This window comes from Etheostoma spectabile, chromosome 4, assembly GCF_008692095.1.
Source record: "Etheostoma spectabile isolate EspeVRDwgs_2016 chromosome 4, UIUC_Espe_1.0, whole genome shotgun sequence".
Taxonomy (NCBI): domain Eukaryota; kingdom Metazoa; phylum Chordata; class Actinopteri; order Perciformes; family Percidae; genus Etheostoma; species Etheostoma spectabile.
In genome coordinates, this window is record NC_045736.1 from 23,506,563 (window position 1) to 23,567,510 (window position 60,948).

The 60,948-nt window shown below is 39.8% G+C and overlaps 1 protein-coding gene and 1 long non-coding RNA gene across 3 annotated transcripts; one reads left to right on the forward strand and one right to left on the reverse strand.

Moving 5' to 3' along the window:
* Positions 1–39,979: 39,979 nt before the first annotated feature.
* LOC116687404 (uncharacterized) lies at positions 39,980–43,719 on the reverse strand. Of its 2 annotated transcripts, none has more exons than XR_004331527.1 (6): positions 43,544–43,719; positions 43,017–43,356; positions 42,681–42,810; positions 41,286–42,173; positions 40,924–40,928; positions 39,980–40,484 (listed from the first exon to the last, which is right to left on the reverse strand). It is a non-coding gene; the product is annotated as an uncharacterized LOC116687404 (long non-coding RNA). The 2 variants fall into 2 exon arrangements; XR_004331528.1 differs by having other exon boundaries at positions 43,017–43,312; positions 43,544–43,703.
* Positions 43,715–59,818, forward strand: stx18 (syntaxin 18). Its single transcript, XM_032512746.1, has 11 exons — positions 43,715–43,932; positions 53,256–53,323; positions 54,982–55,097; positions 55,331–55,408; positions 55,632–55,698; positions 55,796–55,887; positions 57,805–57,896; positions 58,298–58,356; positions 58,759–58,828; positions 58,918–58,998; positions 59,109–59,818. The coding sequence occupies exons 1-11, from the start codon at positions 43,780–43,782 to the stop codon at positions 59,202–59,204; spliced, it is 972 nt and encodes a 323-aa protein (XP_032368637.1). The 5' UTR covers positions 43,715–43,779; the 3' UTR covers positions 59,205–59,818.
* Positions 59,819–60,948: the final 1,130 nt, after the last annotated feature.

Genomic DNA, 60,948 nt, shown 5'->3' on the forward strand with positions numbered 1-60,948 from the left:
AACCAATTACAGTGGGACCCTGTGCGACCCAACGGCGCGCAGAGGGCCAAGTGGGAGGGGAGGAAGATGGGGGAGGCAGGAATGGGAGAAGGATATGATAGGGTGGACTTTTTTTTGGGGGGGGGGGGGGGGGGGGGTAGGAGTTTGTCTTGATTAGTGGAGTCTGGGGACGCATGAGAGTCTGGCGATAAGGCCACTTGATAGGAGTGTGTATGTGTGTGTGTGTGTGTGTTGTGAATGTGTGTGGGTGGGTGTGTGTGGGTGTGTGTGAGAGAGAATTGCAGAAGAAATGCACATAAACAAAGGTTAGCATGTGTGTATTTGTTTCCTTGTTTGTGTGTGGATAGGTGTAGATTTATGTGTGCATGTAGGGAAGGTGTGTTCATCAGAGGTCAGAGAAATCAAAGCGGAGAGTCATGGGAAAATGTATTTCAAAGCTGCCCCTAATAAAGCAATAAATTAGCCTCAGTTACCTCATGCTTGTCGAGTGAAGCTGTTGAATTGGTTTCATTTATCTGGCCAGGGAATCAGTGCATATTTTCTGAAATATATCAACAAAAACGGCTGCATTAACATAGTATTGTGACACTTTAAGAAACATCAAAAATAATATTTGTCCTATGAATTCTGTGATATCTCCTAAAACTAAAAACTTAACGTAGTTAAAAATAATTACACAACGTTTGAATTTATTTTTCATTCCAACCAGTTTACTGATAATTCTACAATTTAATTCATTTTTGATTTGAACAATCATTGTATATTATACCATTGGTATTTGTTTTGACTTGTGTACTTATTTAATTAAATTGTAATTACCAAAACAAAAGCAAAAGAAATGTAACTTTTATTTTTTTCTGTCATAATAGCACCCCCATTAATTTTCGAATGTAGGGACATGGGTTTTTAGTTACTGACAAAGTACAGGTAATTTGAATTATGTCCAAAAAAGGTTTCAAACCTCTTTTTAGTAGAAAGTAGAAATTTAAAAGGATGGACTATAGCTGCAGTATCATTACAATTTATATGTCCTAAGACTAACACAAAAAGGGAGGAAAATTCAAATATTACTTTGACATTGAGGGATGCCTCTAAACATTGCGTGGAAAAGTTGTGTGTGTGTGTTATCCAGTCCATCTGCCCTAATTTGTTTATTCCCATCCTTTACTTAAACACTAGTTAGAGGGCAAATAGGTGATCATAAACTGGAATGGCTCTCCCTCCCAAATGCTTGGACAATTAAGATAAAGTGATTCAGCAGAACATCTTTATCAGCCTCCGCCGCTTTGAAGACTAATGGAGAAACTTTCCCTTGTCTCTTTTGTGCAGCTGATTCTGGTGAGCTGTGCAATGTGGCTCACTGATTTATTCATTCACTGGGTTTTGTTGTCATACAGGGAACAATCAAAGTCTCTTTTCAAGCAAAGATAAATGGGAACAATAAAAAGCTAACTCAATGGCAAAGTTTGTATGCAAGTGCAGAAGTTATAAAGAGCAGTATATAATAATCCAGCAGCATCAATGCCTAAGTGCTTGTGGCAATTGTAATGCATTTTATCCTTCATGCTTACCCCTGTTTCTACATTTTCTATTTGTGCATTTCATAATCTATTGGCCTGTCAAGTTTAATTAGATGTATTATTCGTGATGAAGTCCAATTCCCAGTTGACTCTGTCCCTGGCAGAGAAAGTTTATATGAACAGAAAATGAATCGCTTTGTTGTTTAAAACCACCTGAGCCATAATAGAGAAGAAAAACCTTTTATCCACCAGCTAACATTTTGTGTCCATTTTCATTGTAAAAAGGAGGGATTCAAAACTAAAATGAAAATCCCCTTTTTTTGTAATGTTTATTCTGCCTTTTCCCATATCCGCTACCGCTCCGTCTACGGCCTCCCACCCTTATTCACCATATTCCCGGATGCGAGCGGCTTGGAGCCAGCGATAGACTGCAGATGAAAGGGGAGAAAGAAGGGGGAAGATGGTAATGAAGCGGAGGAAAGAGACAAGAGGTCCCTGCGGGGACTCTGACGTCTCCTGGGACTTGTTTCGCTGTCAGGCCACGCTGGCCCCCACGTCCACAGCTCCCTATGGAGAAGATGTGTTGGAGGATGTTCTGGGTCAGCCATGGGAAGAGACCATGTCTGAGCAGATAACAGCTTTCTGCCAAATTACTGCTGAAGCTTTTGATGTCGGGAAGTGTAAATAAAAGGAGAATTTGTTGGAATTGAGGGCTAGAAACTAGTCTAGACTAGTTGAAATGGTCTGAATCAGACTTAAATCTGAGTTGCGCCAACATCTACATGTGCATGTAGGTAACTGAACAGACATGCTCACACACATACAGTCTTTGCAATAGCAGAATAAGATATTTCAAGACATCCTCCAAACTCATTAAGCCTTTTTCAATGGTGTTAGCCTGACAGTTTGGGTGAGTGGCAGGCGGCACCATGCTACGTCATCCTGTGTGCAGCTCTGCTTTTCCTCAACAATTTACCACTTTAAAAGGCCCAATGGCCAATCTGCAGACAATCGTCCCCTGTAACACTATCTGGGCCTTGCTGATAAAATGCAGATGTGGCTCCTCTCAATGTGAATTTGTGACCCATTAAGTAGAGCCCCTCCCCTTTCCTCACCACTCCATCCCTCCTCTTGGCAGAGACTCCAGACCGCCTTTTCACATGCATTCCCCAAAAGCAGGTATGTGGATAGTATCAGGCTAACGAGTCACAATGGTGAATTTGTTCAACAAGGAGCACCGCATTACTTAAATCCAAGCGTGGCTCTCCCTCTCTTTGAGATCTCCGGACTAGATTGGCGCGGTCTCCCCAGCGTCTCGTTTAGAGACAGACAAAAGGTGAATTCAAGCACTCCCTTTGAGGTTCACGAGACCTGACTCTAGTCTATTGATGTCAAGTCTACCCTCAGTCTCCCAAAATGTCTCCATTGGTCAGCCATCACTGCTGTGTCTCAGACAAGCCTTGTAACAGTTTGGTTGTACTTCAGTTATAACAACAATGAAAAAAACAAATTGAATCATATTGATAGAATGACTCAAATTCACATGTACAGGCCAGTGCCATGTTCAACTGACTGAAGGTGTGTTAACTTTCCCACAATTATCCAAATTTGTCTCCTTTGATCTTGGTCATAACCACTCTCTGCTTAGTGCTCGACAGCGCATGCTACAAACATTTGTTTGTTTTGGATGAGTCTTTTAAGTCTTTTAGTTGCCGTCAGCAATAAAACTAGTTTTGCCGGTTAAAACATTGTTGTTGCCATTCTGTAGAGCTAAGATTTTATGTATTCATGTTGGAAAAAGATTCCAAAGCCTACTATACCACTGCCATAACAGATGAATGGCTAAGAGAAAAAACATGTTAAATATATACATATATATAAATCAATATTGTTCTATATATATGTATGTTCTTGCCTAATTCTTGCACTGTTGGGTTGCGAGAATCATGGTTGAATGCACCTATTGTATGTCCTTTTGAATAACAGCTCAATAAATGCAATGTAGTGTAAGTATGCCTTAGTTAAACTGTTTGTTAGATTATCTGTCAACATCTGAAACCCACACCATCCTGACATTGGTAATGGGGGGGGGACTTTAAGAGAATTTTTATAACTTTCCAAAAACAGACAATTACCTTCACCTTTACTTCACACAGCGGGTGGCCAGATATTCAGAGGATTTGAACTATTCTACTGTTCACTTGTCCAACCAAGTGCAACACCATGAACAACATCTGAATACGTGTGCCTTTATCCCTGTTTGTATGATTCATAGCACCTCGCCCCTCTTTTGCTTTTAGACTTGGTAAGGCAATACATCATACAAACTACCTAACTACTCCTTTTACTGTAGGCATGCTAAAAGCCAGCAATGTGGGCTGCATTGCTGCTCAAAAAGACATTTTATAGTCTCAATAGTGAAAACTCTGCTTTACTTGTAAATACAGTAGAACTATGAGTTAAACAGACAAGGTTGGAGCATGGCTGCCCCTGAGCAAAATCCAGTAAATCTATCTCTCTGTCTATCAAAAATAAAATCAGTTCCAATAAATAAAAGGAGTGACACGATGGAGGTACAGATACAGATATCACACTAAAGATGCTATGAGTTTCTCTTTATGTTCATAAGTAGTAAATTGTATTTCCATATAATTCCAGTAAATTTTGTTGTGACCACCCTGACCACTTCGGATTTGAAAGCAGCCAAATAACAGTGTCTCAAACTGTTTATACTGACCTCATTGTTCAATTTGTAAAGATCCCCCCTCATCTGTGGTTTGGCCCAGTAGTGCCTCTGGCTATGCTTTTACATACTCTGTGATCTAGCTCATTGCATCATTTCACTGTGAATAGAGAGAGTTAAAGTCAAACTCCAGGGTAACAGAGGAGAGCATTATGGATGAGCAGCCTGTGAAAATGGCCCATTGAAAAAAGGCCTTTGACAGTTTAATTGGTCGAATTAGTCACGATATTCAAATTGCCTCTGTTGACCAGCCAATGACTGAAGTGTGTACTACTGTAGGCTGGGCCAACCACAGAAGTCTGTCCAGATTGCAAACGAGACACATTATGCTTTCCGTTCCTGCCAGCAGTCCGATGGCACAGCACTTTTGCCAGTGTGGCTCCTTGAAAAAGTTTCATTGCTACTTTCTGGCTACATGGAAAACATTGAAAACTCCTTTATAATATCTGTCAGCTCTTCCAGTCTCCAACATAAACAGGTGTTCCACCCAAGGCAGTGTATTTACTTATGTCAGGGCTGTGCTTACATATACAGACACTCAACACACTTTTAACATTCTCCCCAATGCTTCAGTCTAGCAGCACTTGGCATCAGTGTCTGCGGCCCGCTACACTGTTTCAAGAAGACAAATTAAATCCATATAATTTGCCTGCTGAAAGGCTCGCTCTGTGTCGCAGGTGTCAAAGCCCATAGCAGGCGTTAACTCCCTCCAGCCCTCCAAACACACAGACACACACACAGGCACACACACACACAAACACACACACACACACACACACACTTACGGTGCATGCTCACACTAACATGTATGTGAGACAACTTCAAAAAATGTCTCAAGCGGTCACGTTATTCCCCATAGCATGGTTAACATGGTAGTAAATCATGCTCGCCTGCAACTGGCTCCAGCTTGTAATAGCTGGTGATGACAGTAATATGAGTGTGTGTGTGCTCATGTAGATGATGTGTGTGATTGTGAAAAATCTAAATACACGTGTCGCCGCAAAGAGAAAGATGACAACTTGGATTGCAGGGGATTAGTCAGTCTATATACGATATGTTCTAAAGAAATAGTTTAAATATGAAAAGTAATACACTCATTTGCTTTCTGTTAGAGTGAAATTAGAAAATTATCAACCTTGTGTCAGTGCATTAAACCGGCAGAATCCTAAACCAGGTTTGGTACATGCAGGAACCAATACCAAAACCTGTGTCTACCAGCCATACCTAGTGACACTGTGCAAAAGTATTCGGCGGAGGAATAAGCTGTTGTTGGTCAAGAAATAGTTCCAACATGTAACAATGTTTGTTATCATGGTTACATTTCTGTTCATGTATGTGTCAAACAAACAATATACTGTGTAAATAAATTAGCTTTAGAGTTGTTACTGGGCCTGTTTTTAATTTAACGTGTCTCCAGTCTTTATGCTCATGTTCTGTTTAGAGTATGTATATATTGTGTGTATATATTAGTGTGTATATTTTTTGTTTTGGTTGTTTTGTGTGTAAGCACAGTGTGAGCAACAATGCTCCAAAGAAAAATTCCTCGTATGTGTCCTCATACCTGTCGAATAAAGCTGATTCTGATTCTGATTCTAAGCTAGTCGCAAAAACGCCCAAACTCCAGCTTATTAAGAAGACCTGATACTGTGTTCCAAGATGGCCCCCAATCTTCCCAATGATCCGCACACACATTAACGATGCTACAAGACTTTACTGGTATGGCTCTTTGAGACTACTTCTTACATATATATTGGGTCTAATAAATGAATATTTCAAAGAGTCACTTCAAAGTTTTTTGTGATAAAAATTAATACATCCTATCGTACATGATTGTGTGGGGGGGGAACATCTTTCTGGGCTTCTGGGCCCCATGTGACCTGCAATTCCAACTGTGGACACTACAACAAAATCTACAGCCCAGATCTGTTCCTATGGTCTTGCTCCAACTCCGTACTAAATACATAAACATTGACCTTCTCCACTCTCAGAAAAAATAATGCAAATATTTCCCAAATTGTTGAACTTTTCCTTTTTAAAAAAAGAATGGGGGGAAAAAGTGGATCCAGCAGGGAAGAAAGAGGAGAAGATGAGAAAGAGATAAAAGGGAAGAAAAGTGATAGAACACTGAAATGCCTAAAGTAATAATCCTTATGAGACACAAAGGGGTGCACTCCCTGGTGTTCCTATGTGTGATAGTGTGGCTTGGCCTTCAGCCACTTCCAACAGTTAAAGAAAGCACTCGAGAAGAGAACAGAGGCTGTCCCTTCCACTTACCTCCCCCCAACCTCTCTCTCTGACTCTCTCTATATAAATGCTTGGCAGTTTTACGCATGGCTGGGAGCAATTTCCCACAATGTGTAAATTAGTCAATCTCCCAAGTCAGTAAAGTGGCCTTTGATGGGGAGGACATTAATGAAGTGTACCATTAGGCCTCACATTTGTATTCTTAGGGGCTCTCCAAGCTTTTGATGTTGCAGGGCCCCATGGCTGATTATCCACATGCCAGCGCTGCATGCCTCTGTTACTTAGACGAGAGGGAGGGAGGGGAAGAGAGAGAACGCAAAGATGCTGGATGTTTAATGCTCTCTCTTCTTTGGCTATCCAGCTGGACTGTCCACACTGTCCTGCTGGCCATTTGAAATTGGCAAGAGAAAGAAAGAGAACGAGGGAAGGCAAGAAGTGAGGGTGAGCGGTTCAAAAAGTGCAGTCGAGGAGCTGGACTTCTCCCTGACACTTCAAAGCGCTGTCTGGAGTAAATTGCTGTGGACCGCTTCATTCAGAGTAGAAGGGCTTTCCCTTCGCGGATGACAGTTGCATGGTGACAAAGTTCAATTGGCACTGGTAGGAGTGGAGAGGGAGGGGGGCCCAGATCAAAGCGGGACCATTGTAATGGTTTTGTTCCATGGAAAATCGCTTTTTGTCCTCGGCCTTTTCAAGCCAACTCCTGGCTCCAGTCAGAGTAAATGGGATTTTTAACTCCCTTGTGTCGGTGGAAAGGCAAGGGGAGGTGGAAGAGCAGAGGGAGGGGAGATTCTTAGCCTCAGGGTAAGGAACTCAAGAACCCCCCCCCCCCATCCCGCTCCCCTCCCCCCTGCCCTCCTGCTCCTCCTTTAACCCCAGCCCTCTCTCCGCCTGCTGACAATGCAAAGCCAACTTTGTTGATGTTATTTGGGCTTTCATCTGAACTCTGCATCATAATCTTCTCAGAGAAAGTTTAGCGGAGCAATTGTACAATTACGTTCATTGTAATTACCAAAATGGGAAACGGCAATGACTTATGTCCATAACATGTGATCTCATCTGCACTTGTTCACTTGCAAACAAACAATTGTTTTTCTGTCTGACTCTATGTCTGCCTTTCTTCCCTTTACCTTCTCTCTCAGTGACAGCCTCACACATTATATGTAATTTTGTTGTGTACTAAGAGATAAAGCAGAATCGGAAGAAGTTGATCTCCAATTATGGACAAAAAACGAAGCAACATCTATCTCAGGGCCCTGACCTCCTCCTCCTTCTTCCATACTCCTTTTTCTATCAATTAGCACTTCATAAAACAGGAGATGTGAAGTCTCAGTCTTCAGCTGGCTTTTAGTCAGTACAAAGGAACACATCAAAACTGTGACATGGTAATCCTGTTAAGCAAGTTTGTTTTAGTGCTAGCAACCAAAAATAGTTTATTGTCTGTTGCTTGGTCCACCGCTTTGGTCCAAACTGAAATATCTTCACAACTACCGGGTGGAGTGCCATGAAATTTTGTGTAGACATTCATGATTCCGAGAGGATGAATCCTAATGACTTTGGTCATCACTTTACTTTTTCTCTAACTCTCCAACACCCTGAGTTGCCATGACATTTGGTACAGACAAGTATGTCCCCCTTATGATGAATGGTAATTCTTCTTCTTCATCTTTTCATATAGCGCCACTATCAGGTCAAAATGTTAATTTGTGCAATACTTTTAAACACTATTACAATTTCCTTTAGCTTAACCTACGCTTTGTGTTCATTGCTAATTAGCACATAAGCATGCTAACATGCTAAACTAATTTCCACTGCATGATACGGTACGGCTTTACTCAACTCAACTTGTTCTTTTTTGGTTTCCATTAGCAAGTTTTGGATAGTACCTGCCTGATACCTGGTGCTTTTTTGATACCACCTTGGTCAAGGTTCCAAACGAGCTGAGCCGATATAAGAAGGTAGAGTTAAAACTTTGCAGACCACTGATTGGTCAGAGAGAACCTACACTAGACATCCAGCACTGACACGGGACATCCTGCATGAACCCACCATTTAAAAAAAAGAAAAGCTAAGCTACCATCAATAGTGACCACATCTTTTGTATTCACCCGACTTAGATTGTTTTGAAATGGCAGCCTGCAAATCTACACCACACACTACCTCGTACACTACATTGACTAAGTGCAGACATCGTTGCCAATGGAAGAATGTAGAGATTGTCACGTTGAAGAAGATGTCATGGCAGTTTTATGCAGCGTCGCTATGGCAATCAGCAGAGAATCCTGCCAACACTGAGGGGGTACCATCCGCAGTGGAAAATGAAATAAGAGAGAAAAGCACCTGGTATCAAAAGGGGGTGTTGAATCAAACCGTGCAGTGGAAATGAGGCATACGATGGTTAACATGGTATCATTATACAATAATTATACAATTTACCTACAAAATACAAGCATGTTAGCATTGTCACTGTAAGCATGTTAGCATGCCTATGTTAGCGTTTAAGTTAAAGCACTGCTGTGCCCTGTACAGACTGACAGAAGTGCTAGCATGGCTGTAGACTCGTTTCATCAACAAGTGGTCCTTGACCTTTAAAAAGACATGACACAGTTCTACACTAGACAAATAGCTGTTTCACGTTAATGCCACATGCTCAGCATATTATAGGCTACTGATAGTATCACTATTTAGGACATATACTGTATATTACTCCTGTTCCCTTTAATCTTGTCAGCAATTCACTCATCTTACAGCTTGCATATTAAATTACAACAATTATCAGTCTTTGCATCAAATAATCATATTTCATTACAGTACATTTAGTGACAGTATGTTTCTGACTGTCTCTAGACTGACCACTGAAAAGTGTGTGCAGGTCTGTATGCCTCCACACACACACAAGGTATGAAGATATTTTAGTAGCCAAGTGCGTCAGACAGAGCTCGAGCTCGGTCTGTGTGATTGACTGTATGAGCTGCTGGCCAAATGTCTCTGTTTTTTCCCTTTAGCTGGGGGAGAAAAGTGTTATTTCTTCAAAAGCCCCATTTGAGAAACCCCGCAAGCCTGTAATTGCTAGGGAAAAGGCCAGACAACCTGCCAAGCCAAACACTTGAGAGGGAATTTGAAATATTGTAAACAGTAGAGTAACCCACTCACTGTCGAGACCAAGACCAGAGGGGAAAGAGAGGAGAGGTGGGTATGTTGGAGAGATGGAGTGTGGTTGCAGATGAAACATAGAGTGTTAAAGAGAAATGCTTACAGATTTATAAGCATCAATGATGACAACCGCTCACCATCTCCTTTGAAGCTCAACTAGGAGAAGTACCTCTATTAAATAAAAAAAAGAATTCTTCTCCTGCAAACTCAAAACGCATATGTTTGAGGATCACACCTTCTGCAAAACCTGCCTCCACTTCAAAAGCTCTTCATCCCTACATTGGAGATGTCAATTCAGCGACGCCTCCCCCCTCCACACTTTTTGAACAGCAAATGTAGTTTATGATCACGACTAACCTCTTTTATGTGTTGACACAATATTATTCTTGTGCTGTCAAATAAAAGCCCTGGATTATTATTCTAGCGAGACCCCATTTTCCCGTCTTAATGACCCGAGCTATGCTCTCCCTGAGTAGGGACCATTAAAACCCAGTTTGGATTCAGTGCAACTCTGCAGTTCTGTGGGCTTAATTTTCCTCCCTGCTTTCCTCACTCGCTTTTTTTTTCACCTTCCCCCTTTAAAAACCAAATTCCCCCGACACCAATTAGAAGGCAAAAACGGAAATCTTCGACCAAACATGACATTTACAGGCTAGAACTCAAGACTTTTAACAGCTCCCCCCACCCTTGCTCTCAGACACATATTATGCAGGAGCTCAAATGCAACACACACACACACACACACACACACACACACACACATACACGTACATTGGGTTTGTTTGAACTGCTATCAAAATGCTGAATCGCAGTATATTTATGAGTTATATCCTCATGTTCAGCCTTATTGTTTGATGTTTAGAAAGAGCTGGTGACCTACAAGAAAAGGTTGTAGGGTTTTGAACCTTCCTGAACCCAAAGTAACAGCTCTTACTTGATTTCTCTACCTGTCAGCAAATTAATTCTCCTTCGACTCATTGCATCTCATGTCAGACTGCCACCCTCAGCGTCAATCTGTGTCAGTCTTCAGAAAATTACATTTACATGTGTCTGTATGCCTCCGTCTTAACCAGACTGGACCACAGCATTAAATAAGATGGAAACACATCATTAACTCAGACCCCCCCCCCTTTCCTCCCCAACCCAGGACTACAGAGCGTACACAAAAACAGTTGGGTAATTACTTATAATTAAATCAATTACAGGCAGTCTTTGCCTTGCCAGCTCTGGATGGCGGCAGCCGTGTCAGGGTGCTCCAAATATTTGAACAGCACAATCCAAATATTCTCTGAAAGCTGTTTTCGCTTCGGAGCAAATCATCCACCAGACTCGCTCAGACAGCAGCAAGTCAGCGTGGCCATGTGGGCAGTGCCAGCAGGCAGCAAGGCCCTCATGAGTTTCAGCATTAATGATGATGTGATTAGTCAGCTTTTCCTTCCTGCGGAAGAGGCTCTGCAATTTCATCCCAATCATAGTTTGCTTTGAAAGGTTTTGGACGACTGTAAAAAAAAAATTGCAGGGGCAATTAAATTGTTTTTACTCTTTTTTTTTATCCCAGATTACTATCTGGTGCTCTTGCGGTCATGGTTGACAGAAAAGAGATAAAATGGACCATTTACTGCCTCCTTTGGGGGTGGGCTCAGGCAGGGAGAGGGACACGCTGCAGGCCCGGAGAACAGGATGCTCTGATTCTTCTTTTTAATGCATGTAAGAATCAGATTGTAACTTTTTGACTTTGTTTTCAACTACCAAAAAATGTTTCTCTCTCAAAAAAAAAACAGTCAGTTAGAGACAAGTAGATAAAATCACAAACTGTCTCATTAATACTAGGAAAAACTGCACCACCTTTGTATTGTGTTGTCTTTAATTGCTATTTACAATAATAATAATAATAAAAAAAACTGATTCATGGGTTTATAAAGACTCATTGGTTTATGTTTCAACATGAGCTGCAACAAGTTAAATCATTTTCTGTGGACGGTGTTGCAAGTGTAAGCAGCACTTTACTCTCCCACCAGGTTTTGTGTGGTATTATTAGCTGTGTCTGATGTGGAGCAGTGGAGTGGGGAGGGGGAGGGGGAGTTTATCAGATGCAGATTTGGTGGGTAAAGGCAGCCACAGTTGGGAGTGGCCACCAATGTCTCTGTGTGGTTTTGATAAAGATAGAGATTTATGCTCTTCCAGCATTTATGGGTCTGGGCCATTGTGGCGATGCCTACTCAGACCTGCCGCCACCTCTGTCTCGACAAGCTGGGAGGGAGGCAGATATTGTTAATGGCTCCCTTTCCTCGTACCCCACCTCTTTCACTCTTCAACAGTACAAACAGTGATAGACTGGTGGCTCGGTGACATGTCTCATGCATACAATGACCTCGCTGATAATGCATTTACCATGAAGAGGTAAAGATGTGACGGCTGCAGAGAGGATTTCCCCAGGGTGTCTCTGTCAGGCCGCTGTTTGTCTTAAGGTTATCGGATCAAACACAGACATTCATATCAAGGTTTATCGTTAAGGCTTTATTCACATTCATAGGTCAGTGGGAGTGTTGGAAGGGAAAATTAAATCTCACGCCTCTTCTTCTGTGGATGAAAAGAAGGATAAAAGGAAAAATGTTAATTTACAAAAACACAATTCCAGTGGAATAAAACTGTAGTCTTGAACATATATTCCAAAATGATTTAACATTTTTAAAACTACAACAGACAGTGGTTAAATCAAAATGGAGCATATGTGCTTAGTAGAAGCTCCTTCCGCTGCGGACTGACATTTGTTGCAGATAGTCCACAGAGGCTCCAGTTGGAAGAGCGAGGGCACAGAGGGCAGGAGGGGGAAGCAGTGTGCCGCTGCGCTTGTCCCCCCTGGCTTATTGAATTACCTAAATGAGCAGAGGAGACCAGGCTGGGGCTCTTAGTTGTTTGAAGTTTACAAATCATCCTGACTGCTCTGGGGCTTGGGGGGACGTCGCAAGAGAGGGAGAGGGTGGGGGGGGTGGGGGGGGGGGGGGGTCTTTTGATGCTTTAAATAAAAACATCAGGGAAACAAACAAACAAAGGAGAGAAAGGGATAAAGATGAAGACGGTGAAGAGGTGGTAAGGAAACACCATGTTACCTATGGCATCTTGGGAATGGTGATGGTTGAGAAACCACTTCCTGTGTATGATGGGAAAATTGCATAAGTTGATGTCTGGACAGACTGAAGTCTGTGTGTGTGTGTGTGTGTGTGTGTGTGTGTGTGTGTGTGTGTGTGTGTGTGTGTGTGGTACTCCACATGCAAGCAGTTTGTCTTAAAGGAATATTTCAACATTTTGGGATGCTTATTCCCGTTCTTGCTGTAAATAGGTGAGAAGCTTGATACCACTCTCACGTGCGTATGGTGAAGCTACATCAAGCAGCCAGTTAGCTTAGCTTAGCATAAAGACTGGAAATAGAGGCAAACAGCCAGCCTGGCTCTGTCCAAAGAAAACAAAATCTAACACTTCTTAAGCTCACTGATAAACATGTTATTTCTTGTTTTTCCTATAAAAAACCAAATGAAAAATCGGCATGTGTTGGTTTCACAGTGGGTTTGACAGAGTATTTGCTGGGTGCAGTGTCTTTCTTGGTTTTTGCTGGTTGTCTGACTACCTTATGGTGATGACAATAAAACAGATTGCTAATTTTTGTCATCTTCGAAAGAGCCAGGCTAGCTGTTTTCACGTTCCCAGTCTTTGTGCTAAGCTAAGCCAATTAGCTGCTCACAAGTTCACACATGAGAGTGATATCAATTTATTTATCTCAATCTCTGCAAAATGTCAAACTATTCCTTTAATGCACATAGGAAGCAGAAATATATGAAGAGTTTGTTTTTTCTCCCTGCACATCTGTAACTTCACTGTAGTAACTGGTGATGAATCATTCTGAGCATCAGTAGACTACTGTCAAGACCTTGTCTTCTGAAATTCATTTTTTAACATTTGTTGCAGATTCACTGTTTTCAGATAATAATGTAACTATCAAGTGGCTTTCCCCCCAAACAATGCAGACCACTATGATTCTTCTGTGAAGACCAATCAATAATTGATTCTGCCTGGACAAGATGGAGAAAGATAGCATGCTGTTAGTACAATCAGGGGCCTTTTCCAAGCTATTGAGTGGAACTAATTAATTATGGCATGGAAATGCATTAAAATGTCTTGATCCCACTGAAAGCAACATCCATTTTTAGAATGGAAAAGCCTGAAATGTAATTAGTTACATAATCATGGCAAAATAAGGTTGACTTGATTCAAACCATATTGTTCACATTGCATTTCCCAACTTCCCATTTCCATTCCTCAAAGCACCCGTAACACAGCATTTTGTTTTCAAAAGATATTTGCCATTTTCTCTTGCTGTCCGAGCTGCAGTTGATTTTTCAGATTCTTGAGGCCTGTCTCATTTATGTTACACAAATGTACACATGCTTATGAGCTAAAAAAGACAATGGCAAATGAGTGAGTTTAGAATACAGATTACCAGGAACTCAATCGACAACTGTCTGGGGATGGTAGGAATCCATTTCAACTTCCTGACCCGTTGGCTCTGTGTCTCTGTAACCACGCGACTCCGCTCTAATTGAACGACACAATGTCTGGGAGTTCTGAGGCTGGACAGAACTCACGGCAAATTACCACTCACTTCCTGTTCAATCAGAGTGGGCGCTCGAGCCGTCAAGGGAGCTGTTGGACTTTGAAAAGTGTTTGCTTAGCTTGGCATCTCCGGTAACCATGACCCTGTTGTAATGAAGAATAATTTGCTATTTTGGAAAGTTCACTTTTGTGCTTGCCTTATTTACAACATTAAGATACCAATGTCGCATTGAGCAGATCCAGTAATGTGAACAGGTCAATCAAAATGGCACTTGAGATTTAAAATTGTCTTTTTGAATAGAAAATATTTTTTATTAAAGATATTATATATTATAAGTGCAATAAAGAAGAAAATGTTATTATTAGAATGTATTTTGTTCTTTTTTTAGTTGGAGACAATGCATAAAAAAACATAAGGGGGAAAATGAAACAAATATTTTGTAGCTTTGTGAATTTAGGGTAAAATAGCCAAATAAATGAACGAATAAAACAGATCCAAGATTAACAAAAGAAGACAATGCACGTGTGTGTATACTACGGCTGTGTGTGTATGTATGTGTATGTGCGATAAGTGCGAATGAGGGTTTCAAAATGGAATGATTCTCCATTAAGGTATACAAGGTAAGGTATAAGGCCTTTTATTGTGAAATTTTACATAAGTACATCATAAAAATTAGAAGTTAAAGGTAATGAACATTTATGAAATGTGCAGACGTATCACTCCACTTGTGTCCGTGTCATCGTGTTGGCTCCAGCAGGCTCCGTGTCTCCATGGTGCTGCCTGGTAAAAGCAGCGTCCAGTGGAAGAGGATTGGTAGTGACATCTGGCAGTTTGATAAAGTGGATTTGGTTTCTTAGGGGCAATTCCAGGCTACTCTCCCCGGGCGCCAGTCCCACTCTGGTTAGTATATGACTTACATGTGTAGGCTGCTGAGAGGGAGGACTGGTGCGTGTTTCTGTGTGTATGTGAGAGAGAGAGTGTCAGTATGTACAGTATAGCAGGTAGTGTTTGTGTGTATGTGTTTGTGTGTGTGTGTGTGTGTGTGTTTGTGTGTGTGTGTGTGTGCGGTTTCGTGTATTAAGCTGAGGGGAAGCGGTTAGTTCAAATGGAAAACAGCAGTCCCTCCTCCATTTACATTAATGCAAGCCTTTCATCACCCGCTCCCCTAAAGCATGGCCTCTCTCCTTCTAATTTACTTTAAACACACACATTAGTCTCATCAATAAACGCTAATGGCTCTTTATAAAACAGAGGTCTATTTCCTATTTTTCAAATAAAGGCCCTGTTTCCCTGCAGAGCCTTCCAAGTCCGATCTAATCCATCGCTGAGATGGCTGATCCGTCCTTCTGTAACATCCTCCACCACTGCCGCAAAGTGAAGACAACAAACAACATGGAGGCATGTCCAAATACAGAGGACAGTGTTCACTAACATGTAACCATTTACAACACATGGAACGTATATACAGTAATAGGACCTCTTTAAATTTCCTCATAAAACCAGTTCCTCTTCAAGTCACATAAAATACAAAAAGGTTTCTCAGAAATTTGAGGGTTTTTTATTCCATATTTTCCCATTCCAGTAATCTTCTGTCTCCAAAGTTACCTTCACATCAGCTGACATGAAGCTGCTTTTTAGGTTTTTGTGACTGCATTTGTCTAAATGGATAAGAGGGATATTGTAACAGAGCCAGAAGAGCTTAACAGAAGATGAAAGCACCTCTGAAAATGATCTTTCAATGCAGAATTCTGCAATATTTACAGAGAGGAATCTGTAGTCTATAGTTGAGCAGACAGAAAAGAAAGTCCTGGCACCAAAATAACAGCTTATAGAGCAACTGGTTTAAATTGCAAAACATCCCCAGGAATGTCTTTATTTGCCATATTTTGTTCATGAATGAAACTGAATGAGAGAAAACTGAATGATTATCACCGCATCTGTCCCGAGCAACTGATTTATGAACATGTTGTGGGTTTTGAGGTTTACTTTAGGACTGGGCCACATGAAAGCTGAGGTGAAGGTCCGTAGCAAAGGCCTACTGTGGCTATGAAAACATCATGGGTGTTTTCTTGCCAGGGCTCACACGAACATGCTGTGCTCAAGGACAGACCACGCATTCTGCAGTGCCACCATCAAAAGGAGAGTTTGCCCAAAAATGTAAATACAATTTTTCATCACCAGGCAATTACACATGCACCTTAAAAGCACAAATACAATCCACAGCATAACATGTTGAAGAGGCTGATCTTGAAATATTTTATCTTGTCATTGCATCTTTATCTCAAAATGTTTTGGTCTACCTATTACTCAAATTATGACTGTAGTTTAAGGGTATACATAACATGTATACCATACATACATGTCTTCACTGTTCTATCAAATCAAGGCTTAAATGCCCATTAAAAAAACTTTTTAAAAACATGGTCACATGATCAACTACAACATCTTTCATTTTTCAAGTAGACAAAGACTGCATCAAGAACTTACTAACTAAGACTAAGCTGTCGCTGTCTTATCTCAAAGCCCTGAGATATTTACCTGCTCTGTGTTTATAACACGTAGCCAATCTGACTATAAACACTGATGCAAGATTGTATGCCTTCCCTGTTTTAACTCTAAATGTGTGATTAATAAGATATATGTAATAGTTACAGTGGAATGAACAGAGTTTACACCCTAGACCAGTTTTTGAGTAAAGTAAAATCTAAAAATTGAAATGAATATGAATTTATTCCATCTCTTCCTGTCCTGTCCTCTCCACTTTATCTGTTTAACTCCTCCATTTCTTTCAATCCTCAACTCTCAGTCTCTGTCTCTCTGCTGTTAGAGGGCCTTCTCAGGAGAAAAAGGATCTCCAGTCGGGCCTTACTTCACCCATGGCATTGGAGACTGAATTACAGGGCTTAGTTCTCTCAACTTGACCCCGCTCCTAATTACATGTTGGATAAGTCTTTTGGCTCCTGGTGGAGTGTTGTCCTAACCTCCACTTGTCTGCTGTGTGTCCAAACATGGAGAAAGGAAAACACGTTCCAGTGGAACAGGGGGCTTAGCCTCCACGCTGCGTTCTCACAGAGCCAAATGCCCCACCGCAGGCTCCCAGGGACCCACACAGGTTAGACTGAGCACTCCAGCTTACCTCTGTTTCTTCTACTCTGAAGATGAATGAGTAGTGGGAAAAGGACCTGTAACTAGGATTCTATTTTGAAATGCATGTATACAGGTGAACTTATAAATGTAAGAATTGCAAATTTCCAGGTTTTCACTTCAGTTTTATTTTCTCCCACAGTTAAAAATTCAACAATATGTACCTTGTTGAAGCAGAACAACGAAGTGAAACCTGTATAGTGTAAGCCTGAGGCAGCTGGCTGGCCTGTCTGGAATATTTTGAAGCACTAATCTCCTTATAAAAAGTCAGTTAGAGGCATCAGTATGTAAGTGGAGGCAACCTTTAGCAAATATGTCTTCATCAGACCATATTGTCTCAGACATTTCAAACCCTTTTTGGCAACATCCCCTGTAATCAAGGCCCCTTCAAAGACAATTATAAGTGCAACAACTTGTGTGTAATAGAAGCTAATGATGGATAATGACACAAGTATACAGAGAGAGAGAGAGAGAGAGAGAGAGAGAGAGAGAGAGAGAGAGAGAGAGAGAGAGAGAAAGAGAGAGACAGAGACAGACAAAGAGAAGCAGAGACAGAGAAAGAGAAAGAGAGACAGAGAGAGAGACAGAGATAGAGAAAGAGAGAAAGACAGAGAGACAGAGTGAGCGAGAGAGAGAGAGAGAGACAATGCATCATGATCTTTTAAGCGTTTCTGATGTGACTTTGCACTCAACGAGAACATGTTGTGATTTTGTTCTTTTTAAGAGTCATTTATAACAGTGATGGTTGACTGGGAGACACTTTTAATTCCTTCTCTCAGTAGTAAGTAACACACAGCACTGTACACTTGAATTAGCAAACAAACAGCAGTTATGATTAAACAAAACTAAGAAGGTTAACGATTCACCAAAAGAGTAAGTTAATATCCAACATCCTCATAGCTTAGTTACTAATCATATCTCAACCCTCTGCTCCATAACCCTGGGAAGGCAGTCTGTGAGATTACCATACTTTAAATCATAACTCAAAACAAGGATTATCAGGCTCAGAGATGAGCTTTTAAATGATAGCTCCAAAAACATCTTAAGGCATGTCATCAATTCTGTCTAAAAACAGGGCCATGAGGAACTCCAGTAGAAAAGGACAATCCTCCAGAGACTGAATAAGTTAAAGGAGGGGGGTTTATTCCATTATTGTCTAATAGCTTCCATAACCATCACCCTTTACCCCCAATAAAGGCTCATTGGCCTGAGGATTGAGTCTGGATTACATGGTAGCTCTGCTAATAATGTCAAACACATGAAGAGACCTGACCCCGAAATTCACCCATCACCAAAGCGAGCACAAGGTTACCTTTTTGTGTTAAGTGTAACACACTGTGGTCATGGGAATATAAATAGTATAAGGACGAAGCTTTGGCTATAGGTTTTGAAAAAGTATTATGCGTCGAGTATACGTTATGCACAGTGTGTGAAACGTGTATTTACAGCATGTTATATCATAGTGTAATTGCAGCTTCAAGAGGCGACGCGCCAAAACAGAGACAAGATTACAAAGAAAGAACAGCCTTTGCCTTTTTCTTATATACGTGTGTGTGTGTGTGTGTGTGTGTGTGTGTGTGTGTGTGTGTTGTGTGTGTGTGTGTGGTGTGTGTGTGTGTGTGTGTGTGCGTGTGCATGTGTGCGTGCGTGCGTGTGCGCGCATACCTCAGTTCGTATTGGCTGCAGCACTGTACGGCTCCCCCCGGGGCTGCACTGAGAGGCTGGTGCCAGAGAGTCTCACCTAGTCAGGTTAGCCTGGGAACATACTTATACTACAAGCATTTGTTCCACACACACACACACACACACACACACACATGCTGGCACACTCACATGTCTTCATGCACACAATACTACCCACATCATAAGCTAATGAGCCATTATATTGTCATTAGTGTTTTATTTGCACCACCCTGTCTCTTAGCAATCTGTCACACTGTCCACATGGCGATGACTCAGAAACTAAACAGTTGTTGTGGATTTTAGTGTGTTTCCACTCTCATACACACGCTTGTCATGTTTGCGTGTGATCGAGTGCTCCTCGAGTCTTTTTTTCTGTTCATGTTCTCGACATGTAATCCATTTTCATTTGTCAAAAAACAGCCAAAACGTAAATTCACCACGATGTCCACTGTGAATCCAGCTCACGAGGATGTTCCCTGTAGGGCCTCAGGAACCATACATGATTTAAGTGGACTTGAAATTTGTTTGGAGGAACGTCTACTGTATAAAGCATGTGTTTATGTACGTAGCACATCATTATCTTTGCATCTTGATTAGATTTCCCAGTGTTTCTCATGTTTGTACACCAAAAAAAGAGAATTCGATGGCAGGACCACCCAAACAGAGCAATCACACATGTAAAATAAGAAAAGAGATGCTCATTATGTGGCAGACAGTTTGACGCTCTTTCTTTGCATTGTCTCAGTTTGCGCTTGATGCTTTAGTAGACCAGTACCAAGAAAAAAATGAATGAATATGTAATGAATATATAAGTATGTCTTATGAATAACTGTAACTACAGCCTGATGTGTTTGACGAGGAACGTATTTGTCTCATAAGTTGAATAAAGAGATTTATCTTCTCACATACAAGAGTTCACAATGAAGTACAGATTTGAACATCTGTCAACATCATTAATTTATCATGTTGCTTCCAAACAATCCCACACTTTTTATGTGCGATTTTAGAAGTTAATACTCTTGTCAAAACAAACAAATGAAACCACAACTTGGAGCAAAATGATTGCTGCTGCACTTAGAGGGGAGGGAACAGAGAGCTGGGCTCACGCTGAGCAAACGGGCTCTCCCCAGTGTTTGCTCTGAGGAATGCAGCCTTTCTGCACAGTGTTGACAATAGTACTCAGTATAAGCTTAATTCCTCCCACACGCCAAAACACACACATCCGCATGCTGCCATTAGTCAATCACAAGCGTTAATTTTTGTTGAGACTGATTAAATCTCACACTTTACATGCAAGAATATGTTTTAAACAGCTAGCTGATTGAGAGAAAGATTAGAACAGCCACACCAACATGATGATTTATATGTAGCAGTTAAAGAGCTGGCAAACATGGTATTTACTTGCAGAAAAGGTTGCTCAACATTTTGAAGCATGCCTCATAAAAAGAACAGCATGTATTAGTTCCCATCGCCTTTGGCACAGAAGCACCAAAGACTTTTCTATTGTTGGCATCCCATTTCAACATTCAGACTTAGCTGTATTTACCAATAGACTTTACCAATTTATATATATTTATATATATATATATATATATATATAATATATATGACTCAGTATTAAGCAACAAGGTAATAATGCTTCTTTCGTGCCAACAGGTCACTCTTTTCTCATTATGCAGTTTTTCCTTTGCCCTACCTTCTCCCTGATTTTCCCTTCAATAAGAATCCACACACAATATTACTCAGTGTTTCTTTTGTGACAATACTAAAGCAATAATTATGAGACCAACACAGCATTTTCATCATTAAAGTGCAGCTGTTTCAGAATCGGAGTTTAGCCTTTAATTACTATTGAGTGATTGCTTTCCTCGAACAAAGCAAAATGATGCTGTGACGGAAGACATAATGAAATAGCAATTCTAATTACAAAAAGCAGTGCATGTGACTCTGATGTGCCCTCCTAAAAAAGGTTCATTGGGTAGAGTCAGCTTGTATAACAAATCCCAGGAAGCATTTATGAACATGGTATATATTTAGCTCCACTCAAAGCTGGCCCGGCTCTCCCAGCCTGCACCCTGGTGACTCAGAGTTTCAACATCATCTGAAGAAAACTTGCCACAGCTACTCAGCAAGCGATGGAAAATTAAAAAGCCCAGTTAGTGCCTATGGGTGAGAAACAATTATGGGTTTGTGTTCATTACAATGGTGTACAAAGGGAATGAAAATTCCTAAGCAAAGTGTTTTACCATAAAAATTCCAACAGTGAAAAGAATATAATTAAGCTCACAAATACCTCCGGCTTTTGCAACAAAGCTGTGTTACGGCCTTTAGCAGCAGGCCATTTACTTTGCTTAAGTCTAAGTGGTCAATACAAGCACTTTGGCTGGGCATGACTCTGGAATCATTCACGCACAATACAAGATGTCATTGTATCTTGTTACATATTTGTTTACCAGTCATGATATATTGTTGATGTAAATACTATAATGATATAAAGTCTCCATAAACTGAAGATTTATGCTCATGCAGCTCTTCTCTTATGCATCAGTGTTGTGGCATAGCGTAAGAATTACAGTTTACTTCACCATGTCTTTTTTTCTGAGCAGAATTTTAGAACAACAGTCATGTTAATACACTAAATGTAGAGATGGCCATTATTGATTTCCCCTACAAAATCAATACCAGTGGTTAAGGAGGCGATGCAGAAAAATGAGGATTTAATACCATAATAATGCAATATAAAATGTATTATGAAACAATATGAGGAACTACACAAAAGCCTTGAGTGTAATTTAATACATGAAATGAACAAACTATAATAAATTAAAAAAATACTAAATACTAATGTATATGACTAGTTTTTTGTTTTTTTTAATTGGTGCTGCAGAACCAGAGATAATGCATTTTTTATTGCATGCATTTTCTTCCTTCTGATTACCTATTTTACCCACAATGCAACTTGACTGACAGTTCTGGTGTGTTGTGCTTGTAGCAGTAGCTAATGTAGCTTCAAAGGATGCTGACTCAAGTGACATTACTTGAGTAAGCATAATGAAAACTGACATTGATGCATAAAATCGGCACAGTTCTCCTTGAATGTTTTTTTGTCTGTTTCTCTCCTGTTTATCTATGCACAAGGGCACTATAAACTGTCAGATAACAACATTATATAGCACATATTTATAAAGGTACATAAATACTTGTTGAAAACACTCAATATGTACTTAAACAAACAAAGAAAGAACTTTGTAATCTAAGAAACCAGATTGTGCTCATTGTGACCTACAATAATGCATGCTTTTCTAACAATTGTTGCAGTATGTATACACATCATGTGTTTGCACTAACTATGTTACACACAGTTTGTTATGTCTGCTGGATATCAGGAGGTTGCAATAAAAAATAAAGAGCGATAGTGTACCATCCATATGACCTTTAGGATATTTGGACACAGCTGAAACTTTGCTGTTTGGGCATCAGCGCTCGTGTGAAAACAGCAACTCAATAGAATTTAGAAAACAGTGAACAAAAATCTCAAGTAGTAGTGTATGTGTTTTGGTGTGTCTACGGCCTTTTGTTTAGCGTGGGTGTGTGCTTGTTTGTAAAAATGACTGGGCATTTTGGGCGCCAGGATGGTTGGTAGAGCTGGCGCCCGTATATAGAGGTTTACTCCTCGACTCAGTGGGCTGGGGTTCGACTCTGACCTGCAACCCTATGCAGCATGTCATTTCCCCCTCTCTTTCCCCATAGTTAATTTATTAATAAGCATATTGTCAGAGCTGCAGTAACTGTGAGGGAAACCACTTGTGAGTTTAAGAGGAACAACAGAAATCTCTAAGGCTATGAGCCTTTTAGACAACATGTTTTATTTCATGTGGACTTAATTCAATCAAACCCACACTCAAGCATGCCCTTATATCTGAGCTCTACATTTCCCTCAATTGGAAACATCTTCATTTTTTTTTAGATTATTTTTTGGGGCTTTTCCCTCTATTACAGTGGATAGACATGAAAGGGGGAGAGAGATGGGGGATGACACGCAGCAAAGGGCCGCAGGTCGGATTCAAACCCCGGGTTGAATGATGAATTGGAAACATCTTCATTCAGATACATAAACATACTCAAAAGGCCTATTTCGCTTTACATTTGGATCCTGCCTGAGATCTGATTTTCCTTTCTTTGATGTAACATTCATGTTCTTCCTCCTCCCCGGCAACATGTGTCCCTTGTTACATCACGTCATGCTAACGAACAATCAGTTTGTCAAAACACATCTCCATGCTCTGAGAGAAGGGATGAAAAAAGCTAGCGAAGGGAAGAATGGCTAAAAACAGAAGGGACTGTCAGGAGTGCTATTAAAAAAGTAACAGATAGCTGCTCTCAGCGTCGCACGGCCAGCAGCTCCAGGGCCTTGCCCTAGCACCTTCCCCTTGATGTTAGCACCGGGCCGCTCTGGGACGAGATCATGGCGGCTCAGTGAGTGACAGCTTCAATAAGGCTAATTACAGTGGGCTGCAGGGCCCAGTTATGTTGTCTGGCAACTCCACCCACTATGGAGCCAGAGCAACTGTGTTAACCATGGTGTTAGACCAAGGTAGGTATCAGTCAGTCACCGCTGGACCTCACAGCAGTAAACACACACACACATGCACACACATTCAGGCACAGAGGAATACACACTGTTCATCATCACACAACACAACACATTAACACAACAACATGAACACACACTTTTGTTAAAACAAAACTAAGACAGAAGATGACCATTGAAACACTTGATAAACCGAGTGTCCTAAAAATATTCTGGCAATGTGGGTTATGATAAGGTGAGGTGGCCCTCCTCTGCAGTAAAACACTGTGGGGAAATCCATGATCCAACTCATTGTGCATTAAGAGTCACTGTATGATCATTGTGTGTGTGTGTGTGTGTGTGTGTGTGTGCGTGCGTGCGTGCGTGCGTGTGTGTGTTTGTGTGTGTGTGTGTGTGTGTGTGTGTGTGTGTGTGTGTGTGTGTGTAAGACATGCCAAACTAAAGACTAAAGACTATCCCAATGTTTATATACAGCATCTGAATATCTTGGGCTTGGCATGTTTTCAGTATGTTTAGAGCCATGTTATGTTGCTGTGTGCAGAGTTATCACTGATTTGCCATGCTATGTCTTAGATACTTAGATATGACATTTTCCCACACATGTTGTGACAATTTTAGATCAAGAATTTTTTGGTAGACAAAAAAACTCTTTGGCTTTTTTATAGTCATCGCCAGCAGCCAAACTGCTTTGATTCCCATTAATTATGAATCAGGTGCAGTCTTGCCTGTTTATATAAACTGAAAATTATCCTTAATTAGAATTCTGCTTAATGACAGTCATTAAGGCATATTGCAATTCATTATGTTATATTGTAACTATTGGTTGCTCATCACAATAACCACACCAGCATGCTGTTTCATTTCTCATTACAAGAAGTTTATGTTTAATCGAGAACCTGATGTTTTTCTGGTGCCGTGGTCAGACTAGTCAGACAGATGATTTAAAATGTGTTCAAAATTTAAATTTGATAAGTGGCATACAAAGCTGTAACTTGCTGTTGATGAAATACATACATATTTTGTTTATTACAAGACAAACTATTCATTCCTCAAGCTAACCTGAGATGCTACATGACACATCAGCAATAATTGCCATCCTGGCAATAGCCAGCAGGACAGTGATGTTTTCGAAGTGGGAACGCCGGTGTGGGAGGCTCATTCCACACTGGTGCCAGAACTGTTTAGAGGCCTGTTGTGTCTGGAGTCTCTCAGGTCACTTTAATATCAGCCCAAGGCCTTGCATCGGCCCCCATGTCGCTTCAGCAATTACAAGAGGATCCCCTCATCCACCTTCCTCCTTTGCTCCTTTGCTCCCTCCTTCCCTCTGATGCTCTTCCTCACCCTGTCCCTGCTGTCCTCCGCTTTGTTGTGTCTACGAAACCTCTCACATTCCTCTTCTAACACTTGTTTTCTCCTTCATATTTCATTCCAACAATAAACAAAACGGATGCTAAATTAGGACAAAGTATTCTGCACAAAATCCAATTTACTACTCTGCCAAACAGATTTGTTTAGGAGATTTGAGCAAGAAACGTTATACCCCGAGTCCATCATTAACCTTTTCGACGTTAATTTGACCTTTCGTGTTTACTCTCTCATTGATCTGCTAATAAACCAAGTTCCTGTCTGTGTATTTGTGTTTAAGTGTATACAAGTCATCCCTGTGAGCTTGCGTGCATATAACAAGACTTTTAGGGGATTGGGCCCTGCGTTGGGCTTTTAACTTCAGTCAGCGCTGCATCCTGATATCCTGGTGCGACTGGTTTGAGGGGGTAATTCACTCCACCAGAAAAACAGGCTTTTAGAGGTTCCACATGTGCCTTGGCACCAGACAGAAGAGAGCCCGGTAGGTTTCATTAATTGTGGCAACATTCCTGTAGCGTTGTCAGGAGGTTTTATTAGTATTAGCTTTTCCCGCAGGCTGTCATTATGCCTGAACCCTTCCCATGGCTGTCAGGTCATAACTGTTTGAGAATATTGTTAACCACTAACAACTTAATCGTTAAATGAATAATGCCAGTTTAACATCCCGGACTAATTGATCCAATTAGCCAATCTTAAAACGTATAACTGAATATATTATAGTGACATTCATTTTTTTTTAATAAATGTTTCTTATCCCAAATACCTAAAAAAATGTTTCTCTAATTTTGCAATATAGGAAAAAAAATTAAATCACTTCACTGTCACAGGGTTTTTATTTACAAAAAAACACAGGAATCTTCACAAATTGAAACCAAAATTATGTGTAACATGTTCTGTTACAGAAATGAAGTAGCAAAATATTTTCAGGTCTCCCTTGTCCAACATCCCAGAAGGAATGTCTTTAATCCAGGCCGCTCACTGGGTGGATTCATTGGAGCAATCATCCTAATAGCAGTAAATCCACAATAATTGACATGTCAAAAATTCTTGCAATAATTGACTTTTCCCCCATGACACAGAACATTTAAACAGAGATGATCCAGCAGGTTGAAAATGAAAAGCAGATTGATTTCTCCAGCAGGCATTAACCCCACCTCTGGTTTGATGTCCTCGGGTTAGGCCCGGCTACTGAAACAGTCGCGCTCCTGACTGGTTTGATCTGAGTCTGTTGACAAGGTCAGCTGTAACTGGTTGAGAGGTTGTCATGACTGACTGCAAAGCGCTCCTGACTCATCTGTGCAATCATTTGTCAGCATGTCATGTTGCTCAAACGTGAGGGTTGGTTGAAGAAAGACCAAAAATCATTGAACATGACAGTTGGTAGTCTTTTGTTTGCAAACAGAGCATTTTTTTAAATCCTCAACAAAATGTTTTCACACATGTTGAAAATGGCAAAATACAAGCATTTTATTTCATTGTTTAAATTTGAAAATACTACTTTTACTTTGACTGAAAAGAAAATATCAAAGGGTATTGTCAGCAGTAAACAAATTTTCAATCTGCCCTTTTTTGGGATCTGATTTCCAAGCCCCACCATGTGACTTGTTCAAGCAAAGAAATGTGACTAGTTAGTTGTGCTTATCTTGGTCGTCTGGACATGATTTGTTTGCATCAATAAAAGAAGGCAGGAATTGTTTGTTTTTAATTACCATGTTATCCACCATGGAAGCATGAACGTTTATGTCTTTTTTCCACTGAGACATCCAAAATGACCACAGGATGAGATAATGAAACTGAATTACACTCTATCAGGGATATATTTTGTTGATTTAGTGTATATGGAAATATTTACCTTTTTTTAATTGTGTTTATGTGCCCATTGCATGTGAGAACATGCATGGTATTTTTGTTTGTTTGTTTGTTTTTGTTTGTTTGTTTGTGTGAGTAATGAATCCTAACATCATTATGACTTGGTCAGAGGACAGCATGATCCCCCCATCAAAATGTGTGTGTGTGTGTGTGTGTGTGTGTGTGTGTGTGTGTGTGTGTGTGTTGTGTGTGTGGTGTGTGTGTGTGTGTGTGTGTGTGTGTGTGTGTGTGTGCGTGTCTGTGTGTGTGGTGTTGAGTGCTCTCCCGGTGGTTTGCTGTCTCTCTGCATGGAGATGTGAGGAGAGAACAAGGAGCACTGCTGCCATCCCCCTGCAGATCAAATACACATCAGACGGCGCGAGGACGACAAACAGTCAAAACAGAACCTGATCTCGGGGGCAATTACCAGTGTTTGCTTAATCTTTGTAACATGCTGTTGAAAACCAGGGTCAGTGACGCTGCTTGACTCTCCCTTTTTAGCTGCGGCAAGAATAGGGATTATTACTCATTAGGACTTCACATTTTGGGGATGTGGAGGTAGAGGGGGGATGTGTGTGTGTGAGTGGTGAGGGAGTGTCTCAAGGCATGATCCCCCCATTAACACAGAGAGAAAGAAGAGTGGGTTAACTGAGTAGTGTGTGTGTGTGTGTGTGTGTGTGTGTGTGTGTGTGTGTGTGTGTGTGTGTGTGTGTGTGTGTGTGTGTGTGTGTGTGTGTATTTGAAGGACAAAAAAGAAAGAAAGTTCAATATATAGTGTTGAACCATAATATTGGTTTAAATAATTAAATTGCATACATTGTTCAATTTCCATATTTTCTCAAGCTTACTTTTAAGGGCTCGTGTTGGTGAACAACGTTCTAATACTGACACACCCTTTTTCATAGTTAACCCGCTGGCAGTACTCTCCCAACGATTCTGTTACTTGTTTCTTACCTCAGCATCAATTAAAGTTATTTGAAACCTCAACCACCCGCAGGCTCTAGCACCGTACAATTAAGGTGGCGTGAGACCTGGGTTTGCTTCACACTAATTCCACACCACATTTAGATGACAGTGTCGAGGGCCCTTGAGGGTTGTGTGTATAGCTTTATTGAAAAGCTGAGGATGTATAATTACCTGAAAAAGTAATTGCCGCTAATTCCACCCAGCCTTCAGGATATTACAAGTTGGTATTTAGCTGAAAGCTGAGTTGCTCAGTCTCTGATTACCTATAAAGAGGTGTGAATATTGGAAAGTTAGAACTAAGTGTCCTTGAATTCGTCTTTAAAATAATGACAAACAATAAGTCATATGGATGTGACCCTTGGTGAATGGAATGACTGTAATAATATATATTTCTTCATGATATCCTCTGCATTTGTATCCATTAATCGACCCATCAAGGCAATTTAAAAATTAACGTATACTGAGACTACTTTGTTGATATGAATATTTTTACTGTTTTTGCTAGTAACACATTTTAATCTTAGTACACACAAAAGCTTCTTCAAAAAACATGCAAATAGTGTCCAAAGGCAAGGCAAGTATATTCATGTATATTCAATATTTTTGTTTGTTTTCCTTGGCATTTCCTTGGAGCTATGACTGTACTTGTGTTTATAAAATTAAGTTCTGTTAGCTCTGAGTAACTGGAGGTCCTTCCACCTGACATAAAAGAATATATTGGTCTTCATTTTCAACATTATTTTCATGAATATGCACCTCCTGCATGCAACTAAGGCAGAGGTGTTTCCATCAGGTTAAAACAGGTTGGTCACTCCAGCTGGATTTCTCCAGAGTGGTTAAGTGAAGTTAAGAGTTGAACAAAGAAGAAATGGATTCTTACAACTGACAGTTTGGGTAATCATTTGACCCTTTACCTTTATTTATTATTACCAACCAGAATACCGGTCAAAACTACTGAAAATGAGACCCAGGTAGTAGTATTAGGTTGCCAAACTAGCTAGCTGCTGTTCCACTTGCTTCTTACATAATGGAATCTCTCATTGTGCTATTTTTTTCATCTGTCTTTCTGGAGAAATTGCACGTGGTGCCAAGGTTTACTATCCTGTGTACATTTTCCATGATTTGAAGAAATATTCTAGGACTTGTTGCAATTGGTGTTTGTTAAAGGCCACTAAAAAGTTCAAAAATTACTATTTTTTGAAGGCTATATAAACCACACAACATGCTGCTGACAATATTTATATTCCAGGGACATATTAGTATTTATTATGTGAATGTGATTTTGAATGAGGTTTTCTTATTTTGGAACAGAACACGTTTTTACTGTTCCTCCTGCATAGAAAATTTCTCCTTTTCTGTCTCACTCACTCACACACACAAACATCTTGTGGTCATGTAGTGACTAACCCGGGAATGAGAAGAGGTTTCATGCTGACAGGATGTCAGTGCTCAGTGGGAGATGACTAACTAGTGGGAGCATCAAAGAACGGCTAAATCAGCTCCCTTCCACCGCGGCACAGTCACCGCATTCCTCCAAGGTGCAGATATGAAAGGAGTATGCGCTTTGTAGACTAGCCAACAAAATAAATTTACAATCACCGATAATATTTGAGTGTCTTTGGCAGTAAAAGTAGTGGTAGATGAGTTTCTATCCTTAGTTTAATTTTCTTTTTTTCCTGATTTTCTATTAAAAGGCATTCATATTTCTCAGCTTTTGATATTTTGAAAACATGCATGTATCTCCACTTAACAATGCTGTGTCTACAGTACAGCTGACTTCACTTTGTATTTTACTGTTGGCTCTTTTCATTACTTTGGCAGAAGTAACACAGTAACCACCATCCTTAAGAAAATCTCATGTACCACTCAGCACACACACCGAGGGGCCCTGTGCATGTATGCATACTTCCAGCAGTGTTGAGCGGTAAAAGTTGTTGCGGAAAGGAAAGGGAATATAATGAGACATTTATTTGGTGACAGCTTCACTCACTGTGCCTCTGTTTCACACTCACATAAAGAGATGCCATAAATGACAAAATGGAAGTCGTGAACATGGACAGCGCTTTAATTTTAGAGGCCATAACGCTCAGATTGAGCTCTCTCTGGGTTGATTGTATTTAAGGACATGTCATTTCTTTTATCCAAAAAAATTGACAAATTTCTTTAACTTCATCTTCATTTGCATAAGTTTGCTCTCATTCATATAAGTAGTGAATTACATTTACAACTCCCCCTCCCTTTTTTTGACACAGAGTAACTGTAGGTGAGTAAACATTTACTTTATTTCATCCAAAGTGGGGTTTTCCCTTCTGCGCTTCATAGCCTTGCTATTGTGTTCTGGCCATTCTCATTCATCCCAGACTGCCGCCTCAACCCCTACTCCCTGCTCCCTCCCCTGCCAAGCCCATCACACAGCCAAACAGAACCTGCTTTGACTGCCACTTAATTACACACCGTTTTACTCCACAGTTTACCAGTCAAAAGGAGGGGCCGGCTGGGGGTATGTGGAGGGGTGGGTGGAGTTGAGCTCGGGGTCTGGGGCCCCCAGTATCCTCTCCATCAATGTCGGCGGCCCCCACAAAGGCCCTCATGACAGAGGATGAGTAGTTATAATGCCGTGGCCGTGCCTGCCGCTCAAAGTCACCCCATTCCTAATTGCCCTCAGAGATGGAAGATAATGGAGGGGCTTTGAAATGAAAATGGCCCCTAATGAGCGAGCAAGAGAGAGGGAGAGAGGCAGAGAGACTGAGGAACAGCAAGGGTGTGTAAATGTGTAAGGATTGCATGTCAACCTGTTTATAAGAAGGATATAGTAGAGAAAATGTAAAATATATGTAGAAGAATAAGAAAGGATGTGTGATGGGGAGCTGCTGTACTCCTGAGTCTGTCCCACTGTGCTCACAGGAGCGCAGAGGAGTCCGAGACGGGAGTCTGAGACAGACACTCAGCAGGGGTCTGCTTCATCCATCTTCCTGGCTTGCCTTCTCCTCACCCCTCAGTCTCCAGCGTAGCCTCCAGGCACCTGTCTCCCCCCAATGGTTTGCTTCCAAGCTCCCCTCTCCATCCTTTCTCTCCTTGCATCATACGCTCCTTCCTTTCATTCTTTTTGTTTGTCCGCCGTCTGTCTAACCATCTCTTCCTTTGTTCTCATCCCTCGCTCTTTCTCTGTGTCTCTGATGGACAAATTGACAATGGCACCGCCACTTGGTCGGGCGTCATGGTCTTTCCATACCAACAACATGCCTGGGATTCTTTGCACTGTCTTGCATCCTTTCACTTGACGCCTAGGAACCTCAAATGATTTACATACAAAGAATTTTTTTCTTTTTTTACTGCATGCTCCTTTTGTCATGCTCTTTGGAACTGTCTCTTGATTACCTTTTCTTTGTTATTGTGATGAAGCTTTCTCACCCTTTACCTCTGACTTTGTCAGCATGCCATAAAGTTAATTTACTCTCCGGGCCCACAGTACTACTACTGCAGAGTAAATCATAGCTGGGCACATCAATAACTCCACAATAGGGAAATTATTGAAAAGTTTGTATACAGTAGCCAATGATAAATATCTAACCTATAAATACAGTTTATGTCCCACCTAGACACCGAAATCCTATCTTGATTGCCTGTAGAAACATACTTCTGCCCTTTGTCCATCAAAATTAATGCACATATGCAGTTTTTTTTAAATGCAGGAAAACATCACATTCAAGTCACAGAGCTATGTCTTCCGTTTTTTTAAACACAGGTTGTTTACCAGTAGTTAGTGCTGTTTTGAAGGCATTTTCAGAATTCTCAGAAACTCTTCAAATCATTTGAATGGAAAATGCCTTTTTTTCTAAACCAAACAAAGATGGTAGCCAGAAATTATGTACAACATGAACCAAAATTCTTGTCACTTATAGTAGTTTCTTACCAATCTCCTTATTTTCATACAAAATACTGTCTTCATATTTTTCTTGTGTTTCACACAAAGAGCAAGGATATATAATATCTTATTCTAAATGTTGGCAAGATGTGAAACAACATGCTGTTCCAAAAGTCATTTATAAGTCATTTATAAGTTATAATAAATAAATAAATAAATAAATAATTACCAATACCTTCCATAGTTTCTTTAATGCCTCTTCTTTTTGGTCTTGCTGCCATCTTGCCTCCCCATTAGCTCTGTTGTATACTTGTTAAAGCAGAAATCCAACAATGCCCATTGTGAATTAAAGTTAATTCTAATTTAATTTCATGTAACTCTCTACTGATTTAATCAACAGTGTTTTAATATCAGCCATGAAAAGGTTCACTTTAAACTCAAAATAATGACACCAGTCAGCGGCCTGTGTCACAACTCGTCCTTGTTGGACAATAAAACACAACCCGCTCAGCTGATAAAATGGCCAGTTAACTGTAAACTGCCTTTATCAGGCCCCATCAGCCATTGTGATACTCCCTTTAGCCTTTGTTCCTCTCTCAAACAAGTTGTGATTTTGGTATGGCCTGCCATTTCAAAGGGGGCCCTCTCTTCCCGACAAAGACCTGAAGCCAGCGGGGCCCTTCTGAATGACAATACTTTGAGGAATCAGTTGGTATTTACTGCTGAAGAGGTGGAGTGCATTAAGTCAAGAGACTGATTGTTGTTGTGTTTGCCTTTACTAATTGGCTGAAAGGCAGTAAGCTGCTGATACAATTCAGAGGGAAAACAGTGATCAGAGGAGGAGACGGTGGAAAAAAGGAGTGGAAACTGCAGATTAAAAAATGCATGGTTGGTTGGCCTTCTGATGAGAACATAAAGATTATGAGGAGATGCCAGACAGTGACATGCGGTCAAACCTTGTTTGTTCAAAACTAAATTATACTGTGTATATTCCCTCATGCTGAATGAGGTCATGACCCACTTTATCAATGACTTTGGGTACAATTATAATGTCTACATAACACATATTAACCACCACAGTGGTGAATGATTACAGTAAAAGAAGGTTTATTTTCGGAACATCCAAAATCCACTGGGGTCCCTTGTCCTTCACAGAAACCTCAGAGACCGTCACTATGAAATATGAAGGAGGGGAGACCTGGTTCCGTCCAACCATGGGTACTTGTCTACTTAGTAATCAGGACAAGCTGTGGGGAGACTTGGCCTGAACTCACAACCGCAATTTCTTCCTCTGCAGTGCAACAAGACCAGAAGGAATAACAGAGGGGTGAACGGTGAGTGAACGTTTGTGCTGGACGAGCAGAAAAGTAGCCATCCCTGTGATGTGTTGTGAAGAACGGAGGAAGCCATAGGTCTAGAAAAGGATGCACTGTGTATTTGTGTGTGTGTGGACACGTGTGTGCATGTTGTGTGTGTCACAAGTGGACTAAAGGCATGCATCAGTTTGTTTTTGCTGACAAGAGCTACCCCAAAAACAGAGACGCTACTCATCAACTTTTAGGTCAGAGGGAGCCCAAATTGAGTGTGTGACATACAGCCGAGAGACAGGAGAAGGAGGGCGGCTGGAAATCAATGCGTAAGCCAAAACGTTGGGCTCTCAAATGGTCATGGTTAAAACCAGTATTCACAGTGAATTTCCGGCCACAGTGCCATGCATAAGTCCCCTTGATTATTTTCTGGTTCAGGGGTTGTCGCATTTCAAAGCCTCCTCTCTGCCCACGTCATGATCCGGTCTTGTTAAGAGGCCTATATTTCAGCGGAGAAACACACATAAAACCTTAAGCAAAATTAAAAGTGACTCTCAATCGCACAGAGTTCTCAGTCTTCCATTTGGGGTGTGGTGGTGTGGACCTGGTCGTTCAGCAGTGTAACCCTACAACACTGAGTGGGCTAATGTTGAGTGTGTTTTTGGAGTAGGAGGTTAAATTTACAGTGAGACGGGGAAATTATAAAGTCTTTTAAGCCAAGAGAGCCACAAAGCTCAGTTGCTCCAACAATGAGTAGGTCTCTGTCCTCTGTGAAGATGCTTCGCTGGAAATGCACAATCACCCTCTGTCAAATGAAAAACACCCAAATCAAAAGATAAACATGTGAGTCAGAGCATCTGCACTGAAGAAGATGCTTTTTGAGTTTAGTCTCAAAGTGATCCAGTATCAGATATGTTTTTTTGTAAACACTTAAAGAAAATGTAATTTTGTCGTTCGTGGTAAAGCTTTCAGAATGTCTTATCTATCCAGTATCCATTATATGAACCTTGCCATTGATAACACAAAACACATCTGAGTTTTGTTTTAGATTTTAAAGGGTCAATTCCCAAATTTAACACATGAGGCTGAATGATGTATATGCGTATTTTGATGATCTTTTGTTGAATTATTCTATTATGGTAAAATACCAGACAAATAGTCATCCACATTGCACGGAGCTGATGTACCAACAGGATATGGACAAAGAAAAGTAACCAATGCTTACAACTTAGAAGTTAAAGCGGCAAATGTTTTGCCTATTTGCTTGATAAATAAAAAATTCAGCTATTTTTTTCAGTACTCATCTTTTTGGACTCAATACTTTTAATAGTTATAACAAATATTTAGGACATTGAGCCTTCTTTGGCTTATATCTAAGGTAGAATATAAAGGTCATGACAGCCAAGTGGCATTTAGTGTAGGTCAATGTTGATCTATCAAATCTTGACGAAAAGTAGTTGTCTGTCAACTTCTGCGGAACAAAGAAGGAAAAAAAGGCTAAGCATTTACATAAGTGACTAAGTATCTGTTTCACAAAGTCCCTGTTGCTATTCATGACGCCCCCTCCCCCTTCTCCTCATAAGACATGAAAGAGCGAACCTCATAATAAAATGGAATAAACCATCCTCCAAGGTTGAATTATTGTAATTACATGTAATTGAGTGTTTGGCGGCAAAACCATTTCCTCCTCAGATCCCGCATGTACTTTTTGAAAATCACAATCACTTTGTTCTTGGCCCCAGCCACTGATTGACCTTCTCCAATTGCAGTCTTTCCTGAACGACTGTGACAAGAGACAGAGTGGGACTTTTTTGGGGGGGAGGAGGGGTCTGCGTGCTATGTTGTCATAAGATGAGTTACTCTCTACCAGTTCCATATGGTTTCAGTCATCTGTTGGGCTCATTTCTCTCTTTCCCCTTTTCTCTCTCTGCCTATTTATAAATACATGAAGCCGTTTGCGACGTCCTGGTCTTGGCCAGAGGCTGGGGTTAAGAATGGGAGAAACCACCAAGACACAAATTAGTTCATGTTTCATTCCAGTGTCTCTGAGGAGGTTGGTTTGTTCTGAGGCAGAAGTACATGTCTGGACAGTAGACAAGCCTGAGGATGCATAATAGCGGCCATTGTTTTTGGGTTACACCGGTCAGCCAACAGTCTCTCAGCAGAAGAGCAGAAGTTTAATTGACCTCAACTGGCCAATTGTCGTCTTGAATGAGTTTTTTTTTTTTTACATTGTGGGTCAAAAAAGATTACACAAAATGACAGACTGTTATATTGATGGTTAAGAAAATTGCTGTATGTTACCTATACTACCACAGTATAACATTCTCACTATATAAAAGTTTTTTTCAGTGAACCCACTGACTGCTAACACCCATAATTCTATAAGTTATTTCAAACTAAATATTACATTACATTTTCAACCTTGCAGCTGTTCAGTGTGGATGAGGCGATGGCACGGCCAGTCCCCAGTAAACGCTTCCATGAAACATTTTAGCCCTTAAACACTCTTGTCAGTGTGAATGCACTCATCTGTGTCAGCTCTGTCAAGATATTATTGGGTGACAGTGCAGAATTTGCAGGAACTTATTCAGTGAATCCCCAAGAAATGTGTTCAACTTTAGCTCAAAGTGCGAAGTGACATAACTGTCCATAACAGTGGTGACGAAGCAACATGAATAATTCTGATCTGCACAACTTGCTGAAGTAGTTTAGTAGCTTAGTATTACACTACACCTTCAACTGCATTTTTTGTAAGACTTACATTTTTCTACAGTAACAGGCTGTGACTTTTTGGTCCAACCAAGGTGTTTTTTCCTTGTTTAACAGGAAAATAGACACATTTGTTACGGTTGTACAAAGGTCTGTAAATGCATATGAGTATGTCCTTTAGTTAACATTAACGTCATGAAAGAAAAAGCAAAGAGCTGAATTTTAGTTTAGTCACTACAAAGAGAGAAAGGAGAAGCTTCAAATTGGAAAGTACATACATGTTTGCAGTTATTATAAGTGGCAAAGGTCCTCTGCCTGTCTTGAACCCGCGATGTTGCACTTACATATCTTGGACTGAATGTTCCAATGGTCACAAAAGATTCCAAATAACTTTGGTTAGTGATAGTTATAAATAGTACTATAATGGTAAAACTGACAGTTTACATCACAAGATTACAATAAGTTACATAACTCAGGGATCACCAAAAAAGTTAATGTTGGAACAAATAAGTTAAGAGATAATTACACATATTTGACTGTTGGTGAATCAAGATAAAATGTATCTTTGATCCTAAAAATAACATATTCCATAAGTTACAATAAAGAAATTATAATTCTGGTATTCATAGTCGACTTGTTAGTGGGTATTAAGCACTCCCTCTTGACTACATGGACTCCAGCTCAAAAGTAAGTTGCGATTGGGAATGTCAGGTTGCCATTTTCTTATGATTGGCTGATGAAAGGTATAATTTGGGACAGCCAAGACAGCAACTTCAAAAGCTTCCAATGCCATATTAGGCTGGAATGTGAAAGCTGTCCAGGCAAAAAATGATCCAATTTTCTACTGGCTTTAATTACAAAGAGGATCCCCTTTCATTGGTGGGGCAATTGCTGTCCATTTCTGAAGACCATTGTGGAAAATGATCAAGTCAAGCATATCCAGAATGCTTAAATCTGGGCTGTTTTAGTGTGGCCATGGCATGATTATATCATATTTGAAACTTATGTCCACTGTCTCTGTAAAACAACCTCCAAACTTATGGTAACAAAGAACCAAGAGACGTTTTTCTTGCCAAACACGACACAATGATAACATTGATGGCCATAGTCCAATCACTTTGTGTCCAAAAAGTTGTTTCTTTTGTTTGTGCTTGTGGTGAAGGGCAAGACAACATAAAATAAGTGGGTAAAGGGTAATGTGCCCTGTAACCGTGTCTTTTTAGAAACTTTCCCTTTCTTGGCTGTCACGACGCCAACAAAATAAAAGCATAAATTGTGGTTAATCCCAAGAGCAGAGACCTTGTGCCTAAAGCCTGTTGGTAATGGGCAATGCCCTTTCTAATCTAAATAAAGTTAAGGGTTTGTAACAGCAACTGCATTATGGAAAATCTAATTTGTGATTGCAACATCTGTACTTAACCTATGGGTAGTTCTTTGTTGGTCCAAGCGGCTAAGCTTCATGTCTTTTCCATGATTAGTTTTCCAGGGAACTTACATGTACATGACCTTGCATGCAATGCTTGTGATTCATATGCAAAAACTTGGTCCTGGTTATTATGGTGGTAAAAAAGAATTAACATCTAAATGTTCTCAGACATGCACACCCATGCACAGAGTACAGAACTCAGAGATACTGGCTATGCACACAAGAACCGTATCCTTTTCCCACAGTCTAACACATAGGCACACATGTGCAGTCATACGCTTGTATACACAGTAATGACCAGAGGTGGAAAGAGTACAAAAAATATTCTACTTAAGTAAAGGCACTAATACATGGATGAACTCTGTACTGAAGTACGAGTAAAATTAGGAGGATACATCTACTTAAGTTAAAGTAAACAGTATATTTGAAATGTAGTCAAAGTTAAAGTTATTTATGGGGGGGGGGGGTATTTACTGCAGGTGCTAGTGCACCTGCTGTTGGTTCACGTGAGAGGATGGGTTGTTTTTTTTGCCAGCAGCTAAAATATTTTATGCAAATTTCAAGATTCGTGGCAAGTTAAGATTAACAGTGTATAAACGGCGAACGAAGAATTAGTAATGCACTGTGGTTGTGTAAACCACCCTCCAGCTTACAGTAAAATAATGACATGTTATTTACCATTTGTTTGACAATAAATAAGGATAATATGTAGTCTTATTTTTTGTGGAATAATTTGACAAACATGACATTGTGCAACAAAAAAGAAACTGCAATGTTTGGGACCTGAGTCAAACATCTACCTGGCACCAACTCCAAATATCTTTTCTTCGGGGTTCTTAAAAGGCTTCTTCTATTTGTCTCGTTGACATAATGCCAACTAAAGCAAACTGGACGAGTTCATTCAAAATCTTGGCCAAAGCTTCCTCTGTCGAACCCCCACCTGTCAAATCCTGTCAGACCACATGTCACAAGAAGAAGGACATGCAGAAAAGGGAACATTCTCACACGTTTGGGACGTGTCCAGAGGCTTATTTGTAAGCCCGTAGGGTGTGGCAGGTAAGCTTCTACCTCAAAGGCAACAGCTCCCTCCCATGTAATTGCTCTTCATCAGATCAAGATGCATGACATTCCTACAGACTGTTTCAAGTTACTTCTGCCAAAAGACAGAGTTAACTGCCATCAAAGGGGACAATCTCACATTTGGATCAGTGGTGGACGATGGGATATCATTTTGTCATTAGCTCAGGTTTCAGACTACACCCCACTAATAAACATAGCAGACTGCAGAAAATACAGCACAGTGAGGGACTCAACCAAGCAGAATACAGCAGGAAAACCTAAGCCAGCAAAATGCATAAAAAAGCCCTTGCACAAAACAGTGTTAATCGCCCCAATAAGACATTCTGTTATCAGAGCTGGCACCATCCGAACGAGTCAGAGGAAGGAAGCATCCTCAGGCAAAGCAGTGATAGGGCCTTTGATACAATTAAGCCAACGTCAAACAGCCAGTAGATGAGTCCTGTGAAGATAAAGCAGCCAGGACTGACAGGTCTGATAATAGTCCAAACAAAGAGAAAGTGGAGATTAAGGGGTTCCTTTTCAGGCAGTAAAGTGGACTGCCCAGAGGACACTCCAAAACATGGCTCATCTGTCAGGGACGGGAGGAATGGATACCATCACTGACGCTTTATCCAGGGGACTGATAGTATCTCGGAATTCTTATAAGGAATGCTGTACTAATTCAGCTTTTAGGCAATCATCAGTAGTCTACTTAATCAGCATGTTTGCATTTTTACAATAATACATTTAGTTGATGCTCTTGTTTAGAGGATTAGAAGAAATACAATAAATGCAACAAATAAGCATACAATCCAAAACTATCAGCTTCCAAGCAATCAAAACTAGAGTGCAAAGGTTAAAAGGCAGATCGTATTCATGGTTTGACAGCGTAACAACTAGCAGTGAAGTATAAGAAATACTGCCCAACCATGAGTACCTGTATCAAGGGGGGTGCCTTTGCAGTTTTCAGAGGGGACGTGGAAACATGGAAAAGGTCAATAAATTTGAAAAAATTAATTTGTTTTAAAAACAACATCTACATGTTTGTGATAAAGGGCCAAACATGATTACAAATTGTAGTAATGTGCAGTTACCAGCAGTGGTGGTACTTTTACTCAAGTACTGTACTAAGTACAATTTAGCAGTATTTGTATTTCACTGTATGAAAAAGTATGTAATTATATATGTGTATGTTAAATAGCATATAATACATTCATAAAAGCATATTTGAGTGGTGCAGGTGAAGGAGAACTTCAGCCCATCTGAAAGGGCTGTGGGGGTACATCAGACAAAAAAGGTTTTGAACCACTCTATTGGAGAATAAAACATGATCTGAGAAAAGACTGCTTTTCATAATATGGAGGAAAACTGTGATCATAACATGTTTAGATAAAATCAGTAGCAACCTGTCATCCTTTTTGCCATTCCAGCCCATTACAGTAAATGCTCGCAGCAAGCTCAATTAGTGTGCCATATCCCAGAGTAAGATAAAAGTTAGGAAACTTTAATGATCGGTTAGACTCCTCATATCAACACACTAAGTATCATAAATGCAGCCAGGCCTTTTGGTGCCTATAACCTTGGTTCTTGAAAAGCTGCTCTCTTTCCACAGTCAAAGCTAAAAGAGTGAATGAAAAGAAATGATGAGGAGTTAACGCTGAGGCGGCAGAAAAGGAGAGACAGTCACAGCCCTCAGTTGTAACACAGTCTGGCACAACACTAACAAAGGAAATGAGCAAACCACACAGCAAATAACAGACTTTTATTCAACACTCTGGGCCCCATTCCTTACATCTGGGTGCCAACCCCCATCAATTACAAATAAACAGATTTATGAGAAATATTACACACAAATTACTACATTTGTCTAGACATTTTTGTAGCCTTACTAACATTGGCATGACCAAGTTACACTTTAATATGTATATTGGTATATGTCAAACATTTACAGTATCCAAATTCACTCTTTTTTTTTACATTTGAAAATGTAATAGTTGTACTTCCACATTAATATGATACATGGCATTCACCTAGGAAATAATTCAAGCTCTTGTTATTATGTCATTTGTTCTTGTTGTACTCATAAGTATAAACTATACTCTCATCATTGTATATCAATATACAGGGAAGTCAAAGGAAACACATGGCTGTCACTCTAACCATACTAGCCAACAGTGGAGTTTGCAGTGACAAAGGGACTACTTCAGATATGTTAATGCCTTTTTCCAGACTCATGGTACTGTGCATGGTGGCTGTGAGGGACCAAGCAGTTAGGCATGAGGAGTCACAAGAGAAATTCAAAAAAGCAAGAGTTTTATTTCCCAAAAATAATACAAACAAAATAAGATAAAGCTCCGGGCCCTTAAAAGAGGTCAAACAAACAATAACAAAGGCTCAACCAGAAGAGACTCAAAAATACAACTGACCTCCTAACAAAGAAACAAAGGGGACTTATATATTGGCTGATCAGACCAATTTAAACACACAGGGGGAGACAAACAATAGCTACAAACTAACTTCAGAAACAAATAATGACGAACCTACTAAAAATGCATTCCAAATTACATATACTTTTATTATCTTAACTCTACAAAAATTACTTTATATAAAATCTAAACCCCAGAATCCCTATAGCGAAAAGAAGCTACCCCCCTAGACATATCAAGCAGTGGTAGTGTCCAATTAGGCCACCTCCCCTATAAAGCTGGTCTTTCTCCAAGCGCCACCTCTTTTAAGCCATCAGACCGAATCCCTCCAGGTGTGGACTCCAACTGGTAAACTCAAAAGAAAAACCGTTATATAACAGTATGACCCTCAAAAAGTAACTAATAGTGTCGCTTGCTAAAAGATACTTTCTTCTAAATCAAATAAAGTATAATGCATGTAAAAGGGAAACAAGTGTCCTGTAAGTTATTTAACTGAATAATGGTTGCAACAAATGAAGATGTATACACAAAATCATTCAACTAAACCTAAGAAAAAATATAAGTGCTTGAGGTTACCGCTCTTAAGCTGGCTGTGTGGCCATGACTGTGGCCATCACAGTGGCTCACTGGGTTTACAGGGACACTTCAATGGTATGGTGTCCTAATTAATGTTATAAGTTATACCTGTGTTGTTCCTGTTATGATAAGTCAAAATGGCAGCTGTAAAAAAGGTCTTTAGCCATCACAAATTGGGGAAAAACAAGGATTAAAATTAACTAATAAATACAGTTTTACTGAAATGATGGGACAGCAGACTTTTACCATAAGAACACATCATCAGAAGGGCAAATTATTCTTCACAATGAAAGGAAGAACTGATATTAAAGGATCCAAAAGCAAATTTGCTATAAATGCTTGGCTGTGACATTGTGTAATGTGACCACACACACTTAATTAATATTTCTCAGTGGCAGAGTATAAAATGTGTATCTAACAAATTAAATCTGCTTTTGTTTCACTAAACAAAACTCACTACAAATATAAATTATTAATATTACTTGAATATTAGTTGACATGAATTCACATTTCAGAGACAGGCACAAGTCACAAACAGGTGCAACAGGTCGTTCTCTACTTCAGTCCTTTGAAAGTGGCTCTTCCATTTGCTTTTTCATCAGCTTAATTTTTAGTGTGTAATATTCCTCTTGCAGTTTGAGGACTGCCTCTTGTCTTCTCAGCACAGACATTTCCAAATCCATTCGCTCTTGCAAAGTTTTGCAGTGTGGGGACGTAGAGCAGGGGGTATCTAGGTGTTCTGAGGAAGCAGCTAAGCCAGCAGCACGATGTGTACTAAAATGCTCTGTGTGTGATTGAGGGACGTCAGTGGATGCTGCCATTTCTTGTTTGGCTGGAGAGGTGGATGGATCTGGGTATCCCGGGAGTTCAAGCACTCTCAGTGGATGTTTGTTTGAGAATCTTTCATCTAGCGTGTGCTCATTTCCATCTTCATCATATCTGTAAAAAAGAATTTGAATTTCATCCTATAGCATTTCATCCTTTCATCCTATAGTTGGTTTCTCACTTGCCTTTAGCGAGCTACAGACACATAGATAGGTTTGGTTTAATTTGTCCAGATTCGAAGATTAGACTTTGGGTTTTGTTTTGTTTTTAGTGTGCTCATAACACTGACAAATTACATTTGATAAATTAATGGCAGCATCTATTTCCAGAAACAAAATTCCTGTTACTCTAAATAATCATGTGGGCGGTTTTATTAGGGACTATTTATTTGGAACAAATAAACTGAAAACTGTTCACAGTGAAGTTAGTGGATAACCCAAATATACCCAAATAAACAGGACAATAAGTGGGGTGAGAAAACACTGCTTGTTTTGCAATTGGGGTGATCAGACCTCAATAACAGATGTTCAATAAATTACTTTATACAATTAAGTTCTGCTTTAATTCACTCAAGCCACAAATACTAATATTCACCAAATAAACAAATAAAAAATGTATTACCTGTTTTGTTGAGTTCCCACCAACTCTGAGACTGAATAGTCTTTCCTGTCTTGTTGCAACATGTCTGACAGGTTCATCACAGAAATCACTACTTGAGTCACAGTACCAAACTGTTCAAGAGACAGGCCTTCTGTGAATGAAAAACTATGTCATGCATTCATTAATAATAAACACAATACCATCAATTCTATACAAACAGAGATGGTGAACATTTATTTTTCTGCAGCTTTCCCCATGTATCCACCCTCAGGGCTTATTTCACCAGCCTTAGATTGTAGATTTAATAGTACCAATTTGTAAGATATGTATTGTCATCAAAAAGCATATTTTTCTCACCTATGCCCGCTCTTTGTTGTTTGATCTCCTTCCTTGACTTTGCCAGCAGATTTTCCCACTTTTTGTTACAGTCAGAAACTGTACGCTGAATCTGTGGAAATGCAGTGTTGATGGCTTGGGATATTTCCTCCCAGGCTTGTCTTTTATCCTGTATTGAAACTCCAGTGCTGCACTTCCCTCTGATTATGTCTTTTCTCTCCTGCATTAAATGAGCAAGAAGAAGACACTCCTGGTCTGTCCAGTTAGGTCTTCGCTTCTTGCTGGACATCCCTTCAAGAAGTTGTAGGGGCATTTTTCTGAGATAAAATAAGACTTTATTAATCCCACACTTGGGAAATTCCTGTGTGAGAGAGAGACAGATTGGTTAGCTGACATTACATCCTTATAGCACATGCATACAGTGCAGACAACTCAACACGAATTTAACCATACTTGAACATGATAATTTGACTAAAAGGTAAAGCTTTCTACTTAAGTCTTTTAAAACTTAAGTTGTTATATTTAAGATGTTCCTAAATTTTCGTTACCTGGAACTCAATCGTGACGAAGAGTCACTTGACAGCAGTTCAGACCTTTGCAGGATGTAAATACCATGAGGTACAGTACACGCTATAATAAATAATTACTGTAAAAACCTTAAGGTAAAATGTAAGGCTTTCTTCTCCGTCTCAGGGAAAATCCAAAGCGTCGCAGTTCAATGACGTCGTCTCTTGGTGACGTGTCAGTTTGTTTACAGCAGTACTTGCGCTGCAGCTGCCCTGACATGGCTGTGGATATAACTTTACTTTTTAAAGCCAGTGTCAAGACTGTAAAAACCAGGAACAAGGCGATTGGAATAGGCTTTGACTCTACCAAAGATGAAATTTTCAAGAAGAGCAGACCCAAGAGTGGCTTCTCTCCTAAAGCGAAAGAAGTGGTGAGTGTTCCTCCTCAAGCTAACTTTAGCTAACTGGGCTAGCCTCGACACAAACTGAATGACAGTAAATACTGGACTGTTTTAGTGATGGTTACTCATGCTGTAATGTAGAAGCAGCAGTGGGCATAGGAAATGTGAACAGCAAGTAAGGCAATTCTCCGACATGATTGGTGAAAGTGAAACGCAATGCTTAACTAAGTTTTGTGTAGTATGTATTATCAGATGTTCACCGTTAGCAAGGCCTCTATCAGCAGTGTATATAACATTATATAAAACTATAAAACTACATTGAATGCAACGTGAATTATATGGAAGTCAGCAGTTGGCAATATAGATATAATGCTCTATTAAAAACCTTTTAATTTTTTTTATTGCATAGTACATCTGACAAATCAAGGCATTTCACCACCTTACTGCTAAAATCATATAAAATCCAGTATTGCCTCAAAACAGTCACGCTCATTGATTTCTAGCATTGCCTAATACACCCTGAGATGTTAAAGGGATAGCTACCTTAAAAGGTCTTGCAAAATCTCTGGCGGCTGACATATAATCTAAAAGTATATATCATTATGGCCAAAACTAATGGGATTCATCCTCATAACTGGTGTATGTGTAGGTTTAGTTGGAGGGAGTTAATGTGTCAGCTGTATTGTATTTTACTCTTCTGATTATTGTGCTGTTCTGAAGATAGCAGCCTCTTATTTAGATAATGGTAGTATGCACTGGAGAAAATGAAATAACCACAGACAGGCCTATTAAATGCCCCAGCATCTGAGGTGCCAAAATTGATTCAGTGAGAATGTATTTGCTTTCAGATGGTTCGGTGTATTCAAGGCGGCTCTACACAATTCAATAAACCACATTCCAAACTTTTGTGCCCTTGTAAACATGATTTCTATGGTCATATGCATTTTAAAGAAACAATTTCACTGTTTTATACAGAATCAATATTCATTTTATGGTCTACTCTTGACTAATGTATACTTTAATAATTTTCCAAGCACTCATTTAACCAGAAACCATAATCATATTACAAAGTGAGTCAAAGCTTTATTTTCCTTCCTGTGTACTGCCACTGTTCTGGCATTAAGGTGTAAATTGCAGTTAGCAAATGTGGCATGATTTCAGATAAAAAATATCTTACAGTTGGCATTTGGTCTTGGCAGTTAATCTAATGTCAACCCTTTATAAATTATTTAATTATGGCCAGCTATTATTATTATTTTCAAGTAGCAGTTAAGATCAATAAATACTCAACTGTGTGGAACAACATTACAACAGAATACCATAAAGTCAGTCTACTTCTGAAGATAAATCCCATCCAAAATGGCATCTACTGTATACAGAGAAATAAAGGTAACTGAAATAACATAACACTATTTTTATTTGAACCCCAGTCAGACTATTTTAAAATCCTGCCCAGTGTGTACAGAATAAATGACTGCTCCGCTTGAGATCTGGAAAGACAAAAGTTAAATTGTTCAAATAAGAAATCACATTGGGCCAACTGGCCAGACTTAGCCGTTTCGAGCCCAGAATATTTTGTGCCAGCTGTCAGGTCCGAGCGCCACTGCTCCCCCAACACTGACAGGCCTGGATTCTGGGCTTTGAATTGATCCGGAAAATTGCCCAATGTGACCCAGACTTTAGGCTGCGTAAACTGAAACATTATTTATAAAAATAGTAAAGAACATTCTCCTCGCTTTCTTTAGATTAAAAAAGTCGTGGCGAGTTTTATTATAATGTCCTGCACCAATTAAAAAAGGGGTTTAATCTTCAACTACAGGTTGTAATTACATATCTCTGTTTCCAGACTTAGCTTACAATGTTCTAAAAATGATTTCTTGATTTAATTGAGGAAGTTTCACATAACTTGGTGAAGAAAAGTCCTTTTGAACCTCTTGCTATGGGACACTAACCTTAAAAATTTGGTAGGAGAGGCAACAATGCCATTTAATTAGTTCAGGAAATGTCACAAAACATCTCAAGTTTTATTCTTTCATTTAAATGTACAGAGACATCCTCAATGGTTGGCATTAGGAGGAGGATCATCGGCAACTCAAAGTCATGAGCGTTGCTTCTACAGCCAGAAGTCCTTGGCCTGACATGAATATCGTGAACACAAACATCTTCAAAGGCACCTTGAAGAACCACTTTACGTTTCCCTCGGGGAGTCAGGACTTTAAGTTGTACCTGATGTCAGCCATCAGTCTGAGGCAAATATGAGCCCAGTCGCAGCAGCCCTACACAACCAGGTTTTTGTTATGTTCTGTTACATTAATATTAGAAATGGTGGTTTCATAAAAGCAGTGGTGCTGATTCAAAGAAACCCAAACCTATCCTGTGGTGCCTGCCCTCTGCTCTCCTCCCCCCCACCGCTGTCTTCCTCACGCTGCAGATATAATCTCAAACCATCTTGGTGAAGCAGCTTTTGTAGAAATTGAAATTGCAAGTTTGGAATGTCCTGACTGCTACAGTTATGTCGCGGTTTTTACCCACAACTCAACTATCCATTCTTCTCTGTACAGACTCACAGAGGCAACATTTTTTTGTGCATGTCCCCTCTTCACATGTATGATTCCATAAACATGCTGCAATAACATTTTCTTTCGGCTCTCGAACAATTTCTTGGGGAAAGCCGATCCTCCCAAGAGCCAGTGATTAAAGGTGGAAGATCAAAACAGAGAAAATATTAAATTAGGTCCCCAGTAACAATGTTGACGGCCGGCACTTAATGCACAACAGATGTGGGTGCCCTTCAAGACATACATGACTCTTTGAGTTCCCACTGAAGCTTCACAAAAATAGAAAGAAAACATCAAAGTTGACAAATACACAGTGGTCCTATGAGGCTTTTCCCACTCAAAAAGCAGCTCAGTGAGAAAGGAAATGTAGCTTCTTTCAAGGCAAAAAGGCTTGATTGACTAATAAGAGGCCCAGTGTTTACAGGGTGGGGTTTGGTTTGGGAATCTTTTACCTCATAGGGGTCGGTTTGGGGCACTGTGATCTCCATTTCACCGCTCACCTCGTCTCTCTCTGCAGCATGCTGCCCTTCTCAAGTTTAAATGGCGGAGGTCACTTTAGAATTGGTAAATTGTGTGTAGAAAATAGTGTTTGACTCCCCACTGTGCCTTCAGTATTTGTATTCCAAAGTTGCTCCTTCTCTCAGTGTTTTCTTAGAAACCCTGGCCATCAGCCAGCACTTAAAAAGTATGTTGGGCTAAGTATGAAAACTTGAAAAATGATGCTTGTATATTCTTGAAACATTTAGTTTAAAATCTGGTTTACTTTATTTTTTCGTCAGTTATGATCAAGTTTCTGAGTCCAAAATGTTTGTTCAAAGTTATGTTTTGGGGGTGCTCTGGAGTATATCGGTCTGATAATGTCAGATTATGAACAAGAAAGTAACCTATTTCCCCAATGAAATACACTGGGATATGTTAAATCAATGGTGGCACACTCAAAGATGGAGACCACACTTTAAAATGATGTGAAGTGAAGGATAATTTTTACGATTCTATTAATGTCATGCAGATTAAACCGGAGCACACTGGCAGATCTTTCACGTTTAACAGGTCATGTTGGACAGATAGTGTACAGTCAGCCACAGCAGCAAATGGAATACAGCAATGACATATGAATTTGCATTAATGTCATTCATTTAGGGAATAAAGTATGCAAGTGTGGAAATATTTTCTTTTTGTCTTGACAATTTTGAAAAACCTCTTCTTAAAATAAAAGTTGCTGTAGGTCAAGTAAAAAAGTTAAAAAATTCATGGTAGAAGCACAGGGCCAATACATTTTTCAGAAAGTAAAAAAACCATCATTCATATAGTAAATAGCTAAATTCATTATATTGCAAATTCAGTGGAAGGGTGCAATCTATATTAATTTGATGTAATGTTATTTACAAAAACATGGCTGGATGGGTAAATGTGGAATAATCTCTCCAACCCCAAGAGACTTGAAAACGTTTCTTCTTTAATTTCGACACAGGTAAAAACATGCTGCCATACAGCTGTCAAAAGACTAAACTCAGTCGGGACTTCAGGTATCAGGAAGGGATTTGCAAGGATTCCTGAGATGAACATGCTGCTAAATTGTCTCTTTACCGGTTGGCCTAATCTCTGCACTGTTTTCCCATGAAAGCCAGGCAAATTGAATTTGGAGGCATCTGCTGTTGAGCCTGAGCACAATCTTGATTTTCTTTCACTGCGTGCAACAAAATGCTTTTGCATGATTTGTGAAAATGAAAATAAAAGAGGAAAAAGTGGTGAAATGCAGATTTACAGATGTATGTCAAACTCTAAGTCACAAGATGGAAACCAGATACTCTGCAGACAAAGTAGTGTTGAGCTCAAAGACATGGCTAAATTTGAACATTTAAACATGTAAAGCAGCAGCTGTTGGCGCTTTTTGAAGAATGCTGTCAAGCTTTGTCATTAGACAATCATAGTTATTGTGAATTACAATCACTGGACTACTTACTACCAATGCAGATGACTGCAGGCTGCATACTTGACCCTGACACTTCAAAACACAGAGTCTGAACCATGAAACCACAACATATGTGTGCTCCTCTACTTAGAGACTTCGTTTTGTTCTAGATTAAGATGTTAGTGCAATAGGACATAGGGTGTTAAGTGTGCATAGTCATTTCACATTGATAATGAATGCATCAAGTTAAATTAAAGCAGATCATGTTGTTTAACTTATAGTAAACATATGGTTTACTTTTCAGTTGTGTAAATAAAAAGCGTTGTTGACGGCAAAGGTCAACAGAAAAATAGATAGCAGAGTAATGGAGTTACTCTGGTTTGACAGCCGCACTGCTGAAATGTCTGTTGTTTCCAGACACACACATTTTGCTTATAGTTGCTTCATCCATTGCTCAAATTATACGGCTTCAGATGCTGATTGGATATATTTTTACATGCAATTCCTCTGGTTTTTACAGCAGTTTTCTAACCTCTTTTTGACACCAAATTTGACATATTGTTGAGAGTGAAAGTGTTTTATTTCTCGGAAGTCCCCTTACAGATTTAGTAATTTTCCATCTACGAAAGGAAAGTTGTCATGTCCCCATCTGTTGTTTACTCATAATTGTGCAAATTTTTTATTCCACAGCATGATATGGGATTACTTGGATTGTCACCCATCCTGGTTTATCTTGGCAATTGAATTGGATTTTGGGTCAACCATTGTTTTTGTTTAAATATAAAACTACTTATTTAACTACTACTATTTTAAACTACCTTATATCTAGCATCAGTTGTTATGCCCATTATTATGAATTATTTTTGTTAGTATTATTTGATTCTAAATGTCTGGGACGGGGGAAAATAGTTACTGAGAATTATCCAGCGTTGATGTTTTCCATATTGCCATCATAATTTCAATATCCACGTTTATGAATTGACATATTTAAAGTGTGTCATCTTTTTTTATATATATATTTGCTACTGCTGACCTTAAAACAACCAATTCACTCGCACACACACGCACACACGCACGCACACGCACACACACACACACACACACACTGTTCAAATTACTTTGACAGAAGTCAAAAACAATATGGGTGACAGCAGGTCGAGAAGCACCTACCCACTGTCAATAAAGGTGTGTGTACAATTTTAAGATTTTGCACGTAAGTGAGGCTTGATTTTAGAGCAAATCAGTTACTGTATACTGCGTTGATACAACCAGCATGCTGGTGAATGTGAATAGACGGAAACAATGAGCAAGAGGAAGGGAGGGAAGCTGTTGATTTACCTGATTAACAGACTTCATATGACGTGACTGTAAAACGCGTTCCGATTTTTCCGAAATATATAGCAGGAATCACAAACACTATCACAGTATTACATGATAATGCTTGCTTTTATCAAATAACCGGCTTAGTCTGTCTGATCATGACTTGTCACTTGATGTCTCACTAACCCTTTTAACATTGCCTTTGTGTTTATGCATTTATGTTGTCTACTGTGGTGTTCAGGGTTTTTGTGAGTTACACAGCCCCAACCAATACATCTGTTTCTCACTAAATTGATTGTTAAAATATGATTTAGTTGCTTCCAAATACAGTGCTTTAGTTTCCATTAAATTTTGTCCAAAACAGACTGTTAGACCTATCTCAATGGTGATGTCACCCTCTTGCACTTCTAAAATACTTTCAGTTTGTTTGAGATGTGACAGTCTTACAGCACAAGGGCAGCTAGTTGTTCATACTCTTTACTAGGGGTGGGAATCACCATAGACCTCACAATACTTACGTCACAGCAATATGATATTATTACCATTTTAAACATATTGCAATATGACCAACACGTACATAATAGACCGATACTTGGCGTTGTGTATCGATACAGTATTGCCACGGAAAATATCGCAATACTATGCTCTATGGATTTATTCTCCCACCGCTACTCTTGACAACACATAATGTCTCTACTGATGTGCCTCTGTGTTTGGTTTTTTAAGTTTACATATTGTATCCATGCATGATCTGACCTGCATGGACCAAAATGAACAAACACCCAGACTGTATACAAGTGCTGCTTAATACAGCTTTGACTTATCCAGTAAATATCAAAACACAGTAATACAACTTGACCACATATCCAAAGAGGTCAAAGACCCTGTTCGTATAATCATCAAAGTTTTCTTTGAATGTACTTTTTTGTTTGTTTAAAGAGCTGACTAAAGCGTTGTAACTGCAAATGGACATAAGAAGACAAAACTGAACCCATTAGTGAGTCAGACATAAACATGATAATAAAATCAGCATGCGGCAGAGTCCTCCACTGAAGCATCCTCTGTATCAGGCCCACATACCTAAACATAACATAGCATGGCGTCAGTATGGATAGCCCTCGGTCAGGACACACAGGGACTTAAACCAAAGCAGGGCAGTCATCATCAAATTCTGTCAGTTACCTGGATTTAACAAAACAAAGAGCCATCCAAGCTCTATAGAAATCTGCTTGCTAAGCCTTCTTTTTTCTTCCTCATAATAATCCCCCCTGATGGTTTGTTTGGGCTCAATCGGGGCTTGAGGGAAACAGGGGGGAGGAGAAAATGAGGAGGTAAAGTGGGGGTCCTTGATGATGACGAGATTAGATGTAGCCCGGCAGACTGTCTCCTTCTGCCGTCGCTGCGAGCTCTGCTTCACACACACCTATGACGGTTGCACGTATACACACAACACAACACGCTACATACACACATACAAGGTGAGCCGCATGCACAAGGCCACCCCCTTCCTCATTGTTGGGGAATTACTTGCTCTTTAGGGTCTTAAGTTACAAGAGCAATTGATCCCTCTGACCCCCTGCAAACCCTTGAGGTTGTGCTGGGAATCCAAGCTCCAATGTATACACACAGGAGACAGCTCAACCCCCAGAGCAGCACTCTTAACACTCCCGGGCACCACCAGCTCACACACACACACACACACACACACACACACACACACACACACACACACACACACACACACACACACAGAGACGCACATTTTTTTGTGTCTGATGTTCCAATGCTATGGATTTAGCACTGCCTGCTGGTGAAAAAGGTGCAGCACCATGATCAGAGTTCTGCAGGAAAACATAGTTTGTACATAAATGAAATGCTAAAGCCAAGTGCTAATTGCAAGCCAAAAAATATAGTTTATAGGTAAAATATAAAATAGACATGCCATGTAAGAGGTTATATTTTACACTGTGGCAGGCCAAGGTAAAGATCCTACAACTAACAACAATTTTGGATAAAAGAAACTTCACAACTGTCTTATTTGTCTCTACTGTGATATACATATTGGACGGGTGACATCTAGCTCACCCAGTAGAGCGTGCACCCCATGTAGGCATGTAGTCCTTGGCAGCGGCCAGAGTTCCAATCCGACCCGCAGCTCTTTGCTGCGTGTCGTCCCCCTTTTTCTCCCCTTTACTCTCTTAAAGCTGTCCTGTTGATTAAAGGCCATAAAAACTCCGGAAAATAATCTTTAAAATTAAAAAAAAAGATACAAATTGGAATGGCTTAATGCATCATTTATTTACTAAAGCAAAACATTGTTACTAACTTTGTTAAATAGCTCATACTTTCCAACGAACAGGATCACCCAGGACATTGGGCAGTATGACTGCAGGTGTCAATCTTGCAAGAGCTCATTCACTGAGACACTACATAACGGACAATGTTTGGAAAAACCATAATAAAGGTTCTTTTCTCCCCTGAACCCCCCTCTAAGTTCAACTGCTCTGAACGACAATTAACTTTTGACCTCAAATAATTGTATTATTACAAGGGTCGGCTTGCCTTAACAGCCCTTGCCTGAGTTAATGCCCCACAGCAGTGTGTCATACGTCACTAAATTACCTTCTAAACCAAAGGAGGAGTTGTAGGTTTCCAACAAATTGCTTAGCTGTGTTTATCTTGACACCTACTTTCTGAGTCAAAAAAACTTGTCATTTTTTAAACGTCAGCTCAAATAAAACACTGCATCAGGTCACTGTGACGCTAGGAGTGAATGTTTAGAAACATTATTAGACTGCTGGTGCCAGGTTACCCCTTACAGCCAAGGCAATTTGATAATTGAGGTTGTTAGAGTGAAAAAATCTGAAGGCTAAAGACAGGGTTGCTATCAAAATAATCTCCCACGCTTTGGGATGGCTGTCACAGTCAAACTCATTGTGTCATATTTCAAGCCTTAGCTTGTCTGAGTTCTGTCTTCTTCTGGATCTAACAGAGCCTGCTATGTGTATGTAAACCCACTTGTACCCTGACAGCAGAGCTCTCTGGACAGGAAAGCAATTTGGTCGTTTTTAATATTTGACCGAATTACAGGAGCAAATATTGGATGAACCAAGTTTCCTTTGGTTTGCCTGTGCACACATACACTTGGACATTTTCTCTGTGATAAATAGTAACACATCATGAATTTAAGGCTTATTAGAGATCAGTGCTCTCTATGCAGCCGCTCCGGGTTTTATTTATGAGAGCTGTTTGACAAGGAAATTGCAGGTTTGATTTTTGTATGTCCTAAACTTGATGAATTGTCAAAAGCAAATATTGAGAATTCACAGAGATACAGACGAGGTCGCCTGTCCCATCCAATAAATACAAACGTATACATTTACTCTGGCTCTGTCTAAATGTAGTTGGTAGAAAATTATTTCCTGGTATACGTCTAAAAACTCTTTCATAAACCGTGTTGACATGGTTAACCTATTTGAAGGAGCGACTGAGGCATGGCATTTAAAGAGACTCATTGACATGAACGTAATCAAGTAATGGTTCTTCTCACTTTATCTTGCCAGATCACGAACATCACCAAGCTCAAAGACTTTCTGCTACAACACAGGAAAGATTATGTGAGCGCCGGAAGGTAAGCCTCGCCAAACAGTCGCAGTAATCCACCACAATCAACAACCACAGCTGTAAAACCCTTCAAGGCTGCAGGGGAGGCCAGTGAAGAAACAAACACTTTGATTCTGACTAAATTCATGAGAAGGTCAGAAGTCAGGGCTCCTTCAAGGTACCATCAAAAATGCCTCCAGTTTGTATGTGTGTGTGCTGCAGGGGGCTGTCTGCTGGCACAAGGTCAGCAGCGAGTAGGGTGGTCTGTAGCGGCAGGATCCAGACTAATTGTCTGGAATAATTGAGCTACAGCCAAGTGAAGAACAAATCACGCCCTGGGACTAATCCAGGCTTTCCTCCTTTCAAGGCCTGCTCTGTGTTCTGTAGGTGTGGGTGTGTGGAGTAGCCTATGTTTTGTTAGGTTTGTTGATAAAGCCTCAACAGAACACATTAATTGAACATTAGCGATGTCAATGGGTGGAGTGCAGCAATATTTAGCAGTGGGAAAATCCATCAACAAGTCTTCGGTGGTATGTACACAAGTCTCTTCTACTGTCAGCCTCACCATCAGCCGTCTTCCGTTTTCCTCTACACTGGGACTTTGCCTGACAGAATAATTATGGATTATACTTCCAAATGTTTATAGAATTAATGTAGCTGGTCGTCATTTTAGACCAAGGATGGCGAAGGTTTAAATAAAAGCCATATTCATGGTGTCCTTAAAAGAAATAAGTTCTAACATGTTATGGTGTTTTTACCAATCCAAAACTCTTTCTCTAGGTCACCATACGTATGGTAATGGATGACTCGTTCAATTTCTATCACTGCATCTTTGTTCTTCCATGTTTGTTTTATTTAAAGGCTGCAACTAATGGTTATTTTCCTTGTCAATTTGTCAAATCAATCTGTTGATTATTAAAAACATTGACAAATGTTCATTGCTGTTTCCCAGAGCCAAATGCAAGATCTTGAAATAAACTGTTCTGTTCAACCAGCAGACTAAAACCCAACATATGAAGATATAAGCCAGACAATGTTTGGCATTGTGCTTGAAATATTACTTGATTTCTTAATTATCTAAATAGTTGATGATGAATTTTCTGTCAGTCGACTAATCGTTTAAGCGTTTAGTTTTATTATAGTTATACATTTTTAGCAAGAATTAGTCACCAGCTCTTACCATTAGGTATGCATGTATGTAGTGTGTCCACAAGAGGGAGACCTTAAGCCTTAACAACACACCACTGCCTGACATCAAGAAAGCTTTATGTTGAAGTCACAATCATGGTCACTTCTGTGGAGTTTTGTGTTCTTCTCATGTTTGTGCAGGTTTAGTCAGATTGCTTCAATTTACGCTCATACTAATAAAACATGAGCTCAGGTGAATTGGACACTCATAACTCAACCATTTGTGAACCGTGAATGTCCCCATCTGCCAAAGTGCATGATGGGTACGGGCTTTGCCCCTCGTAATGTGGAATATGGATTTGTAGGTGGTACAGAAAGTGGTTGAAGGTAGATAAGACATGAATGTTAGGGAGAACAAAGGATCTGTTGCTAATTAGTCCACATTTAATAAAGCTGTGCTCTTAAGAGTCTTTGTATGAATATCAATCAACCGTTGAGCTTTTGATACAAGGCCGTGAAGTGTTTAAACTTACTGTGATTGTTCTTGATGTTTTACAGCCTCATCTCATCAGATCTTACCCGTATGACGGACAATGAACGAGACCAGATTGACCAGGATGCTCAGATCTTCATGAGGACTTGCTCTGAGGCTATCAAGCAGCTACGCAATGAAGGTGTGTGCTTGTTTTACTGTGCAGCACATGGACTAGTTCACGGATCTTATTGGAAATGTAAAATAGGCTCTCAGATAATGCTAATTTTGTCTTGCATTATGGTGCATGATGCACTTTTCAAAACATCAACAGGGAGCTGAAAAGGAATTGGATTTTATTGTTACTTGTTGGCATTATATCAAAATCTGCGCATTTGTCTTTAATAAATAAATGTGTTAATGTGTTCACCATAGCGGTGAAGCAAGTGACATCAGCCCAGATAAAGGAGCACAGAGGGGCAGTGCTGGACCTCATTGAAATTTATCTGAGAGGTGAGTTCATGCAACTCATTACATTTTAAACAGCTGTCTTTTATACCTTGTATTCAATTCACTGTTTTGTATGCATTGCATCCATCCATAAGTAAGTGTGAGGCCAGCTGGCTGGTTTTATTGGTTTTGACATGCGCATGCTGCAGACCTGAAAATCACTGAACCAATATCTCAGCAAACAGGACTGCATGGTAACATTATGTGTACCTTGATTGTTTTTAAGGAGTATGTAAGCTGTACTCTGAACAGAGAGCAATCAGGGTCAAGAGAATGGTGGACAAGAAGAGGCTGTGAGTATATGCATACCTCATTCACAACAATTATTTACTTTATAATACTTTCAAAACTTGCTCTTGATTTGCATGAGCCTGTGCTCTGTGGTTTTAGGTCAAGGCTGGCACCAGAACACCACAGTCGAGTGGCAAAAACACTGGAGGTGGAGCCCACAGAGGAGAAGACTGTCAAGGAGGAAAGTTCTGGTAAGTTAGTGAGTCGTCTTGTACAGGCAACCCTAGTCTATATCCACGATGTTCCACTTCCGGGATTGCTCCTTTGCCGTAGAAAATTCTGCCGTATTTCACTCTTTTCAGCCGGAGATCCGTTTCCTTCCGCTCTCTTTGTGTTGTAATCTTAAACTCCGGTGGATTTATGAGGACTATGGTTAACTGCTCCTCAGATCTCTGAAGGGTAAATTGAGACAGCTAGCTAAACTATCTGTCCAATCTGAGTTTTCTGTTGCACGACTAAAATAACTTTTGAACGTACACGTTACACCAAAACAAGTTCCTTCCTGGGGCTATTTTGCAACGACACAGTGTTTTTTTCCCGGTGCTTATTGTGCACCGCCCATGACAATTGTGAATGGTTTGAAGAAATGCCAATTAATCACAGCACGTTTTTCTCCCATCCCGGAATGATGTGTGGACTAGCCAGACCCTCCTCCGCAACGCTGTGGAGGAAGGTCTGGCAAAGCGAGACTGAATAAAGTCTCTAATGCAGTCTCTAATTTGTAAAGTGCCATGCCTCAGCACAGCTCTATTATGCCTGATGATTCATTGTGGGCACTTGATTAAATCTCAACCATTAAATTCTAATTCTGCCGGTTTATGTAATCCAAACCATCAGTTTTTGGAAATCTTAAGCTAAGATATATAAAGATAAAACTTTGCTATCCTCTAGACATCACTTAACATTCTCAGGACCGTCCACATCCATATCTTTATCCAAAATGACTGGCATGGCAACAGCTGCATTTGTCTTCACACTTAATTCATTCTTCAGTTTATTAGCATTATTGTCAGTAAGAAAATAAAGCTATGGTTAAGTTTGATAATAGCGAGTCTAAAAGCTGATTGACTTCATTGTCATTATTACGTTAACAGGATTAGGATGTAAACCATAAATACTGCTGAGCAATGTGTAAAGAAATAATTTGGCCCTGAAGCAAAAATATTTCTCAAATCATTTGTGAAAACATAATTACACCAGTTGTTTTGGTGCTTGAAATTACTTTACAAAAGTATTGGGTTCACAAAAGTAGCGTAATATATAAATAAAATAAATAAAAATAATTAAAAAAAAAAAAGATTTGTTATCGCTTTTTGAGTACAAGTGTTGTCAGAGTGTTTGTCCTCAGAGGGCTAAAGACATTTCTTCCTCAACCTTATTATCACTTAAGAGAAACAAACTGAAGTCACCACAGTAAATTTAGCACACCTAAGTGACTTTTGTTGTACTCATTTTCAACCAATTATGCACATAATTAAACCATGACTGTTTTGAACTAAAAAAATATATCGTCTAATGTCTGGGGGAGACATTGCATGACACCAAGGCTCATCATTTGTTTTTGCTGCATAGTATGTGTGCTATATATTGACCCTCACAGAGAACAATGATGTTTTCCTACTTGGAAGAAGTCCCACTCCATTTGATGATCCAATTTCATCAAGCACCACTGAGATTGACTCAGTGGTTGAAAAGGTTTCAGGCATATAATATGTCATAATAATTAATCATCACCATATTCCTACAATTTATATTCCCTCACACCTAGTCCCTGTGTGCAATGTTGCTGCAATGACCAATGACTGCATTATGAAAATATTTCAACATAGACTGCTCTTGCGAAATGTGGTGAAATGTAATGTAATGTAAAAAATGTAAAAAGACTACAAGGATACAACATCAAAATAAAATCCACCTAAAATACCACATTTGAATTTGAGTTTGACTTCATGCCCACATTTAAAAAAAAAAACTGGTCAGGTTAGAAATATGAAGGATCTAGCCCTATTAAAAAAAGTCCTTTCAAAGAGAGAATTAGCAACTAGATGAACAATTCTAATGAACAAAGTGCAAGTAAAGGACGTGAGTTTTACTTTTCCTCCCTGTAGAGAAGAGTGTGTCGGAGGTCCCCGACAACCCTGTCAACCTGTGGGAGGAGGGCCGAGTGGAGGACGAGCTCTCTCCTGAGGAGATCCAAATGGTATGGCATCTTCACTCATGTTATACAGTATATGGTGATCTGTATGATTAATGCGTGTCTCATAAAAGTACAGCAATACTTAGACTACATCTAAATGCACAAGGACTAAGCAAAGTGCAATCATTGATTAAAGGAGGAAAGGTTTTAGTGAGAATACATTCATAGGAGTCCAAATAACAGACTTATTTTGGACTTTTGGAAATATTTCTCATTACAAAAATAACCCAGTGAAGTGTATTTTCACAAAAGTACACAGTTAATTTTATTTAGTCTTTTTGCTAGATAGCCCTCCTTTGAAGGTTTGTGGGTCAAATGATACAGCATTTCACATCTCCTAGTTAACCAGAATTAACCTAAGCATTATTGATGAAGATGTTTTGTTATTGTGCATTTCTGTCTAGTTTGAGCAGGAGAACCAGAGGTTGGTGAGTGAGATGAACAGCCTGGTGGATGAAGTGAGGTGAGTCCTGCTCAGCACATGTTACGTTCCCTTTATGAACATGTCTATTACCAGGGGATGTCTGTAATTTAATTCTGTTCACACATCAGTACTGTGAATCAGTGAAGTGAATGGTAAAATGATTTACCATGTGTTGCACAATGTCACTTCCCCCTTCCACTAAATTACACCGCTCCTAGTGATTGAAAAGCCAGGTGAGCAAGACAACAATTATGTGAAAAACCAGATGTCGATCCTAACAGGATTAAAATGACCCAAGGACATAGGTGTTTGCAGATTCAATTGTTACCGTGATAGCCAGAGAAAATAACTGATATTTCTCTTCCATCTGGAACATGCATTGAATATGCTAGGCACTCTATTTTCATGGGATATTAAATGTTTTCCTTTTGTACACACCAGACAAATCGAGGGGAAGGTGGTGGAGATCTCTCGACTGCAGGAGATCTTTGCTGAGAAAGTTCTGCAACAGGTGAGTTCCTTTTAGTTCTTTCACTTGGACTCTTCATTTTGTGAAGAAGTTGTACATAAACTCACCGTCCGTGTCGCGTTCCGTGACAGGAAACAGAGATAGACAGTATTCATCAGCTCGTTGTGGGTGCTACAGAAAACGTCAAAGAAGGCAATGAGGATATACGAGAGGTAACATCACTGATCTATTCCGCATGTGCTATTCACACATTATCTTTTCCTTTGGTTGATGTTTATAAATCTGATCAGTAAAACATCACTTTGTTTACTTCTGTCACAAGGCAATCAAAAACAACGCTGGCTTCCGGGTATGGATCCTGTTCTTTTTGGTCATGTGCTCTTTCTCTCTCCTCTTTCTGGACTGGTACGACAGCTAACACAGCCAGCATGGACTCTACGACAGGAAAGCGTCTGACTCTGGCACATATTGGTTATCTCATACAGACGTGATGAAATTACTGAGACTGAATGTACGGTTTACCATGCTGGACCTGGTGTAAAGAGTGCTCTTCATGAAGATTGTGGAGATGGCAGTTCCCTGATGCTGTCTATTAATGTTTGTCCAGGGCAGCTTCAATGTCTAAAAGCACTTGAAAGGACGCAAGCTTTGTATGTAGCACAGTGTCCACTTTAAGTGTGTGTATGTTTGAACATTCAGACTTACTGTATCACTAAAAGCATTGACGATGGTTTAATTGGCAGCAACATTTCCTGTCTGTCGGACAAAACAACATTTATTTCTGATCCCTTTTGAAGCAGACTAAAGGTTACTGTTCAGAATGACAATACATTCACTTGTCTCTTCTACACTATTTAAATACACTTCTGTACATCAGTGACACAAATTATACTTTGCAGTCCAATGGTGACTAATGTTTTGCTTTCCAGGCACTTGTGAGCAGCAGAACAATTTTTTAATATCTTTCACAGCATAACTATACTGACACACCACTCACATTCTAGTAAAAGTAATCAATATTCTTAAATTAAATTTGGTCTTCTTTCTTTACTTTAGGGTATGATTTTATAACTGGTAATACATTACATATGAGATAACATCAAGAACAGCGGAGAGGCACAGTCTGCTCTGGTTCGTGTGACCTAAAGAAGCAAAGCTGTCGAGAGAGGATTTGATTCACACAGCCTCCTGATATTTCTGCTAATCTGTTTATTACTTCAATTCATTTAATTCTTTTTTCAATTCAATTAAATGTTATTTATAGTCTCAAATCATAACAAGAGTTATCTCAAGACACTTTATAGATAGAGTAGGTCTAGACTTTACAAAGACCCAACAATTCCAGTAATTCCCCCAAGTGGCGAGGAAAAACTCCCTTTTAGGAAGAAACCGTGGACAGACCCACCCTCCCCCGCCGGTCTAGGCGAATGTTGCAACGTCTCACTCCCTAACTATAAGCTTTATCAAAGAGGAGAGTTTTGAGTTTACTCTTAAATGTGGTGACGGCCTCCCAAACACAGAGCTGGTTCCACTGTAGAGGAGCCTGATAACTGAAGACTCTGGCTCCCATTCTACTTTTAGAGACTCTAGGAACCACAAGTAACCCTGCATTCTGGAAGTGCAGTGCTCTATTGGGATAATAACTGACTGGTTGTGTCTGGCTTGATTGATAGGTATAACTGGGTGTCATCTGCATAATAGTGAAAGTTAATTGAGTATTTCCTAATAATATTGCCCAGACAAAGCATATTCAAGGTGAATAGAATTGGTCCTATCACTGAGCCTTGTGGAACGCCATGGCTAACTTAAGCGTACCTGGAGGATTCATTGTTAACATTAACAAACTGACATCAGATAAATAGGACTTAAACCAGCTTAGTGCGATTCCTTTAATGCCAACTAAATGTTCCAGTCTCTGTAACAGGATGGTATGGTCAATAGTGTTGAATGCAGCACTAAGATCTAGTAAAACAAGTACGGAGACGTCCTTTGTCTGAAGCAGTTAGAAGGTTGATAGGAATTTTCACTAGTGAAGTGTCTGCTTTGATGCTTTCTAAATCCTGACTGAAAGTCTGTAAATAAACTATTGCTTTGTAGAAAGTCACATAACTGATTAGTGACTGTCTTCTCAAGGATCTTGGAGGGAAAGGGAAGATTAGATA

Excerpts from the sequence above, each read along its gene's own strand:
- stx18 (XM_032512746.1), top strand. The coding sequence starts at position 43,780 with ATGGCTGTGGATATAACTTTACTTTTTAAAGCCAGTGTCAAGACTGTA. Across the intron at positions 43,933-53,255 it reads CTCCTAAAGCGAAAGAAGTG|ATCACGAACATCACCAAGCT; the intron begins GTGAGTGTTCCT and ends TTATCTTGCCAG. Across the intron at positions 58,829-58,917 it reads CTGAGAAAGTTCTGCAACAG|GAAACAGAGATAGACAGTAT; the intron begins GTGAGTTCCTTT and ends GTTCCGTGACAG.